Here is a 72,089-nt window from a genome sequence, read left to right as displayed (position 1 = left end):
TCTCCTATGATCCTACAAGGAATGCTTTGTAAATCTTAAAGCACACCATAAATGAGTTGTTGTTATTGCTCAGAAGTGTCCACAACCAATTATATACTTCTCTTAATTATGCTTTGCCAGATATTAAAACAAATCAAATATAGTATGAACCACATCATCTCCCCTTGCCCAGTATATTTAGGTTTGTCCTCTTCATTTTAGGAGGAGTCAAAGGAAAGAAGTCAGAGGAGGGACATGAAAGCAGGGCATGAATGGGAGAGTAAAGGTTACAGGCCCTTTGAGTAATAAGTTGTAGTAACAACAGCAGGAAAAAAGTGTCTGACTCAGTTGAACAAAATGGTAGCAATTGGAAATTGCCTGAAATAATCCCCCATTTGATTTTGCCATATGTAATGTTCTCCATTTGTTCGAGCTATTGAAAAACAATTTCCATTCTAACGTCTCCTAAATATCGAGGCATCTGAATGTAAATATATTCCCTGCCACGAGAAGAGGCACATGTGTGATTGATGAGACTACACTATTTGTAGCCCAGCCCAGACCACCATACTTCTATCCCAGCATCATCACGCCATGCTATGACAAACCACATTCCTCCCTCCCCCTAATCCCCAGTTTTCCATCTTTATCTCTAAGAACAGAAATCAAATCAACTCTAAAATTCTTGGGAAGAATGTCAAGATTTCTCTATGACTCCTCTCACTATCCCTGTAAATTTACTAACAAAAGCATCCCCCCCCCAGCCACCACTCTTGTATATGTGCTGTCCTCACCAATAAGAATGCAGCTTCCTTGAGGATAAAATTCCTCTTGCCTTTTCTATTCATATCCCTGGCATTTAGCAGACAGTAAAGACTTGATAAATGCATTTTTCATTCATTCATTTCATATAGGAAGAAGACCTGTGATTTGTACTAAATTCTAACTACTTTCTTCCAATATGGAGTTCTACCTTGCTCAAAAAACACGCCCAAATGACCAACTTTTTTTCTATTCTGCCAAATGGCTTGTTAGCAACCAACCCATCCTTCAATTGAAGGAGAGTGGAATTTAAGAGAGATTAAACAGGCTGGCACAAACAAGTCAAACTTTTAAGGTAATAATTAGTCAATTTCCCCTTCCATTTCATCACATCCTTGAATTTTAATCCAAAAGTGTTGATGAGCATGCTGAAGATGAAAAATAAAAAAAAAAAGAAAATTCAATTTTATTTTACCACCTTATCTGAATGTCACACAAAGAGAGAAAATCAGGGAAAATAATGTCATGAAGGGCCTCTCATGTCATCGTTTCCTTTCCAGTGCAGTCCAAGGTAGGCCTAGCAACTCAGAATGCACAAGAAGTTTTCCAGGCAGAAAAAATAAAATCCAATTTCTGCAGCTGTCTAAAATCTGTTATTCTAAAGGCATTTGTTTATTTGTTTATTCATTGATTTATTCATATTGCACATAAAGTCACTAAGCTGAAGTGATTTCTGGAAAAAAAAGCAGTTTAAAAGACATGAAAACATTTACAGTATGGAAAATTAGACATAACCAAGGCCATTCTAGAAGCAAATATAATCTTGCTGCTTATTTGTTTAACATTTAACAAAACATACTTCACATGAGCCTGGTTGCCAGGAGCCACACATATTGACTCAGCTCATTAGGTGTTACAGCAACGAAGTTATAAAATTGAAAGAAACTCTTCTTACCTTGATGTCCATCTGACTCTGAACGCGCCAGAATTAGTTAGAGCTCAAAAGATTCCTGGATTTCCAATGAGAGAATTTTTCATTCCTATTTACCTTTAAGACTGTTCCACTTACATTTTTAGACAAGGTAGTGGCAACGAGTAAATCTGTGGTTTTGTGCTTTTACACACACATGAATGTAAATGTATATGCATAACACATTTTTGATGATAGATATCTATTTCCTTCATTCAAATCAGCAGCATTTATGGTTATTAGAGATTTCCTAGAAAAGATAGAAATTTTACTTCTCACTCAAAAAGTGCTCTCCAAATGGTCCTTCTATAAAAATAAGAGGGTTACAGAAAAGAAAATAAAAAGCCAATACATGCTTCGGACATTTTGGAATTCTCTAGTATTTGAGATCTTCTTAGCCTTGATGAATGTGGTAATGAAATTGGGTTGATTTATTTTTTACTTTGTTTTATTTCATCTCCGAAGTAAAAAAAAACACATTCGTTTCAACACCCAGTGATCAATAAAATGAACCTTTTTGCCTTGAGTTTCCTTCTGTCTAAGAGTCTTATTTATTACATACAATTTGTCAAGTTTTGCTGATATGTGGCTTTCAATCTTTGGAGGGGAGCCCTCTGTAAAAGGGTCAATAATAAATTACTTGGTGGTTCAGGTATGGAGCCCTGACCTCAACTGATTCATCACCAAAACTGGGTGGTCAATGAAATTCCTCACTAAGGAAGCGGAGGACAAAGGAAAAAGGGATGAGCATAGAATCAGAGGGCCAGTCCTGAGGAACGCTGAGAGAACTTGCACACTAGTTTTGGTTCTTCTGCTTACTGAATTGTAAATCTGGATACATCACTCAACCTCAGCAGATCTCCATTATTACATTAGGAGTTTGAACTATATGACTTTTGAGGTCACTTCTGGCTGCAAATCTGTGATCATTTGGGCTGTGATTAAAAGTAGAGGTAGTAATACATGGAAGATATGTTTCCAAAAGGTTGAAACAGAATCTACACTATCCATAAGGTTTGACTGCCTCTATGCACCTTCAAGCAAATAATATTCCTAGTGGTATGTAGTCTGGAGGTAGGAATGCATGATATCTGTCTTGAAGAATCTGAAATACTGTCACCTAGGAAAGCGTTTATCCTTGTCTTTCTTGAACCCAGAGAACAGAAGCAGTAGTGATGGAGATAAGTCTCAGAAAGACGAATTTAGGTTTGGTGGCAGGAGAAGTTACCTAACAACTATGGCTATCCAAAAGTGAAATATATTTCCCTAAGAAGAGGTGGGTTCCCCCTTGTTTATGACCTTTAAGCAAAGGTTGACTAACCACTTTTTCAGGTTTGTGGTAGAGGGAAATCTGTTTTATATCAGTGGTATAAGATCATCTCTGCTATCTCTTCCAAATCAGAGATTCAGTGATGGAGATTTGGTGCTAGACTCAAGGAAGAATTAATTAGGCTGTTGAAAACCATAACAGAGATCATAAAACCTTTTTCTCTGTGTGTCTTTAAAGGTGTCTTTAGGGGTGAATCTGTCTGAAGGCAATCAAAATATTTTATCTGGAGCTAGAATGATTGGATAACAGAGGTGGGCAGAACTATATTTTCATTCAAAAAGTGGTGCTTTTTTGCATGAGGATGCATACCTTTTGACCTAGCAATACGACTACTAGGTCTGTTTCCCAAAAGAGATTTAAAAAATGGAAAAGGACCCACACGTACAAAAATATTTATAGCAGCTCTTTTTTGGTGGTGAAGAATTGGAAATTGAGGGAAAGTCCATCAATTGGGGAATGGCTGGACAAATTGCGATATGTGATTATGATGGAATAGTGTTCTACTATAAGAAATGATGAATAGCATGCTCTCAGAAAAATCTTGAAAGACTTACATGAGCTGATACAAAAGGAAATATACTGTGTACAGAGTAACAGCAATATTGTAAGATGATCAGTGTAACTTAGCTATTCTCAGTAATACAATGATCCAGGACAACCCTGAAGGACTTATGATGAAAAATGCTATCCATCCCCAGAGAAATAACTGATGGTGTCTGAATAGAGATTGAAGCATATTTTTTATTTTCTTTATTTTTCTTCAGGTTTTTTTGTCTATGTTTTCTTTCACAACATGGCTATTAGGGAAATGTTTTACATGATTACACATGTATGACCTATGTTGAATTGCTTGCCTTCTCAATGAACCGGTGTGGAGATGGAGGAAGGGAGAGAATGTAGAACTCAAAGTTTTAAGAACAAATGTTAAAAATTGTTTTTACATGTAACTGGGGGAAAATAAAATACTAAATAAAGTAAAATATGAAATAAAATAAAATAAACATTTGTATCAAGATTTACCCTGGCTCTGAGGAAACTATGAATGGATCTAAGACAATCTCTTCAAATAGATGAATGTGTGAATACAAGTAGGAATTGTGATTTTGGAACCATGGATAAGTCTGAGTAAAGGCACTTTTTCTCCAAACTAAAACAAAATGTGTCTATTACTTTGTAGAACTGTTCTCAAAATGTGCCCCTGGGATCGATCCCCTGGTATCCTTGAGTTCCTCTCAAGGAGCCCAAAAGGTCAAAATTGTTTTTCATAATAATACTAAACTTCTGATATAGAAAATACCAATAGATATAATTAACATAAACAAAAGCTCTTTGTAGGCCCCAAATAATTTTTAAGGGTGTTAAGAGGTCCTGAGACCCAAAAAAGCTTGGAAACTACAAGTATACCTTAGAGATATTATAGGTTCAGTTCCAGATTACCACAATAAAGTAAATATTGTAATAAAGTGAGTCATACAATTTTTTTGGTTTCCCAGTGCATATAAAAGTTATGTTTACTCTATATTGTAGTCTTTTGAGTGTTCAACGTATTTAAAAAAAAATATATATATATATATATATATATATATATACCTTAATTAAAAACTGTTTTATTACTGAAAGAAAATTCTAACCATCATCTAGTCTAGTCTTCAGTGAGTCATAATCTTTTTGCTGATAGAGGGTCTTGCCTCAATGTTGACTGGCTGCTGAATGATCAAGGTATTGGCAACTGAAGGTTGGGGGGCTCTGGCAGTTTCTTAAAATAAGACAATGATGAAGTCTGTCACATTGATTCTTCCTTTCACTTGAATATTTAGAGGCCATCTGAGGATTATCAATTGGCCTAATGTCAATATTATTGTGTCTCAGGGAATACAGAGACCCAAGGAGAGGGAGAGAGATGGGAGAAAGGCCAATGTGGAACAGTCAAAACACACACAACATTTATCAGTTAAGTTCCCCATCTTTTATGGGCCTGGTTTGTAGCGACCCATAACAGTTACAATAGGGACATAAAAGATGACCAATCATAGATTGCGATAATAGATATAATCATAATGAAAAAGCTTGAGATAGAGATAATTACCAAAATGTGACACAGAGACATGATGTGTACACGTGCTGATAGCTTTGGTCAATGAAGGGTTGCCACAAACCTTCCATTTATAAAACATATGCACACACACACACATACACACAGTCTGTGAAATGCAATAAAGTGAAGTGCAATGAAACAAAATATGCCTGTTCTGGCTTAGTAGATAACTGATCTTGAGAGTCATGAGGCACAGAGTGGTTGAGTTCCTTGCCTAGGATCACGCTCCCAGCAAGTTTCAGAGGTAAGATTTGAATACAGGTATTCCTAACCCAAAGCCCAGCACTCTCTCCACTATGCCATGCTGCCAATCAAACACACGAAGCATTAATCAGTTGACTCTGAATTTATGAAATGGTATGTAGAAGACACCAGTAATGCGTTATTGATCATTCTCTTACTCAGATTGCTGAGGTGAAATAGAAGGGCTCTTGACAATAGCCATTCCATTAAAGTCAGTTTCGCCTCCCCCAGTCTCACTTTCAATCTGGATTCTTTAATTCCTATGTTCATGGAGGATTCTAAAATGATTGCACTTTGTTGAACCAAAGGCATTCTCTGTGTATATTTACTGGTGTAAATACCAATTTAGCTGGGTAGCAATATTTGCTACACATGAATCATCTGAAGTCAATTTTCCTTGCAAAACTCAGAATGCAACCCACATTAAATGATCCACAAGAAACCAAACAGAGGAAATATGTGCCATGAAACAGAAGTTTGGAAACTGGGGGTGATTTTGATTACTTTTCACACTGGGGAAAAAAGGACAAAGAACACAATTGTCCAAGACAATTAAATTTTGAAAAAGTGAACTTGAAAAACAAAGGTGGTAGACAAGCAGAATGCTATGGGATGTCTCCGAGGAACTATATGTATTCTACAGGGAGAAGCTCTAGCCATGTCCTTTAATTATAAGAAGATGGGTGCCCATGTCTTTTTAAGAGTAGAATCAGAGGGATAAGAACCTTCAGCCTCAGTTTGCTGTAAGTGGCATGGGCAGAACTGTTCAAATAACAGAGAAGCACAGGGAGGAAAACAGAAGGAAGAACAACAGAAAAAGGTAAGTGAGAGAGAAGGAAAAACAGACAGAGGCCACAACATCACTGTAGAAGGAGAAAGGAAATTTACTAAAGTTTTTATGATACAGTAGAAAGAGCACTACTTCTGGAATCAGGGGTGGGTTCAAATCAGCCTCTGACACTGCATTTGTAATCTTGAGCAAGTCAACCTCCCTGGGCCATGATTTCCATGTCTGTAAAATGGGATAGGAGTGTTGATTACATGATCTCTTAAGATTCCTTCCAACTTTAGATCTATGGTCCTGTTATATACATGTGTCAGTGGCAGGGGAAAAGGCAGTATAAGAGGAAAGAAGATCAGTCAGAGAGGGAGGAGATTTTTAAAGATTTTGAAATAACAAAAAAGTTCCTTATGAATGAAGCATTAGCACTCTCTCTTATTCACTATAAATTCCGTGGGTAAGGTAATATTGACTATTACACTTAAGGTCCCTATTATCCTATCCTGATGCCTTTACTACCAATTCCTCATGTATTAGGCAAACACCAAATTAAAGAAAAGCTGATTTACTTCCTGAGCATACCCAGCTGACCTCCCAGGGGACTTCAACTCAAAATCTTTGTTTCTAAAGTCACATAAAAATAGCTCCCATTTAGAAAGTACTTTAAGGTTTGCAAAACCCTTGGTACATATCATATCATGATTTTATCTGCACAATTCTGTGAGGCTGGTGCTATTTATCCCCATTTTACAGAAGGGAAAAGTGAGGTCTAGAAAAGGAAGGTGCTTATACAAGCGGTATGCTGAAGGATCAAGATTACAACTGAGTTCTTATCATTTCAAGTCTAGGATTCATTAATCTACATTGTGTTGCCTCCTGTCCACCCTTCCTTTATGATTCATGGCCTTTGGGGGAATGTTGCCTGAAGTAAAGGCAAGCAAAGTAATTGGCAGTATGGTGTAGTAGAGCACTGGACTTCGTCTCAGGAATATAGTATTCAAATCTTGCCTCTGACGCTTGCTAGAGACGTCATCCTAGGCAAGTCTGACCAGGGAATTGATCTCCTGTGTGTATCTGACTGCAGTCTGTGGGGTACTCAATCCTCCTTTGCTACCATTTAACCTGTCTGCCTCAGCTTCCCCAACTGTAAAATGGGAACAACCATAGCACCTGCCTCCCAGGACTTTTGTGAAGATGGAATGAAATAATATTTGTAAAGCACATAAGAGAGTGCCCTGGTACACAGCAGGCACTTGATGAACGCTTGTTTGTTTGTTTCCTTCCTTCCTTCCCATGCGCTAACTAACTGTACTCATCAACCCAAACACACATCCATTAGAACTCAAGTACAGAAGGGACCCTGTTCTCTAGGTCTTTTTTATCCATATACACCTTAGTGACCTTGTTCAGTGGCAGAGAGTAGTCCAGTCCAATTCAAGGGTCTTTCAGAGACAAGATGAATGTTAGCCATGATCTCATCACTCCCTCTCCTGTAAAACTACTTCCAGCCAAACTGGTCTATTTGCCATTCCTTGAACACGAACGTTCATCTCTCACCTCCAAACCTTTGCTTCACCTGTTTCCTGTGCCTGTAGAACTCTCACTCTTCATCCTCATCTTTGAGATTCTCTAGTTGCCTTTAAAGGCTCAGGCTGAAGCTACCTGCTACATAAGGCCTTTCCTGATCCACTCCTTCATTCTCATGCTTCCCACCCCCTCTCAAAATTATCGTTGTATTGACCTTGTCTATATATCGCAGCGTGATACAGTGAAAGGTGGCTGCACTTGACATCAGATACCCTGGCTTCAAATCCATCACTGAATTACTATGTTACCTTAGACAAGTCATGTCAACTCCCTAAGTTTCGATCTCCTCTGTGAAATGAGAGGGTTGGACTAAATGGCCTTTGAGAGTCCTTCTGGCCCTAACTCTGTCCTCCAGTCTTGCTTACCTGCATACCTGTAGAAAACTCCCCAGGGCAGGTATTGTTTTTATTACTGTCTTTGTATCACTTGCACCTAGCATTCTATCTGGCACATTGTAGGTGCTTAACAGCGGCATGCTGACTCAAGCTAGACTGAACTTAATCAAATTGAGTGGAAGTATCTCGTTGAATAAAAGATTACACGGTCTGCCAGGGCTTTCAGACTACTGTGCCCCCCCCCACCCCATCCCAGCTCACGGCAGTCTATCCACCTGCACACCACAATTCCACCCAGGGACATAAATCATCTCTCTTTGTCACTTTCCAACAGGAGGACCTAGTAGTGTGTCATAGGCCCCAGGGTATTCAATAACATTAGCTGATGAACAGTAAAAGGAGCACCCTGCCTGCATTTATGATTAGCCAGTCCTTTGAAAATCTCTCCCCAGTCTCTGTACATCCTGGTCACACACATTCTGCTTCACTGTTCAGCCCAGCTTCCTGACTGCTTTTTAATAGGGGCTCAGTGGCCTGCAAAAAATCTTAAAGATTTATTTTCTCCTCCAAATGGTATTCTGGCAAACTGGCATGTCAGAGCAAACATGCATTCAAAGGCTAGTTCATTTATCCACTCAACAAAGGGAATCAGCCTCAGGGCCTGTTCTTTTCTATCTTCCCAATAAAGATGTTTGATATACGCACTGTATCAGGAAAAACAAATGTTCCATATTATAGCCTATGTCTAAGCCTCTGAGCCCTAAGGAAAGTGGAAGAACCTCTTGCCATTTCGCATTAGGGAATCAAAGAATTTCAGTTGTAAGGGGCTTCATTGGACATCTAGGCCAACTGCACCTGACCAAGAATCGCTTCAGCAATGAACTCAACCCATAGTTATCTAACCATTACATCAAAACTTCCAATGAGGTGAAATCCACTCCTTCCAAGGCCACCCAATATACTCTTGGAGAGCACAAAGTTGTAGAATATTTTCCCTTCCATCAACCCTAGGTCTCTCCCAATCTCAGCTCTCTGGAACAATGTAGTACAAGTCTAGTCCTGCTTCTATTTGAAGGTCCTTTGAAAACTTGGAGATACCCTGTTCCTATTAATTCTTCTCTTTTCTAGGCTTGATATCCCAGTTTCTTCAATTGATCCTTATATGACTTCAAGACCTTTATCATCCTTGTTGCTTTCTTCTGGATTTATTTCCAGCTTCTCAGTGTCCTTTCTAAACTAGAGGGCTCAGGACTGTATACAGTATTCCACAGCAGATCATGGAGCTAAGCACTTCCCTCTCTCTGGACACTAAAACTGTCTTAATATAGCATAAGATCACATGAACTTTTTCTAAAGGAGGGCAGCATCAGATCATATTGTCTGGCCTCGTGACCTGACTATTTACATAGGAAAAACCAAGTGGATGAAGAATGTGTATTGCCTGGATTATTATGACAAGCTGTTAGAAGTGTAATCTATAGAGCTTGTCCATCAAGTGTGAGTTTGTGTGTGCATGCATGTGGTATATATATATACACATATATATGTGTGTGTATGTATATGTATATATGCACACATATATGGACGTATATATACACGTATATATGGGTGTATGTGTGTATATCAAGACGTTTAATACAGATGGACAATGAATTAGTCTCAAACTTAAACATGAGGAGAGCTGGAAATTCCAAGGTTCTTTTAGTGACCTCAAAAATTCTCCCAGAAACAAAGGCCCATCTCTTTAATGCCTGTTCCTCTGGTGTTGTGTAGCTGAAACATGGAAAATAATACTCTCCGAAGAATTTAGAGCAGTGAAGAGCAGCATAGTAGGAATGCAAAAACTGCAACACATAACAAGAAAAAAAATTTAAAGAGAACCAGGAATGAAGGAAATCATTAAAAAATGTATTCTAGAAAATAATCTGGTTAAATGGTGAGAATAAAGGATAGCAACTTCAGGCTTCTACAACATGTACCGTCATCCTCAAGACGTCAGGAAAAATCAAAAAAGGACTGATTCCTGCATGTTACACACTTATGGAGGGACATGAGCAGAGTTATGCAGGATGGGTAGACGTGGATAGCCTGTGATCTGTATCATCATTGGTGAAATCATTTCCATTTGAGTTGAGTGGCATACTAATAACTCATGTTGACTTAGCCATTTCACTAAAACCACCAGATCTTTTTCATCCATATTGCAAAGTTGATTTTTAACCCAAGATTATATATTTAACCCTATTAAATTTCATCTTATTCTATTTGGTTCAAACTTCTAATGTGAACAATCTTTTTTTGATCCTGACCACCATCTTTCCCATTTATGTCATCTGCAGATTAAATTGGCACATCTATGCCTTTATACAAGTCTTTGATAAAAAGGGATTCAGCAGTGGGCCTTGAACCACAGATCCCTGGAGAATTCTAATAGAGACCTTCCTCCAACTGAACATTGAGTGATTACTAAGTATTCTATGTCTGGCCATTCAACTAGCTTGGAACCTTCCCAAATGTCTAGTCCATATCTAGTCATTTTTTAAAACCATCCCAGCATGCAACTTTGAAATACAGAAATAGGAACTAGGACTAGCCACCTCCACCAGGATAACTGGAGATGATATTCAGGATGGCTAATAAGGGGCAGATTTTCTGCCATTTCAGAAGGTGCCACTTCCTCCTTACCTAGAATTAATCCACTTTGATTTCCCACCTCCACAAAACCTTCTCTTATCCCCACCATTTCCTAGTTGCTAATGCCTATTCCCCCCAGAAAATTGCCTTACATTTATTTTACACACACTTTGTATCTACTTCACTGTTTTCATGCTGCCTTCTCCTATAGGTTAGCTGCTGGAGGGCAAGAATGGTTTCACTTTTGTCTTTGTATAGCACAGTGCCTGGCAGAGTAGATAGTAAATAAATACTTGCTTATTGACTTGCTGAGCAGCTGGTAGGCCTGCTGATCTATATATCCAAATGCAAGAAATTCTGGGGAATTCCACTCTGGGAAAAAGAAAGAAGCAAAATGCAAGTTGGTATCTTCATTTCAACCTCTGATTGCTATCACAGGCTCTCTTTTCCTCAGTTGATCAACCTATCAAAATGTATGCTGTGTATAAAAATGTATGCTACTAGCACCAAATCAGATTCCTAAGGTCAGACTATGTCATTTCCCTGCTCAAAAGTCATCAAAGACTCTTCATTATCCCTGTTCACACTTTCCAATTGAACCATACTGGATTGCTCAGTGTTTTACACAAAAATGCTCAAACTCCTATCTCTGGGCCATTGAAATAGTCTCCTAGTCCTGGAATGCATTGACTCCATACCTTTGCTTCTTGAAATCCTTGTTTTCTTCCTGGACTTGCCTCAAGCTCTACTTTCTACATGAAGACTTTCCTGATTCTTATCCCCTTCCCCTTAAACTGTGAGGGTATGCCCTTCCTCATAGAACCTCTTTGTGATAATTTTGTAAATATTATCTATTGTCATATAGAGAATGTAAGTTCTGGAGGGCAGGACTGTTTTTACTTTTTCTTCCTTTTCTCAGCACTTGGGACAGTACCTGAAATATAGTAGTTGCCTTAATTGATGAACCTGATGGATAAAGTACAAACTCCGCCACCTAACCACAATCTGGCTCCTTCCTACCTTTGTGGCCTCACTTCAGACTATTTGGCTGCATAAACTCTACATTCCAGATAAAATATATTGCTGACAGAATTTGAAACTTGCTATTCCTTCTCTTACCTCTACGAATTCTCATGTCTGATGTACACTCCCATGGCACATCGATTCCCCCCAATCTCTACCTCTCAGAGTCCTTGCTTCCCTTGGACTCTCAGCAAATGGGCAGCTCCCCAAGAAACCTTTCCCTGATGTTCCACTTATTTTTGCTCTCTCACTTCTTAATGTTTCTTACATGATCACTGTTGTCATTCGGTTGTTTTCAGTCATGTGCAGACATGACTCTTACTTCTTGGCAGATATTGGAGTGATTTGACATTCTCTTCTCCAACTCATTTTACAGATATGGAAACTGAGGCAAACAAGCTTAAGAGACTTGCTCAGGGTCACACAGCTAGTAAGTGTCTAAGGCCAGATTTGAACTCAGGAAGATGAGCCTTCCTAATTCCAAGCTGGCACTCTGTCCATTGTGACATCTAGCTGCCCTTTCTTATATGATATTTATTGCTGTGTTTGTATCTCATTATATAAGTACCAAAGAAATGTAGGTTAAGATCAAAGACTGTTCCATTTTTATCTATGTATCTCTGACACCTTATACAGTGTCTGGCACAGAATGAGCATTTAATAAAGGTTTGTTGAATTAACTATGACAGAAACACAAAAACAGGACCTGTGATTTTGTTGGTAGTGCGAGTCCTCAGGTGACATCGCCTCCTCTTCATGTTGGCCTCTTCTCTGTGATTTATCATCTTGGGGAGTTTCCTACATCACCAAGAACTTAAGTTTTTGTCCACAATCACATAGCCAGTATATGTCGGAGGCAAGACTTGAACCTTGGTGGTCTTCCTGGCTTTGAGGCCAACTGCCTACCCATGATGTCTTGCTGCATTTGGACTCATGTCCAAGCTTCATGAAGGCCCTGCTCAGATGACACATCAGGACAAGGAAGCCACCCTGGGTTGTAGAACATTATGTTAATGGAACCAAAGCCCTTACAGACCCTTCCATGGTAGAAATGTTACAAGTGTTACAGACACAGATATGTCCTCTGAGGACCAAACTGAATGCAGAAATTTGTAGTGGGAATTCCTTTTAGCACATGCGATGCACTAGATGGCTTCTGAGGTCTTCCTGAACTCTAAAATTCTGTGTACCTAAGAGATCCATCACCAGAAGTTTGGGCCATTTAATGAATCACCATCAATGAATTTAATTTAATGAATCGCCATTTAATAAATTGAGGGGGGAGGGGTGGCAGGTGTTGTTGTTTGTTTTATGGAGGCAGCATAGCATCCTTGCTGGAAGTAAATGAAGTAGCAACTACTGTGAACTACTGGGGGCAGGGGAGAAGGCGCTCCTGCTGCTTCTGTTTCTTTGGTGTTTCTTCTTGCCTGATCTTGAGTAAGTATCCTGAGAAAAGTATTCAGGAAACAGAGGGACCAGGGAAATCCACTAAAAATCATTGGAGATCCACCCAGCAACTAGCACTGTAGCGGTGGTGCCTGATTTCAGTAAGGAAACAGTGCAGACATGCAACCTTCTTAACCCAGCCCAACAATAGATTGATGCATCTGCTGAGATATCGAGCCGTAGGAAGAGCCAAACCAGGCGAGCAAGAAAAAAACCCAACTATCAACAGTACTACACAACATAGGAGAAAATTTGATGGAGACTCTGCCAAGGCATAAAAGCATTCCTGGGTAAAGGAGCCAGAAGGTACCACTCAACCCTATGTTCTCCCTATATGCAAGACTTTAGCTTTTTTATGCTTTAAGTGTATGCTCGCTCTCCAGAAGGACCATGTGAGTGTGAGGGGAAAAGGGAACCTCCATTTTTGAGCCTACATGTTTTATAATTTCTGTTCTTTCTATACCATCTCATTAAGTACCCCTTTCTAGCAACAAATAAAGTTGAACTGATGGAATCACAAGCCAACCAGATGGTGGCTTGTGAGCACATGTTAGAAACCCCCAAACCTCAGGGTTATCCCCAAAGAGTCATTGCTCTCCAGGAACCCAACCCATTCGTCCAGTGCCATTGAGGAAGTGAGTCCAGGGGAGTTGCTACACTTATACCACTAGCTCTTTATTAGTATGAATGATTAATCCAATGAAGTGGTCACATGCATTAAAATTCATACTATATAAAGTTGTAATTATGTAAAATATGTTCATTGGTTCCAGGCCAGTGGAAGTATGCAGCATGAATGTGAATAAATGAGACACTACATGGGATTCATTGTTTGCACTAATCAAACCCTAACTATATTTGTACATGTTGTTTCTCCTGACAAAATATAAACTCCTTGAGATTTAGGGATTGTTTCATTCACTGTATTTTTATCCTTTATGACTTTGCACTGCACCTAACACATAATAGGCATTTAATAAATGCTTGCTGATTGATTTATCTGGATTGGTAGAGGGAATATCCTCAGGAGAATTCCCTATACCAATGTAGTCAGGAAACCACCACAAAAATGAATTAAAAGAGATCTGCTAAGAATTAAACATGCCGTTAAATTAAACAAGCATTTATTAAGCACCTATTCTGTCCTAGGTACTATAATAAACTTATAGAATACAATGACAAAGGAGAAAAGAGCCCATCTCCTCAAGGATTTTACCTTCTACTGGGAAGGGGGATGGAGTGCAACATGTACATAAAATACATATGAAGTCAATGCAGAGAATCAGTGAGTTAACTCGCAGCAAAGGGGTTGGGGTTAGGCATAGGGGAAATCATCCCAACTGGCTGAAGGTCTTACAGGTGATGTTCTCTGATCCAGTTTTCAGAACTTGGGCAGATGTGCAAATTGCTGTATGTTAAAAAAAAATTCTATTTTGATTGCTGCATTTCTTGTCTCCAAAACAGAAATATCAAGTTAATCAAGGAAGGCAAGTCATCCCGCTCTACAGATATTCCTTGCTGCAAAGTAGATGAATTAAACTTCCGCTTTGGGATCACCAAGAAGCCAAAATGATGCTTGGGGAGTCTCTGGGGTTTCTTATTCAAAAGGCAAAAATCTTGTCAAGCAACATAGGCCCAGCAAATGAGCCTGTCCATCCCACAAAGCAGAAAGCATCTTTTAAGTAAGCTACCAGCCTGCTCCCTTTGTCACAGGAAAGGAAGTGCAAATTGGAGAGATTATAGGCAAGGGATATGTATGAAAGTGAGTTAAGATGCAAATGCTTTTTGCATTAACATACTCAGAACAAATACCAATTTCCAGATTCTTCTAAGGGGCATAATTAAATTGATTTTATATCATCCCTAAGTGAAATAAGTCAGGCTGCACCATATAGATACAAACAGCATTAGCATTTCTGTTGGCAAATGGCAACATGGTTGTCTGGAAACTTATATTATCAGCAAAACAAGAAGCATGACTAACTTACTCAGATATGAATGGGCCACTCAGAGCTCTGAATTATTAATTTCATTGTAGTCATGGATATAATATCCTTTAAAGAAACAAATTGAAGGAAACAACTAAAAGATGTTTTGGGTTTTTATTTAGTAAAATCTCAGACAGAAAATTCACTAATCATAGCCTTCCATAAATGTTAACAGAGGGGAAAATAAGACATCCTCATCACAGTGAGATTGCCACTCAGTCGGAATGACACAGAATGATAAATAAGGTTTTTCCATTTCATTTTTTTTAAAAATACATGTTGAGAAGTCCTTCTCAAGTAAGAACAACACACAAAGGGGTTGAAAAACACAGTTGACAAATGCTACCAGCCTTCATGGAGAAGTTTTCTGGAAAAGATAATGCCTCTGCCTTATGTGAATCTTGGATTTGAAATAAGATACTATCATTCATCTTAGGCTGGCCTAGTCTAATAGAAAGAGCAGTGGTCTTGGAGTCAGAAGAGTCAAGGTCAAGTCTTCTCTATGATTCTTAAGAGCTATATAAGCCTGCCTGGGAAAGCCACTTCACTCTATGAGCCTGTAAGGCCAATCAGTAAGTGAAAGATCAGTAAGTGAAAGATTGAATTGGGCTCAGATGGGGCCAACAAAGGGAGGCCTAATTAGAGGCAGGCCCACACCTTTGTGATGCCAATCAGGAATTCCCACCCACTCAATAGACCTCAGGTGGGAGGCCTGATTAGAGGCAGGCCCACACCCTTTCACTAACTAGCTGTGAGGGCCCAGACCTACACCTTTTTTCTAAGTAGGCTCTGAGCCTCAGGGCCCTGAACAGGGTCTAAGAGCCCTGAGGTTGGCTTTTGCCTTTGGGGACACGCTCATTTGAAAGAGTGTTGGTTACAAGACTCTGGGTAAGCCGTTGAAGCAGCCCCCATCCCCCCCTTTGAAAAATCCAGGTGTTGGTGCTTCTCTGGTAACTATGTATATTGTGATTTTGTCAGACAGAAATCTGTCTGTTGATCAGTTTATAACATATGCTTGTAATTTCTGTTTGTATTTGCTCTGAAGTTGAGAGTGTTGGCTTTTCCCCTTGAACTAAGTGAATGATATATGTATGTTTAATTAAACTGTTAACCCCTCAAAGTTGCTTTCCTTAGAAAAGCAGATCAAAGAACCTGTGCTAGCAGCCTTCCTGTGTGCTTTTGTTGCTGGTCTTTCTCCCCCACAACAACTGCTAATGACATTGTTGTTACAGAGCCTCAGTTTCCCCATTTGTAAAATGGAGATGATAATGCTTGTATTACCTCACTCAATGTTTAAGATCTAGAGGAAAAATGGCTGGAACTAGAATTAAGAAATTTGGTTCAAATCCCACCTTGGATATTTATTGGCAATATTACCTTGAGCAAGTCACTTAACTTTTCTCAGTTTCTGCTTCTTCATCTGCAAAATGGAGAAGAAGAACTCACAGGGCAGTCATGAGCAACAAAGATCCCAAAATCCTAAGTTCATACATGTGGAGCAGAAAGGAACATCAGAGGTCATTGAGTCCAAAAGAGGTTCTTGCAGACTTCTGGGATTTGATTTAATAATTACTTCTTCACAGCATTAAAATGATTCACAAAGAAAGTTGATATTACCCAATGCTATATTAGAAGATTTAAAATGAAACAGTTGTAGCCAGAGGACCTAGGTTCCAATACTGGTTGATAATACCTGTGTAACTTTGAACGAAAGTTACTTTAAATGTATACGATTCACTTTCCTTGTCTGGAAAAAAGAGGTGGTGGGACCACATGTTGTTTCAACAATCCGGCTAGCAACTGCTGTGGGTGGTGTAAAACCAAGACACAACCAGCTCACGGAACACTGTAAGCCCAGGTTCTTATGATATGCTTTACTAAGGAAAGCAATGTTAAGGGGTTAACAAGCTTACTTTAATCCAGCATACAAATATCATTCACTTAGTTCAGGGGAAAGAACCAGCACCCTGAACTTCCGAGCAAATACAGACAAATTACAAACAGACCAAATGCAATTCATAGTTGCCAAAGAGCATCAATATCTGAGTTCAGCTGGAGGGCTCTTAATTACAGCTGCCCAGAGTCTCCACATCAGCGCACTGCCAACAGTGAGAGCCCTAAGCGAATAGCTCTGTCTTCCCTTTTTATGCTGTTTCAGATATCATCAAACTTCATCTGAGCGACCAGAACTTAGGCTCCTTCAATTGGCTCTGGTGTTAGCACCTCCCTTCACTGGCCCCACCTGGAGCCCCACCTTAGTTACCAATTCACATTCACATAGGCATAGCACCTAATAGAGGTTTGGGCCTGGGGCTTAGCACCTAGTAAAGGCTCAAACAAAGATACTTAATTAATTGTTTTAAAACAGTAAGAAAATCCCAACTTAATTGATATTACACACGTCCTCTGATATCTATTCTTGCTTTAGATCAATGTTCTGATGACTAGATGGTCTCTAAGACTCCTTCCAGCTCTAAATCTATGATTCTGAATCAAAACGTTAAAGCCCCTCCCAGAATAATGAACTCAGGAAGAAGAATGATCTAGAGGTGGGATTTCAGTGGTGGATGGAACTCCTGGTGCAGAACCTCCCTTTATCAATGTAAATCAATAACTACTGTGCTAGTTACATTCTTACAGTTTTCTGACACACCGAAAGGCAAAGGGACTTTCCCAGGATCAAGTAGCCAGTCTGTGATAGAAAAAGGACTTGAATCCAGGTCTTCTTCACTCTGAATCAAATTACCTACAGTTCCATGTTGCCTCTAATAATGTGTTGTTGTTCAGTCGTTTTGGTCATGTCTGACTCTTTGTGACCCCCTTTGGGGTTTTCTTGGCAGAGATACCGGAGTGATTTGCCATGTCCTTCTGCAGCTCATTTTACAGATGAGGAAACTGAGGCAACAAGGTTAAGTGACTTGCCCAGGGTCACACAGCTGGCAAGTGTCTGAGGCTGGATTTGAACTCAGGAAGATGAGTCTTCTTGATTCCAGACCCAGCACTCTATCCACTGCACCACTTATCTGCCCTACCTCTAATAATAACTAGCATTTTAGGTGGAAAAGAGGCTAGAATATTGGTCTTGGAGTTAAAAAGATCAAATTTTTCCTCCAGCTATGTGACCATGGGATGGTCACTTAACCTTTTTGAGCCTTAGGTTCTTCCTCTGTAAAACGACAGATTCAAAGCCCTTTAAGGCCTTTTCCAGGGCAGCTGGGGGCACCATAGTGCCTAGAGTGCCCAGCCTGAAGTCAGGAAGACCCATCTTCCTGAGTTTGAATCTGAGCTCAGACACTGATTAGCTGTGTGACCCTGTGTAGCAACAATTTAGCTAGCAGCTGCTGCTGAGGTGTAAGACCCAACAAGACCAACAAGAGCTGCTGGCACAGGTTCTTTGATCTGCTTTACTAAGCAAAGTAACTTTAAGGGATTAGCAATCTCACTTTAATCAAACACACATATATAACTCACTTAGTCCAGGGGGAAAGGCCAGCACCCTGAACTTCATTGCAAATACAAACCAATTACAAACAGAAAATATCAACAGATTAAATAACAATATTCAACAGACAGGCTTTGTCTAATCGAGACATCACATACATAGTTACCAAAAAGAGAAGCACCAATGGGTCTGGGTTAGCAAAGCTGGGCAGGGCGGGGGGAGGGGGAGCAGTTACAATGGTTTGCCCAGAGTCTCAACACTCCTTCCATGAGTGATCCCCAAAAGTCAAATACCAACCTTGGATCTTATATGCCTGTCTTTCAGGCCCTGGAGAAACTTGCTCGCCATTACATTTGAAAGGCAAGACTCATCAAAGGTACTTAATTACCTCAGCATTCCAAAGGAGAAGATAACAAAAAGTCCAGTCTTGATTACCATTACATCATCTTAGTGCTGAGAAACACTCCCAGAAAAAAAAGATGCCATTTTACCTGTCCCTTTCAAACAAAGGCCAGAATCATTAAAGGCACTTAAGAGAAGAACAACAAAAAGTGCCACCCTGATTACCACTACACCCTGGGCAAGTCACTTCACTCTGTTGGCCTCAGTTTCTTCATCTGTAAAATGAGCTGGAGAAGGAAATGGCAAAGCATTCCAGTATTTTCATCAAGAAAAGCCCAAATGAAGTTGCAAAGAGTAGGGCATGATTGAAATGACAGAACAACAACAAAGGTCCCTTCCATCTCTAAATCTGTGTACAACAGCACTATTAAGTAGTGACTACAGGAATTTTTGTCATTATTTTAAAGATGAAGAAATTTAAATTTCAGAAAAATCATAGTGATTTACTCAAGGATATATCCAACTTCCTGTGTTAGGAAAAATGTCCCAATAATCAAAACCATCCAACGGTGTCATTGGCTCCCTGTATAGGATGCCCCCACACAAGACTGATGACCACTTCTCAAAGCTATTGAGGAGAAGTTGTCATTTCAGATCAGACAAGATGGTCCAGAGATGCCACTGAGCTCTGAGAGGGTAAGTGAGTGGGCTAGCATCTGAATCCGCATTTTCTGATTTCAGCATGACTCTTCCATTACTGCATTGTACGGGGGTCTAGATACAGGGCACTTTAATTCATGATTGAGCCTTGGTAAAGTTTGAATTAAAAGAAATGGAATGCAGTTAAAATGTATGTCCTACAATGTGCATTGTAAATGCCAGGAGAAGAGCACTTAAATCTACCATGATTCTTTTTTACTTCCCAAAATGATTGGGCCTAAACAAGGCCATTACTTCCTCATGATTAAGGGCTGGAAAGCAAAATTGTTTGTCTTGACTACAACAACCAGAAGAAAGAAAAAAAAGCCCCAGTATTGTGATGAAGAAAATGTGAAAAAAGAATCATGCCCTTTAAATACCAACTCTTAATTGCATTGAAGTGAATATGTAAATCCAATTATGTGCATTTAAGGATTAGGCATTTAATTAGATCTGCCTTGATGTAAATTGCACAATCATTTCTTTTATTAAGACTGATCTTCACTTTGCATTCTGGCATTTGATAATAAAGGACAAAGTAACAGCGAGCCTTCAGTGTGTCCAGATTTTACCCTTATTGTTCTGTAGAAGAGCTTGGTTAAAGAGAGGTCAAGCAGTGACCTAGGAAAGATATTATGGTGGGTTTAAATTCCACATCTTTGACTGGACTGTATGACATTAGCTAAGTCACTTAAACTACGAATTTCAGCATACTTCCTCCATTAAATTGAATTCAATAAACATTTAAGTTAAATCAACACCCATTTGGTAAACGTTCACTATGTGTCAGGCATTGTATGAGTTGGCTGGGGATGGTAGCATTGGGGACACAAAGGAAAGCCATAAAAAACTCTCTGCTCTCAAGGAGCTCATAGCCTAATGGAAGAGACAACATGTAATCAACTATAAAAAAAAAGATATATAAGTACTTACTACTTACCCTGGCATTAAGGGTTAGGGATAGAAAAACAAATCAATTAAACCTTTATTAAATCTCCACTGTGTGCTGGGCATTTTTCTAGGTGCTAGAGATGCAAAGACAAATCAATCAATTAGAAAACATATATTAAGCCCCTATTTTGTGCCAACCACTTTTCTATGTGCTGAGAATATGAAGACAAATCAACCTATCAACAATCACATATTAAGTCCTACTATCTTCCAGGCACTCTTTTAAGTGCTAGGGATGGAAAGAAAGAAGTCAGTCATTGCCTTCAAAGAGCTTACATTCTACGGTGGGTATATGACATATTCACAGATAAATTACAGGAAGCTCCCAAGTCTCAAGGATCTGCATTCTCCTAGGGAGTTTCAATATTTATACTGATAAGTATGTTCAAGATACTTTGAGGAGAGAGAGAACAAAAACATCTAAAGCCCCTGATCCTCCTAAAGGAATTTAAATCAGACTGGAAATTTTTGAGAAAGCATTAAGATCAGATAATCCTGCGGGTCAAAGGTAAATAATGATATCATAGGGCTCTTGGTTTCTTTCTCCTTATATCTTTCTCCTTATATATCTCCTTTGTGTATTGAACTTGCCTGTCAGATTTGTGTCTCTCAGACTACAGGCCAATTCACCTACAGTTGGCAGAAAACAGTGGGTACCAGCCCATACTCACCCATCATTGCATGTGATGTAGCCTATGCTTGGCTGCAGTCAACCTCCTCCTCAGGATCCATTGAGACAGGGACAGCTCTACACCTCTTTTCAGCCTGAAGAAGCTACAGGAGTGGAGACCTTTGTCCCTTTTCCCAAATAAATTTGTGCCCCAGCCCTTTGAGGGGGGAATGATGGAATCCTAATAATCAGTTGTCAGATTGGGGGCTGCCCCCAGCCCCAATAATCTAACCTCTTTATGGGCCCCACTGAACAGCAGACATGTCCTGATTTCACCATGCCCAAGTGGCAAACCTATATTATTGGGAGGGTGATAGAGACCTGAAAAATAATAAAAAATGGAAGAATTGATGCTTTGGGGAGAAAGATAATGAGTTCTGTTGGGGCATGTTGAATTTGAGTTTCAGTTACAAATATTCTATGAACAGTTATTGATATAAGACTGAAGCTCTAAGGATAGAGTAGGACTGGATATATTGATCTGGAAGTCCTGCCTAGAGATGATAGTTGAATCCATAGAAGGTGATGACATATATGACAGAAGAGAATAAAGAGAAGGCCAAAGACAGAAACTTGGGGACACCTACAATTATTGGGGTTTGATATAAATGATGAATCAGTAAAGGAGACTGAAGAATGGCCAGACAAGTATCAGGAGAAACAGGAAAGAACATCAGCCCAAAACAGAGAGAGGAGAGAGTTGGCAGGAGGAAAGTTTGCTATCACTAACAATTGTAACAGAGAATTCAAGGAAAATGAATATTAAAAAGAGACCATTGGATTGGGGTGCTAGGGATGGAAAGTGGTCACTATATGAAGATGTGAGTTTCAATTAAGTGATAAAAGACAGAAGCCAGATTTCAAGGTTAACAAAATGGGCAGCTAGGTGGTGCAATAGATAGAGTGCCAGGCCTGAAGTCAGGAAAACTCATTTTCCTGAGTTCAAATCTGGCTTCAGACATTGACTAGCTATGTGACCCTGGGCAAATCCCTTAACCCTGTATGCTTCAGTTTCCTCATCTATAAAATGACGCAGAGAAGGAAACAGCAAAGCACTCCAGTATCTTTGCCAAGAAAACCCCAAAAGGGGGCATGAAGAGTCAGAAATGAAGGAAACAACCCAAACACAACAATAACAAAGTGAGAAGAGAAGAAGTTGAGGAGCTGATTTTTCCAAGGAGTTCAGCTAAAAAGGGGAAGAGAGATATGAGATAAGAGTCAACAGGGATGGTAGAATCTAGAATCTAGAGATTGTTTTTTGAGGATGGGGAAGAATTGGATATATTTGTAGGCAGCAGGGAAGGAGCCAGAAGATACAGATAGGGGGAAGACTGGAAATAGAGAGGGAGTAGAAATGAGACAATATTCTGAAGTCGACAGGTGGGGATTGGATCAAGGGTACAAGGAATAAAAACAAGGAAATGTTAAAGAGTGTGATGTCAGGATATGGCAAGAAGAGGAGGGGACAAAAAGGAGTCCTCAGTAGGTAGCCAGGATATCTTAGGTAAAGTAGGAGATGTGGCTTCAGCTTAAAGGTTGGGAGAAGAAGAGTGCAGCTGGAGGCTTAAGGAGACAAGGTTTGAAATAATCACTGTGGAAAGTGGGATTGCAAATCAACTTGGGAGGCATAAAAGGATTGCCTTGTTATGGTAGGGGCCCAGTTAGGAAGAGATAATATACTGTTTTCAGTCGCATAGTTACAGCACTTTCTCCAGCTCTATTTAATAGCATGTGAATAGGTAGATGATAGGAGTAAAACAGATATGAGATTTGACAAGGCATGCAGGGCATAAAGCAAGGGAGCAAGGCATTCCGGAATAAAGATAGGTGAGTAAGCACTGAACTAGTTCCCAATGGGGTCAGAAGGGAAAGGTTCACCAGGGGCTAGCAAAGGAAAAGGGTATGACCAGAGTACGGACAATGACTTGGCAAAATACTGATGGGTGAGAGATTATTGGGCATGGTGAATAAAAAAAAGGGAATAGGCTTGGATGGCATACGGAGAGACAAAAGATAGGAGACTATCATCAGATAAAGGCATTCACCCATTCAATAAAAATATCCCGACATATTCTGAGGTAAAACTCATACTCTTTCACACCAGATTCCATTTCAAGAGGGTTACCACACCATGTTACTACATGAATGAATAATAAGCTAGAACTGGAAGAGACCTCTTAACAGCTCATCTGGTGCAATCTCACACCCAGTGCAAGAATTCCCTCCATCCAGCCCTGACAGAAGGCTACCTCATCTCTATTTGAGCACAGAGTGACAGAATAATTCTAAGAAAAAAAATCATGTACACATATATGAAATGCAACTACAGAATATGTGACCTGGAAGATTCCCTAGCAATGAGATGATGAGGGTGGCAATAGAGAAAAGAAAACATTGTTCAGTTCTGATTTGCCTTGTTTTTCCTGACAAGGAGAATGGCTTTTGTACTGGAAAGAGCAAAAAGAAATGGCTAACAGGGAGCCGACACCAAATCAAGTAGGGAGATGAGTTCAGGACACCAGGCATAGATAAACTGCAACACAGAACAGTAAAACAAGGAGATGAGGTGACTACTGAGTCACTGTCATCTCATTTGAGCCCCCAGGAAAAGAGTAGAGAAGTCCCTGTGGGAGATTTTGAAAGAGATGTAGCAGGGGTTGGATTAGATTGCCTTTGGGTGCCCCTTCTACCTCTGATGTGAATCCATACCATTTAGTTAGTTATACCTTATTTAAATATAAGTAGATATTCCCTAAAACAATTTATGCCTTCCCCATCTTCTCTTTCCCTACCCCTTTCAACATTCTTTTACATCCTGTCTGACCCCCCATTATATTATAAGCTCCTTGAGGAGGACAGTCTTTTTCATATGTTTATTCCCCATGTGTAGCACAGTGTAGGACACATAGGAATTTAATAAATGCTTATCGATTATTTTAAACTTTATCTCTTACTTATGACTTAAAAGATAACATCCTCTGTTTAAAAAAATTTCAAGCATCAGTGAACATTGGAAAGAAGAATTGAGATGGGAGGAGGAAGCAAGAGGGTCTTCTCGGCACTCAAGACATCAATAAAAATTCAATAAATTGAATTTGTCTACTGAATGAAATAATACTGCTGAAAGTTTTCTCCTGATTGGTGAAAGCCTCACGTGTCCACTATACGGAAGCAGCCCCTACCCATGCTCACCTTACACCCTGCCTATCTTCTCCCCAACCACAATCTCTCTCCTCCACAATCCCCAACTCTTTCTTTCAAGTTCTGGAACCATAATCAAATCAATATTGCTATTGCAACTAAAAAGGATGAGTCCCTCTACTTCCCAACTCACATCCCTATAACTTCATAAACCAAAAAACCTGTCCCTGGTCATCATTTACCTATGTGTATTGTCTTCCCTATTAAAATGATTAGAATATAAGCTCCTTGAGGGCAGGCACTATCTCTGCTTTTGTATTTTCATTCAGAGCACTTAGCCAGTGCTGGGTGCTAAGTTCCTGGGACATAGTAAGCATTTAATAAAAGCTTTGTCAATCACTTGTTCATTCATTCATGCATTCATTCATTCATTCCATGTAGGCCCAACTCTAGTTAAACGGCTTAGTTATGCTCAGTAACCTCAAAGCTTCCGCCTAACTGGCTGTGCACTTCCGTCCCCACCATGTTCACAAATGTCAGATTTCCACCTGAATCAATATGGATGATTTTTACTGTATAACCTTTGTATACTACTAAATTCAGACCCCATAATTCATGAACCACCATGCTAACAACCACCTCTTCATTTCCCAACTGGCTTCACTCTTTCAGACTTCTTCACCCTGCCCCCAAGAACCTCATCATCCTGCAAGATCACATCAGCCTTGGTACATGCATCTCATCAGTACCTGAGGGCTCCTGGGACTCCTCCAAATGGAGGATGAGAAGAGAGTTCCTCCCTAAGCCTCCACTTAAGGAGGGTGCCCAGGTCTGCCATCTCTTCATTCCCCACCCACTTGTACCACTTAGATTTCATTGTGCTCCCGCACTGGGTACTTTTGCTTCCCCCTTTCAGACACTCCATGCTTTTCTTCCATTTAGAGTTAGAAGCTGTCCCAAAGGTAATCTGGTCCAACCTCTTTACTTGAGGAAAATGAGAAGAAGAAAGCTCACATGATTTGCTGCAGGTCATATAGAAAATAAGCGACTGATCTAGAATTCAAAAGTCCTCTGATTCCCATTCCAGTGCTTTCCCCATTGTACCATGTTATCAGAAACTATAAAGTGCATTAAGCTCCACAGAGAATGATATTGTATACCTTTAGATGAAAGTTTTTTCTCAGAAACCCAATCATGGTTTGACAAGGACCCCAGGTTCTCTGAGGATTTATCAGCAGAAGGCAACATCTGGAAAGTTCTATTTAAAAAGAAAAGGATTTGAGAACAGGCCCAGTGGAGAATGAGTGTGGCATCTGAAGACTATTATTTGTCCTTAGTTCTCAAAAAGGATCATGACATCAGGAAGGTGATCCCTTGACTTCAAGTGCATTGGATTTAAGTGAGAGAGGGCTGTGCAAAGTCACCAGCTTCACTCTCTCCTCCAGAGTCTTCCGGGTCCAGTGGCAAACCACGGATTGGGATGACTGTAGAAGGCCCCAGAAGCAATGGGAGACTTGGTCTTTTTAAGCTAAGGTCTTTCCCAGGTCTCAGTTTGACTGAGGGGTGATTGAGGCTAGGTAAGAAGTGAGGCAAAGAATAGCTTCTTTTGCCTAATCAACAAAAAACAAAACAAAACACAAACAAAAAGCAAAAACAATCTTGGAGGGAAAGACCCTCAGGGTTTCTGGCAAAAACAGAAACAATTACTATTTACACTCACTCTGAGCCATCAGAGCCCAAACAATGACCAAATGAGGCTTGGTCTGGGACCTATTGTTGGCCAATCAATGATAGCCAGAGTGATTTAGATGGTGGTGGTGGCATCTAAGGACCAGCCTGTTAAGGCAGGGGAGGATCGTCCTGAGATGAGCCACAGGACAATGATTCTTTCAGCCACAGCAACTTGGGAAGGTGATCTCATAAGGCCTTAAGGAGTGGCCATTAATCTTGGCAGGAGTCCTCGACCCACGACATCTTGAACCCTTGAAATGTTTAAGTATATTATTTGTATATAAGAAGTATGTTAATGTGTATATAGGCTTATGTATACACATAATGTACTTTGTCACTTCAAGGTTTCATATTTCATGAATTGGGGGCTCCCTCCATAACCCAGACAGTAACCCTTCTGCACATTATGAGATGATGCATATAGGTAAGGCCATGGACATGGACATGGACATAGAAATAGATACAGGTGATAGAGCCAACTAGAGATACGACTAGAGATGAAACAGATGACCTAGAGATTGAGATTTAGTTATACCAATAGTTAAAGCTATATGTATGATGGATATAGGCATGAATGATAAAAAAGAGCTAGATAATAAAGAGATAGTGTTAAAATACAAATATGGGTGCATACACAATACATATATGTATATATACTTGTGTGTATGTGTATATTGTCTACACTTTTGATGCATGTGGTATATGGAACATCTGTTAAGGAAAGTCTCTCTATCAATACAGATCTGTAAAGATTCTACAACTAAGAGTCAGAGAAAGTTGCCTAGGGAACCAAGAGTTGAGTTACCAGCCCAGGTTACACAGCCAGTATGTGTGAGAAGTAGGAGCTGAGCCTAGGTCTTTCTGATTCTATTCTCTATCTACTAGGTCATGGTACCTTTCTCATGCAGAGCGAGAGAGAGAGAAACAGAGAGAGACAGCTGTATGACCCTAATAAAGTCTCTTAAGCTCTCGGAGATTTGGGCAATTTCCCAGGACTCGTATAATGAGTCATAGATTACTTGTGACCTATTAGTGGAGGGAATTCCAAGACTAGGAATTCCTCTACACAGAAAAAATCCTTCCCATGTTAACATGGATAAAAGATGGGAATGAACTAGGCCTATTATTTCATAATAGGTGATACGGGAAATTCCCAATAAGGAAACTCCATTTCCTAGTGCTTATCAGTATATTTTCTGTAGCTTAAAGGCTTAAAAGAGGTTGCTTAGGACACTGCAAAGTTATAAGACTTGCCCAGGGTCACACAGCTAGCATCAATCATATCAAAACCAGATCTTCCTGACTGAGGCTTGCTCTCTACCCACAATGCCATAGCACCCCTTTTCCTATGGAAATACAAACAGACAGACAGACACACATACCTCAGACACATATACACATTTATACTGACAAATTATTCCTCTCACATAGACAAGTGAGAACGAGGAAGGTTTCTCTGAGGCAGCCAGCTCGTGTGAGTACGTTCCGAGGCGACTGCAGCATGCTTTGAAAAGCAGGAGTTGTGCTAGCAAAAGGAACACTCATCACCTTTCCACAACACATGAAAAGGTTTTTAATATTTAGAAACTCACTGACATTCCCCAAGAAAGAGTCATTTCCAAATACCCTTTTAAAAAAGCGAAGGAACAGTAATGGGAAAGTTAAGCTTCTTATTCACTGCTTCACTCCACTCTGCTTCCTTACTTTTGAAAATCAATAGAGGCTATTAATCATTTTGCTCCATAGCCATTGTTTTAAAGGTGAACTGTAAAATTGCAAAGGGGGGGGGGGTCTCTCCCCTTTGTTGTAAAAGGGCTGTATAGGTGGATGGGGAATGCTGAGGAATAGATTGACCATGGTAGAAAATAGGTTTAAGTGGGCATTTCAGAAGACTTGCAAATTTTGATCACCTCAGCCTGGGTGCCTAAGGAAGAGTGCTAGATTTAGAGTCAGAGGATCTGGGTTTAAATCTCAGCTCTCCTGAGTTCAAATCTGGCCTCAGAAACTTACTACCCAACTTCGTTTTATGTCTTGTCTTCCCCTATTAGACAGGCAGCTAGTGGAGAGAGCAGCAGGCCTGGAGTCAGAAGACCTGAGTTCAAATCTGTCCTCATCTATAAAATGAGCTGGAGAAGGAAATGGCAAATGACTCCAATAGCTTTGCCAAGAGAACCCCAAGTGGGGTCATGAAGAGTGAAACACGACTGAAACAACAGAACAAACAAAAGTCATCCACTACTGAACAGCTGTATGACCTTCTTCTGAGGGTGTCCCTTTGTAGGCACCCAGGGTCATCATCATCATCTTTGACTCTTCCTTCTCCTTAACTTCCCAAATGGAATCATGTTCCAAGCCATCAGTTCTGCCTCCAGTAACATTTCTCATAGCTGACCCTTTCTCTCCACACTACCTTATCTCAGGCCCTTATCACTTCTGTCCTAGATTATTAAAACAGCCTCTAATTTGGTCTTCCTGCGTCCATTCTCTCCTCTCCAATCTATTCTCCACACAACTTTTAGAATAATCCTACTAAGGTGCCAGTTTGGCCATGTCATTGCCGTTGTCTAACTTCTTCTGTGGGTCTTGCTGCTTCTAGGAAAGAATACAGCCTCTTCAGTTTTCCATTCAAGGCCCTCTACAGTCTGGCCTCTACCAACCTCTCCAGTCTTATTTCACATTACTCTCTTTCATGTTAGTTAAATCCACAAGCATTTACTAGGTGCTTTCTAATTTTCCAGCAGTATTCTGGGCACTGGAGGTACAAATGCAAGCAAAAAGAAAGTCAGTCCCTGCTTTCAAAGAGTTTACATTCTAATGGAGGAAGATAACACGTAAAAAAGAGCTGAGAAGATGAGGGAGGGTCCTCTATAGAGTGAACCATGGATGGTCCAAACCCTTCCTCACATTGGAGGTTCCAGGAAGAATACACCAATGGGAGAAGGGAGATGCACTGCATGGGATACCTTGTTTCCCAAACACAAAATTTTATCTCCCACCCCCATGCATTCTCACCAACCATCTCCTCTGCCTGGAATGAATTTTCTCTTCCTTTCCATCTTTCAGAATCTTTATCTTCTTTCGAGGCTCAGTTTCATCTCAATATCCTCCGTGAAAACTTCCCAGAAAGTTTTTAGAATTTTCTGCCTCCTCGGCTGCCGTGTATTTACTTATCATTGTACACGCGGTAACCCCTAGTAAAGGATAAGCTCTTTGAGGGCATGCACTGTTTGATGTTTATATGTGTATCACCAGCACTAAGCACAATACCTGGCACATCACAGTAGTAGCTCAATAAGTGTTTACAGAATTTAATTGGAGTCAGAGTCTGAGTTCAAATCCCAGCTCTGCTACTCATTCTCTCTGTGACCTTGGGCAAGTCACTTACCCTGTCTAGGCCTCAGTTTCTTCATCTATAAAATTACAGAATTGGACTTGACCTCTTAGTTCCTTCCAGTGCTAGCTCAATGATCCTACGGTCCTTCTACTTCCTTGTGTTAGACAAAGTTAGATGATGGAGCGGAAGCTTCTCCAGGACAGCTGCTGCTTTCGCTTTTGCCTTTGTTTCCCAAATGCCTAGCACAGTGCATGGCACATATTCAAAAACATCTTTGGGTACCCCGTCCCTCTCATAATGTAGACCATGCCTGCCCATCCTATATGACTCTTGGCCAAGTCTTCCTCTAAGTTGGCCCCAGGGCGCCCATCAAACACCCTGGAGGCTATCTTCAATTTCTCCTGACATGGCAAGGGTACCGATGGATCACTCTGACCACCCGCCGACCAGCCCTCACCTTCACCCCATGGCCACTCCATCTTCTCTTACTCAGTCCCTATCTCAATTCAAGGAAGAGATGAGCTCTGTGTTATATTCATTTTCAATTCTTCAGAGCCCATTGTGTTCTATGTCTCAAAGCCATGTAGCAATGCCAATAGAATATTGGTATTAAAAAGATAAGCCTTTGTTTCTGGGGAAAATGTGGAGTCATTAAAGGAGCTTTGCAATTTCCTTAAGGCAATACAGCCTGTTTTCCTTCCTCTATTTAATTCTAGGTCCAACTTGGCAAGTTGTACTCTCTGTTTTAGAGATGTAAAATGAATGCCAAGCTCCATAGGCCACCTGTCCACCTGAATGGCAGAAGCATTCAATCAGAAAGCATGTATTGAGTGCCTACTATATTCCTATGCTAAGCACTGGATATACAAAGACAAAAGCAAAACAGACCCTGCCCTTAAGGAGCTTATATTCTAAGGGGAGGGTCAACATGTACATATATAGGTATATATAAGACCCATACAAAGCAGATATAGAGTACCCTTAGAAGGTTTGGGCAAATGGCATTCTTCATTCTGCTTAATAATTGCTTGAATTAAATTGAATTTTGTCATAATGGAACTGTTCATACAATTGCCAAATACCAGAGCTTGGGTGGCTGGGGTAGGGTAGGGGGAAGGGGAAGGACACAGGTCATCTCATTCAATCCCCTCACTTTACAGGTAAAGAAATTGAGACCCAGAATGAGAAAGAGACTTATAAGAGGTCATATAGCATCTTAATGGTGGGATAGAAGGGGGCAGGTAGAGAAGCAGCAATCTTAGTGTCACAACCAGAAACTCTCACCCTGCAATGCAAGTTAACAATTTCAACCAGAGAAAATTCACCAGCAGCTGGTGGCTGAAAGGTGTAAATATGTGTCATCCCTGCAAACTATGACCTGAGAAAGATCTGTCTCCTTTCCTAGAATTGAGTCCCTCTCTAAATATGGAACTTTAATTAGTCCCCATCATTTCATGCTCTGTGACATTCTTGCCAGGACCACGGGCAGAAGATGCAGGCCAGTCACAACTGAGGGTAAGTCAGAGATTTGATATTTGTCATTTTTGTTAACTTAGAAACCATTTCAACTCTCCCCTCCAAAGAGGTTTTAATATTCCCTTCCCATTTCAAACAATTATTGATCCGTCTGATTAATGAATGAAAGTAAAAGGCATTGACTCATTAGGTGGTTTTTCTCCTGCTGTTTGAAATGCCTTTGGAAAATTTTTCTCTGTCTCTGCAAAAGCAGCTGAAGTCTGCCCCCTAGAGCCTCATTCTTCCCCTGTGAAAAGATCTTTACTCAGAAGCTCTAGCCTGAAAAACAGGAAAACAACATCACTGCTCCTCTCTTTTAAGAAAATAAATAAATGATGTGGCAGTGACATATTCCAATGGAGCTGACCTATCTGAAAGTTTGCAAGCTTAAGATGATGTTGTAAAGACATTAGCCAATGTTGTAAGAGGTCACAGTGCTAAAATTGGAGGAAACTGCAAAGCCCCAATGAACCTCAAAATAAAAGGACCTAACATCTCCATTGATAGGAAGCCAAAAAAAATTACGTTTTCTTTTTCCTTATGTGTATGTGTCTTTGTTGTTTCTTCCCAGTAGAATATAAGGTCCTTCAGGGCAAGTACTGTTGTCCTTTTGCATCTCAGTGCCTAACACATCCACCCCAAGGGTTCACACAGACTATTTGTGCCCAACCTGTGGTAGAGCATTTGGAGTTCATATCGGCCTGATCAGCTACAGTTGGGCACATTGAATCTTGACTCAAGCATAGTAATGTCATTTTGGTCCTCCTCGAGAATGAAGGCCAACAACCAGCCTAACACATAGTAGGCGCTTAAAAATGTTCAATGAATGGATCCAGCCTTAATAGGAAGCAAAACTACCATTCCAATACTAGTGTTTTGTTGCTTATTACTCCCATTTGCTTCCTGTATGATCCAATCAAACTGACCTGATGCTTTTTGCTTTTCTATATGACCAGTGAACTTGGCCCAGCTGGTGACCACATTTGTGATGGTCAGCTCTTCTCTGACTATACTCCATCTAAAACCTATTGATCACTGGCCAGCACAACCAGAGGGACAGATGGTGGGCTCAATATTAAGGACTGTCTCTTTACTAAAGACCAGGAATGATAAGAGAATAATGGTGAGCTAAGGTCTCTTCCTAATTCAAGGCCCACTTGAGCCAGGATCAGGCCTCATTTGTGACATGTTTTGAGATACAAAGTTAAACCCCAGGGACGTGAGAAGAAGCAAAGGAGCGCTTTTATGCCAAGAGAGGAGCAGAGGTAACTAAAAGCTAAACTCCCTCTATCCCTGCATTGGGACATCCCTGAGCTTTAGAGCCTTTTCCCTAGAAAGTCTGCTTCTCTGATTCATCTGTCATGTCATCTATATCATAGATATAGAACTGGAAGAAACTTTAGAAGTGATGGAGCCTGGCTGTCTCATTTAACAAAGAGGCTTAGAGTGGCTTAGTAACTTGTCCAGCATCACATAGTGTCAGAGGCAGTATTTGAACCCAGTTCTTCTAACTAGAAGCAGCATGGTACAATGGAAGCAGTTATGGTTCTGGTGTCACAGGACCTGAGTTCAAATACCAACTCTGAAACTTATTACCTGTGTGATCTTCAACAAGCCTTTTAACTTATCTATTCCTGTTTCTTCCTTTGTAAACTGAAGGGTCTCTGATGTCCCTCCCAGCTCTAAATCCATGATCCTACAACTTCAGATCCAGCCTTCTTTACATTTAACCACGGACAGGTGAGCAACCCTGACATAGTGGCACAGTGTTTAGCAGGGGTCTAGTCTAAAGAGAAATCCCTAGGAACAACAAGCAAAGATTGGACTACTCAGGTCACCCTTAGAGTCTCAAAACACCCTTCATCCCCTTCCCTAATCACAACTTCATTCCCATTCCTTCCTATATCTTTAATTTACATACAGACACACTCTGTGTCCCACAAGAAAACCTGGATGAATCCAATAGGAAGAAGGCATTTTCCCTCTTGTGTCTCATCTACTGCTGTTTTCTGACACAGCTAAATAGCTCAGGGAGAAAAGAGTTCAGACCTGCATGGTGCCCTCTAAAGATCTCTTCCTCCTGAAGCATCATTATTGATCCCAGAGCCCTGGAGAAACATTTAGAAACAAGCAGTAGAGGAGACCCCGTTGTAGGCACTGAATATGCAAATGTGTTAACAAGCAGTAACAAGCAGTAGAGGAGACCCCTTTGTAGGCACTGAATATGCAAATGTGTTAAAGATCTGAAATTTCATTGTGTATGGGAATGCCCTCTAACAATGTCAATTGTAACCTATCTATGACTAAGAAAAAAAAATCCAAAGGAGATGCCTGAGGCACTGAGAGGAGGCCACATGATCATTTACTCATCTACTTCCCTCAAAGCACCTGGTATATTCTTTAACTACCTTGTCAAGTGTCACCTGGAGGTGAGTGACAGGCTGGAATCAAAAGTGAATCTTGACCTTGGGCTTTGTCTTCCTCTGCCTCTTATTTTGACATGGTAACCAAAGTTCTTATAATGCTCTAATACTCTCACCAATTCTTTTGAGATTTCATTTCAATAAATTTATTGACATGTAAAGACAGGTGAGACTGTCAAAGGTGGTATTGAGTCTTCTTAGATGCTGAGGTTCTATCTAGTCTCATTTCCTGTTAACGGGGCTGTCTCATTCTAGGGCAATGACAGGGTACTTTTGTGCTTAAAACCTTCTTATCAAATCTCTGATGCTTTGCAAGTGTCAGGTTTGGGTTAGTTCTAATATCTTTCTTTGTCATTCCAGTTTCTCCTTCATAATTTTGACCTGTCAGATTTCTCTCTTCACCCACCCTTGCCTTCCAGTTGTAAGAGGCTGGCAATAAACTTGGTGCTTAACTCAGTTCTCCCCAGAATTATACAGGGGATTTTTTACTCTAGGAAACAGGCACAGGAACAAAAGAAACTCCATAGTGGATTAGATAAATAACCCACTTAGCCCAGTAGTCTGCTGCCAATGATACCATGAGTAATGTGTCATGGCATCATTCATGGTTATCTTCCAGAGGTCAATCTGAAAGGCATGGCCCCCAATTTCCTTGCTGGACTTTTATGGCTCAGTAATTTATTAAATGTGTCTGTCCCAACCTGAACTCATCTGCAATAAGTGGTATGTAATCAAACTGAAGCCTTGAGGAATAACATGTTGCCAGAACTTGGTGCAAGTGAAACTTTTCAACTATATCCATATTACTATTTTGGGGAAGAGACACTCTGATTTCAGCTTTGTAAGCCCTGTGGCTTCTAGGAAGAACTCAAATTATTCTATTATGTGTGTTTACAAATTGTTCCAGAACCTGTGAAGATGTCAACCATGTTTCATTCATGTAACAAAGATTTGATGCATCAACACAGCAGAATGGCTCTAAAGCTGTCCTTAGAATCAAGAGAATGTGGCTGCAAGCCAGCACTTGCTCCATCCTGGCTAGGGACCCTGGGTGAAGCACTGAGCCACAGTGCCCTTGGACAACACTCTGGTGCAGAGGAGGGGGCAGTCTGCTTTGGTAGAAGGTGTTTGCTCACTGGGAGTTCAACACAGCAATGACGACAAAAGTATAGTATGAAAAAAAAGAATTACTAAATATCCACTATGGGAAAGGCAATATGATGTCATCAATCAAGATATGGATTCAAGTCCTGCCTCTGATTCATAGATTATATAGATCAATACATAAAGAATGATGATAATTATGATAGGTGATGAATATGGATAAATGGATAATCATGAAGATAGATGATGATGATAGATAAATGGACAATGATGATGATATAGACAGAAAATAGACAATGATGATGATATAGACAGAAAACAGACAATGATGATGATATAGACAGATAATGATGACAATAGATTAATGGATGATGATGATGATATAGACAGATAATGATGACAATAGATTAATGGACGATGATGATGATATAGACAGATAATGATGACAATAGATTAATGGACGATGATGATGATATAGACAGATAATGATGGTGATAATGAGAGAGAACTTGTGAAGTACATAGTCTAGATCAGGCACTGGGCTAAATATTAGAGATGTAAATGCAAGCAAAAAAGACAACAGTCCCTCCTCCTAAGGAGCTTACAGACTAATCTTGTTGTTCAGTTGTTTCAGTCATGTCAAACTTTCTGTTACCCTATTTGGGATTTTCTCGACAAAGATACTGGAATGGTTTGCCATTTCATTCTCCAGCTCATTTTACAAATGAGGAAACTGAGGCAAACAGGGTTAAGTGCCAAGAGTCATACAGCTAGTAAGCTTCTGAGGCCAGATTTGAACTCAGTTCTTCCTGACTCCAGGCCTGGTGTTCTATCCACTAGCTGCCTATCCAATGAGGAAGACAAGACATAAAAGGGAGTTGGATAGTGAAGGAGGAGGAAGACTGGAAAAGTCTAGAGTAGGCCTGCACAACCTGCGTCCCACCAATCGACTTCAGGAGGCCCACGAAAAATGTAAAGGAACATCCTCTTCATTTTTTGTGGGCCACCCGAAATGCTCTGATGGGCTGCAGGTTGTATAGGCCTGGTCTAGAGAGTAAGAAGTGGATCTGGAGAAAAGTTTCCATGGATGGTGTGGGCCATCCATAAAATAGTGGTCCCAGGAAGGAAAAAATCAGAGGAAAGGCCACAAGAGAGGAAGTATCTTAAGGGTGAGAAGGCTATAGGCATGGAGGTAGAAGAGGCTGGTGAATCATAACCATAGGCAAATGACTTCACCTCTCAGAACCCCAGGAAACTCTTAAAAGTTGCCAGTCTGCTCTGATGGAAGGAGTGTCTACACTAATAGTTTCTTACACCAGTAAAATCACAGATTGGAACACACACAAAAAAGACATTGCACAGTACTTATGCTACTTATCAGCAAGTATATGCTGACATATGGGTATTTGGAGTCATCCCATCCGGTGTGTGCTGAGCAACTTATCTCCAATGGAATTATGCTTTTGCCTTTCTTTGAATCCATAAGCACTTCTAAATGCGTTTTAGCTGACTGACAATGACCCTAAGTACAAAGAGAGGTCCCATGGTCTGACTATTGCAAAGCAAATCAATACCCAGTTGAAGAGAAGAACAAATATCAATTTTAATAAATCCCAAACATTTTGAAGCACTTTCAAAACATTCTCATTTGATTTCTTTGTCTATTCCCCAAGTTAGATACCAACTGTATCAGCTGGAGGAAAAGGGAATGTTTAGCCTAGAGAATAAAAAGTAGAAGTAATATCTATCACACAGAGGAGGATCCAACTTGTTCAGTTTGGGATCAAAGGACAAAAACAAGAAGAAAAGATGGAGGTAGTAAAGAAGTAGATTTTGCCTGATGTTGAGAAAATCTTCCTAAAAAATACTAGAACCGTCCCAAAGAAGAATGGGCTGTGTTGGGAGATGATGAGTTCTTCCTTCTTGGAGGGCTTGAAGAAGAAATTAGCTAACCACTTGTCACTCATGTTATATTGAAGATTCCTATCTTGAATGAGTTGGAATGGATGGCTACAAAGGTCCCTTTAAACTTTGAAAGAATCATTCTGTAAGTTTCCAGCCAATCTATAAGGTTGGCATAGTATGCATTATTACCTCCATTTTATAGATTAGGTAACTGAGAATTAGAAGACTGACTGATTTGCCCAAGAAGACGTGACAAGGGGAGGTAGATCCAGGGCTGGACCTCAGATCTCGAATAGCCTTTCTGACCACTTACCTAGTGTTCCTTCCACTCTCTAGCTGTTCCCATTGAGAGGGAGCATATTTTCAGGGAGAGAAGAGCTTAAATATGTTTTATGCTTACCTTTAGGCTAGTATACACTTTGGTAAAATTTCTGTAACTTTGTCAGAGAATTCACGCCTCAGTAGGGTATTTCCACAGCCTAAATGCCAGCTGTACTTACAGAATGTTGGTGCATGCGTGATTAGAGCTGGGACCAGCTTTGACCATCTTTCCCAAATAAAATCTAAGGTACTGCGGTTTAGTTTAAAACCTCATATGAGAACTCTCCACTATAAATTTGTGTTCTTTTAGATTACATTAGAACAACAGTCAGTTGCCACTGAAGTGCTGCCAATGCTAAAGTTCATTGAATAGATTCATATTTATCTTTATCGGTAGTTTTTCCCTTTTCCGTCCTCTGTATTTATATGTCCTATCTCCCAAAGGAACACACATAACAACCCTCGATTCTTTTACTACAGTATGAGAAATAACACTCGGGAAGATGCAGAAAGTTCATGACAAGAGTACAAGGCTATTAGATGGTAGTAAGCAAAATAATTTTGAAAGGCCATGATAGATTGCAAATATGAGACATAAACACAAGCTCATCATGTGAATTACAGATGAACCTGAAAATAACACTGATGTAAAAAGATTCCAGTAACAACTGACTTGGTATGTAGTACTTTACAGCTTACAAAATGATGATTTCTATACAAGGACCCTGTATGCCAAGTAGTTCAGGTATTTGGTGGGGGGGGAAGGAACCAGACCTATAATTTCATTTATGAATAGGGAATCTCCTCTACCAATGCTGTTCTAAAACTGTTTTGCTTCTCACAGGCTTAGAGATGTGCAACCTGGAGCCCTCAGAGATGAAGTAATTTGCCCAGAGCAACACAATCCATATGTCTCAGAACCAAGACCTTCCTGGCTCTCTATCCCCTACAACATGCTACTTCTCTAGATATAAAATAAAACAAAAATCACTGGCTTTTCTGTATATTAAAAACAAAACACAAGGATTTTTTAAATCTCTCATTCAAAATAAATACAGAAATATAGAACATCTGACATCCCATCCGCCAATGCACATTCTGAATATGTATGAATTCAACTACAAAACATTTAAATAAATAAAAGATAATAAATAATTGGAGAGATATTAATTGTTCATGGTTGGACTATGCCGGTATAATAAAAATGGTGCTACTACCTAAATCAATTTACAAATTTAATGAAATACTAATCAAACTCACAGTTATTTACAAAAATAAAAAAGATCTAAACAACTGGAAAAATATTAATTACTCATATGTAGACCATAATAAGAATGACAATTCCACCTAAATTAATTTACTCATTCATTGTCATACCAATCAAAACTACCAAAGAATTACTTTATAGACCTAGAAAAAATTATAACAAAATTTATCTGGAAGAACAAAAGGATGAAAAAAATCAAGGGAATCAGTGAAAAAAAATATATCAAGGAAGAGAGCGTAGCTAGCAGTAACACATATGAAACTGTATTACAAAGTAGTGATCATCAAAACAATCTGGTACTGGCTAAGAAATAGAGTGGTAGATCAGGGAAACAGATTAGTTATACAAAACACAGTAGTAAATAACCATAGTAATCTGATGTTTGATAAAGTCAAAGATCCAAGCTTTGGGGGCAAGAATTTACTATTTGACAAAATTTACTGGGGAACCTAGGAAGCAGTTTGGCAGAAACTGGGTGGTACAATGGGTAGAGCACTGGGCTTGGAATCAGGTAGACTCATCTTCCTAAGTTCAAATCTGACATCAGACACTTAGAAGCAAGTCACTTAACCCTGTTTATCTTAGTTTCTTATCTGTAAAATGAGATGGAGAAGGAAATGGCAAACCACTCCCATATCTTTGCCAAGAAACCCCAAAATAGAGTCACAAAAGATCAGACATGACAGAAAAATAACTGAATGACAAAAAAAGGCATAGGCCAACATCTCACACCATATGCCAAGATAAGGTTCAAAAGAGTAAATAATTTAGACATAAAGAATCATATCATTAGTAAATTAGGGGACCATGGAAAAATATATCTGTCAGATTTACGGATAAGGGAAGAATTTATGACCAAACAAGAGGTAGAAAGCTTTGAAGGATGTAAAATAGATAATTTTGATTACATGAAATTAAAAATATTTTGCACAAACAAAATCAATGCAGCCAAAATAAGAAGGATAACAGGTAACTGGGGGAAGAAGGCAATCTTATGGTAAGTTTTTTGATAAAGGCCTCATTTCTTAAATATGTATAATTGAGTCAAATTTACAAAAATTACTAGCTATTTTCCCATTCATCAAAGAACACAAAAATGCAGTTTTCAGAAGAAATCAAGGCTTTTAATTGTCACATAAAATGTTCTAAATCACTATTGATTAGAGAAATTCAAATTAAAATAACTCTGAGATACCACCTCATACCTATCAGACTGGTTACCATGACAGAAAAGGAAAATAACAAATGTTGTAGGGGGTGTGGAAAAATTGGGACACTAACACACTGTTGGTGGAGTTGTGAACTAATCAAACCATTCTGGAAAGCAATTTGAAACTATGCCCAAAGGACTGTCACTTGTGCATGCTCTTTGACCCAGAAATACCACTTCTAGGTTTATACCCCCAAAGAGATCAAAAGAAAAGGAAAAGGACCTATATGTACAAAAACATTTATAGCAGCTCTTTTTGTGGTGGCAAAGAATTGAAAACTGGGGGGATAGCCACAAAATGGCTGAACAAATTGTAGTATATGGCTGTGATGGAATACTTTTGTGTCATAAAAAATGATAAGTAGTATCGGTTTCAGAAAGATATGAGAAGAGTTGCATGAATTGATGCAAAGTTAAATGAGCAGAACCAGGAGAATGTTGTGCACAAAAACAGCAAATATTGTAACAATGATCAACTATAAGACTATTCCCAAGGACTCATGATGAAAATACTATCCACCTCAGAGAAAGAACTGATAAACTCTAAGTGCACACAAAAGCATACACTTTCCGCTTTCTTTATTTTTCTTGCTTTTTTGCAATGTGACTAATTTGGAAATATGTTTTTATAGTTTTGCATGTACAATAGATATCATATTGGTTGCCTTCTCAGTGAGTGGAAAGGGGGTGAGAGAAAGGGAAAAAATTTAGAACTCAAATAAACGAATTAATAAAAAATTAATTAAAAAAGAATTTCAAAAATAAAGAAATACTCATCAAACTACCAAAGATAAGAAAAAGGTCAAGAACCTCAAGAAAAATAATGAAATGAAATGACATAGGAATGAAAGGGGCCTAGCAGGACCAGAGCTCCAATTATACTATAAAGAAATTATTTTAGAAAATGATCAGTGGAAGAAATTAGTTAAACAAGACTCAGAATCAATCGCTTATAAAAGCATAGTATTTGAGAAACCCAAGGACACCTGCTCCTGAGATAAGGACTCCTTTTTTGGAAAAACTGCTAGGAATACTGGAAAGGAGTCTGGCAAAAAAAAAAAATCATATATATATATATATATATATATATATATATATATGTATATATATATATACACACACACACACATATGCTTATATATACATACATCTACATGCATACATGTGCATGTATACATGTGTGCACATATATGTATATACATTCCTGTGTATCATCCATATAGTGCTTTCAGGTTTGCAAATCACTTCACAAATATCTCATTTGATCCTCAGAGCACCTCTGGGAGACAAATGCTATTATTGTCTCCATTTTACAAATGAGTCAGCCAGAGGTTAAATGACTTGCCCAAGGTCACACAACTAGTGTCTGAAACTGAATTTGAACTGGATATCAGTCCAGGTCCTCCAGCAACCTATCCACTGCACCCCCTGACTGCTTATTATTACAATAAATTATTATAATAAATTCAAAATGAATACTTGACCTAAAAATAAAAGTTCATACCATAAGAAGAAAGAGGACATATTTTTCACAACTATGGCTGGGCGGGGTGGGGGCGGGGTGGGGTGGAATTCTTACTTAAACAAGAAATCAAGATGATCATAAAAGATAAAATGACCAAATCAGTTTCTGTAAAACTGAAAAGCTTTTGTACGAGCAAAATAAATGCAGTTTGGCTCAGAAAGGAATTGATTGAAATGGAGGGATGGGGGAATCAGGATCATGGGACTTTAGATTTAGGGTTAAAATGGGAGTTAGAGGCCATTCCATTATAAACTGCTCATTTAATAAATGACAACACTGAGTCACAGAGTGGTTAAATTATTTTCCCAGGACTACAGAGCACCTAAGCATCTTAAGCAGGATTTGAACCTGCATCTTCCTAACTCCAAATCTATTATCCTATTACTGTGTTTTGTGCTGTGTTTGCATCTTCACAGAAAATTGCTCTAAAAATAGCTTAATACCTAAGATATATAAAGAGCTGAGAAAAACATAATAAGACATTCTCCAATAAATCAAAGGATATAAACAGGCAATTCTCAAAAAAATGCATGCTACCAACAACCACGCGAAAAATTCCCCAAATCACTAATACGAGAAATGCTAATTAAAGTGACTCTTGGTTCTTATCTTACTCATCCAATTAGCAAAGATGGCAAAAGCGGAAAATACCAATTGTTGAATGGACCATGGGAAGACGGACACACTCAAGCACATTTGATGGAGCTGTGCATTATTTCAACCATTTTAGAAAGCAATTTGTAACCATACTCCCAAATTCATTAAACTGTACACACTCTTTGACCCAGAGATACTACCAGTCATGGACCCCCAAGAAGGTTAAGAACAGAGAGAAAGGACACATATGTACAAGAATATTTCTATCAATGCTTTTTGTCACATCAAGGAAATAGAAACTATTTTGGTGCCCATCAGTTGGCAAATGGATGAACAAATTGTGTTATAGAAATGCAATGGAATTTTACTGTGCCACGAAAAGTTCTGATTGTGAGAATAACTGATGCAGAGAGAAGTAAGAGCAAGGAGAAAAATCCCTGTGGTTTGTGAAGGGAAATAAGACTGATCAAAAATCTTACTAAAACAGCAGCCCACTATGACTTTAACAAACTAATGATGAAGAATACATTCTAGATCTTGGCATATAGGTGATGGAACAGAGATGCAGAATCAGGTAAGCCTTCTTATATATGGCCAATGAGTTTATTTGTTTTGTATAATTGTACATATTTGTTACAAAGGAGGACTACTACATGGGGAGGGGAAGAGGTGGGTTAATGTGATAGACATCCAAATTGAATCCATGAAACATTTTTAAATGTTCATAGAAGAAAAGAAGTACATATGTACACACTAACAATTGTGTCACTATCATGACAAACAACACACAAAGTGTCCCAAAAATCTTAGTGTAGCTTAAAATTCCATTAGGAATTTTGGAGCTTTTTCTGGCAGTGAAGATCTCCCCGTGGCCAATGTGCCTCTCATGAAAGACCTCCTGCACCCCTCTCCTGAGGAGGAGAAGTGCAAACACAAGAAGCACCTGGTGCAGAGTCCGAACTTGTATCTCATGGACATGAAGGGCTCAGGGTGCTATAAAATCACCACTGTCTTCAGCCACACGCAAACAGTGGTCCTCTGTGTTGGATGCTCCACTGTACTCTGTCAGCCTACTGGAGGCAAGGCAAGACTTACAAAAGGATGCTCCTTCAGACGGAAGCAGCACTGATGACTGAATCAAGATGAATGAGGAACTGTAAAGAATAAAACAAATTTGACACAAAAAAAGAATTTTGGAATGCGCTGTGTATGTATGCGTGTGTTAATTGTGTGTAAGAAAAGTTCTTAGTTCTTTACATGATTCTCAGTCCTATCCTTTGTACCTTGAAACATTCATGTTTACTAATGGTTAAGGTCATAATTCAAACATGAATTATTTTTTGAAATAAAGTCCTTAAGCATGACAGCACAGATTGTGGTTTCTGTGAACCAGTAACTGAAGGAATTTGATAGGAGAGTGAATGTCCTGGAGTTTGGCCGAATAAGGAGTTGGATCAGGTGGCAAAGGTGAACAGAGTGGCCCTCAAATGAAGAGAAGTTGCTGAGTGATGGTTAAAAAGGGATAGCCTAGAAGTGAGAGTAAGCCTAGAAGTCATTGACTATTTCTCCTTCTGTCCCAGATCTTCAGAAGCCGTGAAAAAGTACACGATGTAGCCAGAGATACAACGTCTCTGCGCAATTTCCTTTTGGGTCAGAATAGGGGATGAAGTAAAGTGGAAATTTCCAGAATAAAAATTAGTTTGTAAATGATAAGGATGGTGTGGATGAGTATGTATAAGGATAAGTTGGTGGCCAACTACCCGTGGCATGGTGGACAGGGTACTAAACTGGGAGCCAGGGAAGTTCTAGGTTCAAATGCTGCCTCTGATATCTCCAAGCTGGGTAACTAAACAAATCACAACCTCTCCCTCAGTCTCTGAGTCCCCACTTGAAAACTTCATAAGCTTGTTTGGAGGTGTATACACACCTAAATCACTTTGCAAGCCTTAAAGTACCAGATCAATACCAGTTATTTTTATTAACCAGGAGAGTATTCAAGATCCATCAGCCCTGGGGCAACAAAGGGCTGACTGGATAGAGTATCAGACCTGGAGGCAGGAAGACCGGAGTTCTAATCCAGCCTCAGATACTTACTAGGTGTGTGACCCTGTGGAAGTCACTTAAGCCTCTCTTACCTCAGTTTACTCATCTGTAAAATGGAAATAATACCTTCCTCCCAGTTTTGTTGTGAGAACCAACTGGTTGTTAATCGGTTAGCACATAGTAACCACTATATAAATGATAGCCATCATCATTAGCATTACTATCTGCTGCTGCCACTGCAGCTTCTAGGACCATTCTCAAAGCAATCCAGGTCTGGTTATACCTGGGACACAGAGCGTGTGCTTACCTGGCCTATCCCTTGAGAGTCCAGGGTCACTGCTGGGTCACATGAGGGTTCAGAAGAGGAAGTCAGTGGAGGATGCTACCAATATGATGCAGGAAATAAAAGCAACCCCCTCCTAGCCTTTTATTTTCAAAGAATTCTACAACATTCTTGCTGAAAAACTGCCATTCAAGTCAGTAAAAAAAAAGACACTTGGAAATCTATGGGCCAGCCTATAAAATATGACTGTGAGGCTCATTGGGAAGCCAAAAAGTTTTATTTGAAGTGAAGATTGTGTATTAATTTATACCTATGAAAGCCATGTATGACGTTTCTGAATCTGTCTTTAAGATAATAGCTGGAAATAGTTTATGCCTTTTAAAAAATCTAAGAAATATAGTAACTTTGTACCTGGTGTAATGAAAAAAGTGATGTTTGGGGATATATCATTCTCCATTGAAATGCATTACAGCTTCCCACCAGCATAAATCTTAGAACCTAGAGAACCTTCTGTTGGCTCATATTTTAAACACTGGCCCAATAAGCGAATAAAACAGCAAAAATCTCTCCTTCACCCAGTACTGCTCTCTGTGCCTGAAGCAACGAAGTAGAAGCAGGGTGGGGGTTTGGGGGGAGAGGTGGTACAGAAGAGCTGAGTTATAATGCTGACAGCCACTTCTTAAGTATGTGACGTTAGGAAAGTCATTTCACAATTCTTTCAAAACAGGAGGTGGAAAGGGGAATAGTAAAGAGATAACTGAGTAGGGGTAAACAGAAGAATCCTGAGAGAAAGAGGCATTAGCCCAGGGCAAGAATTGAATCTGAGTAGCTTAGGTCCTCCCAGGAGTGTTCTAGTAATAATAATACTAGCTGGCATTTATATAACACTTTAAGGTTTGCTGAGTGCCTTACACGTGTTTTATTTGGTCCTTATAGCAACATTCTGAGTTAGACTAGATTATCCCCATTTTACATGTGAGGGAAAACTGAGGCTCAGAGAGGCTAAGTGATTAGCCCAGGGTCAGTCACACAAATAGTTAAGTACTGAAGGGAGGATTTCAAACTCAGTTCTTCCTGACCCCATGTCCTATACTCTCTCCACTTTACCACCTAGCTATTCCATAGTTAGACCTCCCCGGAGGTGGAATTTGCAGGGAGTCCAGCCGGGTTACTCCCAGGAAGAAAGGTTTAGCAAATAACTCTAGATCTGGTGACTCAGAGTACTACATGAAATGTGATTATCATTTCTCACATTAAAAAGTGACATGAATATTACAATATATTCGGAAACTGGCCCATCCATTGCCTGACCTCAAAAATGTGGGTTTCTGATTTTGCTTTGAGACATTGGTTTTTTAATGAAAAAAACTCAGGGTTCTTTTGGTTTTGAATTTGCTAAACATAGAAAAATATGAACATTTCCATATATAAAGAACAGAAAAAGAGGATTGTATATGGCACAGAGAAGGCATTTAAATGCCTATCGACTGACCAAAATTTACCATCCAAGTCAGATCCTGGTAGCCAGTATCTATCAACCCCTAGGAACTCTCCTTCCTTCCTTAATGATTTCAGTTTCTGGCTCAGAGTGTTTATTCAGTTCTCAAAATAGGAAATTTCAACATACATGTTGACACTCCCTCAACTATTCCAACTCTGTCATAACAAATAAGCACAAACAAATAACCCATTGGTTGATTGCTTGAATCAGATAATCATTGGCTACATTGGTTGTGCCAGAAACATGCATCTCATTCTGTGCTTCCAGTCTACCACCTTTCTATTGGCTGCTACAGACTTCACCTCTAAGGGTACTTTCCATCTACTCTGTATCTGTCTTGTAATTATCTATATATTTATATACTGTTCCCCAGCCCTAGCCCATTAGAATGAAAGTTCTTTGAGGACAAGGACTGTTTTTGGCTTTATATTCCCAACACTTAGCACAGTGCCTGGAACATACAAGTGTTTAATAAATGGATATTGACTGATTGGGTAAATGTCAAATCAAATTAAAAAGCATTTGTTAAGTGCCTACTACGTGCCAGAAAAAGAAAAAAGGCAAAATTGGTCCTTGTCTTCAAGGAGCTCATAATCGAATGGAGGAGATAATATGTATCAATTATGTACAAAGCAGTACAGCTAGTTAAGATTCTTCTGCAGCCCCTATATTCATCACCTTTTGGTCTGCTTGCTGATGATCCCCCCCATATTTGGTGAGGTTGGTCCTCAGAGGACAGATATAGTGCTAATAGCCAGGTTAAAGGTCACAATTTAGAAATATAGGGAAATAGTTCCAAAATTGCTCCCCAGAACGGGCTAGTCCAGTTCACAGCTCCAACAACAACGTATAACAACAATGTTGCTGAAGTCTGGACACTTAGGAAAATTGATGGCAATGTGGGGTTATTGCATTGAGTTCTTGTGAATCTTGCAAAGTGCATCAACCTTTGCATCACAAATGATGGAAATCATATTGAAGATGTTATTTGTTAACATTCCAATTAAATAAAATGTAGTTGAAAATTTCATTTATTTCCTTTCTTGAAAATATGCATATTTGCCTATGTGTCCAGACTTTAGGAACACCCTGTATTTTCCCACAAGTTCTCCAATACTTGTCCTGTCATTTTCTTTGCCAACCTAACAGGGATGAGCTGGACACCCCCTACATTGCTCCAGTACTCTTTTTTTAGATCTACTGGTCAATCTTTCTTGGGCTGACCTTTATCTTGAATTGTGCCCTCTACTTTGCGTCCTTACTTTAGCCCAGCTAGACAGATTTGAGTTCTTGCAACATATAAAAGATCTCCAATAAAATTCTCTTTCAAGGCAAACCGTATCAGAATTTGGATGTAAGTCTAGATTCTCAAAAGCAACGCCAGCAGAATGGAAATCCTGTCATATCTTACTAAGGTGGAAAAGGCTTCAGAACTGAAGCTGGCTATGAACACTGTATCTTTCCTCTGAGGGCCAACTTCACCAAATTTAGGGACACTGTTACCTGACATAACAAAGCGTGATGAATGTGTGGGTCGAGGAAGAGCTTTAAATAGTAATTCCCAACTTCTGGGCCAAATTCAGTTTGGGGAGGATCATGATCCCAGGGACAAATTCCTGTCTCACCATTTGCCCCAGGGCCCCTCTGTAGCTATGGTACCCCTCTCCAGGTTGAATTTGCTTCAAAGAAGGCTATACTCTCACAGGGAGCAGTCAAGCCCTTGTTCCTAAAGGACCCAGGGCACTAAAGTTTGCTGCTATTGGCAGGGGAAAGGAAGTCCAGGAGATCATATCCCAGCTTGTGCCCAGATTGCCTAGGAATGCACTGTTCTTTTTGCTTGGGTGTAATTTTCTGAGATATCCCTGAATTCTCCCACTGCTTCAGTCTCCCTAGGAGAACCCTTAAGTATCCCCTCTCTATAAGCAATCATGGTTAGTAAACTTTTCCCAGGCCATCACTTGCCCTGAGCTTAAGAACTCCTATGACCTTGTGCTTAGATGGAACAAGGTTTAAAGAAATACATCTCCTCTCCAGAAAAGTAAAGCATCTCTCTGCGTGTAGAAAGTCCTGAGAAGACCATGTTGCCTTCCATGAATTGCCTCATATTAATTTTCAAAAAATCAGAGTCCCGTTAAGTAAGTCCCTCAATTCATTAGGTTTTTGTTTGTTTTAAAGGTGGGGTAGAGGAAGGATGGGAAACATAAACTTGTTGAATGAGTAAATGGATTGCATCTTTAGTAATAGGCATGTGTCCCTCTCTGGTTGACAGGGCATTTTGTTAAAATAAGCAGCTTGGCAAATGAAAATTCCCTTAATATAGCTATAGAGGTCTTAGGTATTGACTAATAAAAGAAAATCTCCACTAAAATTCTCCTTCAAGGTAAGCCATATCAGAACATGCATGTAACTCTAGGTTCTATGACTCTAGAGTAATAAAAGCTAGTGTTTGTTTTTGTATAGAAATGGGGCTATTCTGTTGGAATATTGTAAATTATAAATAAAAACATGCAAATGTTTAAAAAATGGTACTAAGAGTTGCACAGAAGCAGATTTATCCTGGCAGCCTAAGCGCCATTACAACCACCCCTAGGCTTACTATCAAGCATGAACAGAACCATTGACTCAACAAACAGCAAAACTCACAAAATTCCACAATAAACCTTCACCTCCATCCAAAGATAAGTCCCTTTATGATCTAGCCCTAGCCTGTTATCTCAACCATCACATATGAAACACCAAAAGGAAGGGGAAACACAGACTAACATCATGATTTTGCCCACTTGCTCAGAGCCAGTGTCTCAGAATAGACACAACAAGAAGGCTTCCAAAAATTCCAATAATTCAAATGGGTCTGAAAATATCTTACCTCTCTATAACTAGCCAAAAGATAGGACCAGGGATTCCCTATCTTCCCTTCCTCATGTGACCCTCTCCCCCAACTTTCTACCTCTGGCTCAGGGATGTACAATATAATCAGTATTACTCTTGCTACTATGGAGGGCATGACAATCTATCACCTTATGGTTCCACTCAGAATCCCCATACTTACTTTGCGAGAAAATGCTCTCTTTGTGGGCCACCATACCTTACTGCTTCATGCCCATTCCCTCTCATCTCTATCCACCTTACTATTGTGCTCTCTAGAACTCCTATTCAAGCTTAATAAGTTTTTATTTGCACCTTGTTCTCTTCTCAGAAATTACTTTATTTTTTATTACTTTTTCTATGTCCATGTTGTTCCTCCAATAAAACATAAGTTTCTTAAGAGCAGGAACTATTTCTTGTTTGTCTTTGTATCCTCAGAGCCTAGCAAAAACCCTAGTATATAGTAGGTGATTAACACATGCTTTCTGAATTTAATTATATCTATAAGCAACAAAATAATGTTATTCAGGGTCCCCTTCATATGTATTTATCACGTATGGCCACCGAATACCCTTCTGATGCTTAAATTCTTTAATTCTCTGAAGTCTCTCTCTAGGGCTCTATAATATTAGAATCTGTAAGTATTGGCAAGAAAATCCTCTCTTACTCTTCCTTAAGCCACCATCACCACCACAAGCTGCTCCCAATAAATATAATGGTGCCAGAGAGCCACTTGTCTGTGATGGACTTGGCCATGTCTCTTTATATAGTGTTGACTCTACTTGCTTCACTCCATGGTGCTGATAACTTAGATCTTCAAAGAGACATCCTCAAACTCTCTTAGCTAAAAAGTTGTCTTGACTTTTTTTGCTAGAACAAAAGGAGGGAATGCTATAATCTCTTAGCACCTGATTCATCATCTAATTACTTGATCCAGAAGTCCCACCCTCAGAATGGAAATTGGCATCTATCTTGCTTTACCTTTGGTGCTATTCTATAATAATATACAATGGAGGCTCATCACCTTCCCCATAAGTTTCCTTTCACAGACTGAAAGTATATTAGCTCTCTCCTCAGCTTTTTCTTGTCTGAGTTGAGTAATCCCCTCAACCAACTACTTGTCTCTTTGCATAGGACTTCAGTACATATGCACACACTCAGCATTGACTCAAAGTTAATAAACAAGTCTGAAAGTAAACCAAGCAGTTGGCATATGCAGGGTGCAAATCATAAATGGAATTTTGTCAAGTAGCCAATTTTTTGCCCCCTCTTGTTTTATTTCTGGGGCAGGGGAACAGCCATGTGTTGCTTGTACTTCCTGCTGATGGAGTACATTGATGAATAAAAGATATTCTCTGACACTAATTCATGGCACTCTCTTTTCTGCCCACATCACCCTTTGCATCTGTCTAAAGAGTGGATGGATTTCATAGGAAGAATGATGCTTCCTCATCCCAAACTTTGAACTGATGGTATTACATTGAGGGGGGTCTCGTTAAGAGGTCGGCGAAGCCTTACCATGCAAAATCCTGTTTCCAGTTTAATAGATAGATGTTTTTGAAAGTTTGTCAGCAGGAAATTCTGGCTGTCTCTCAAACTCAGATCACCTCACACTGTCACAAAAAGCATTTACGCTAATGGGTTTGGTACACTTATAGAAACAAGGAAATAAAAAAGTATTTCTTCTCCCCAGGATAATACTTTCCAAAATTGTCAATTAATTCATGAATAGACATATAAGGATTCAATCTTCTATCACTATTATGAAGTCAGAGGGATGTGATCAGAGAATAGCGTATGGAAAAGATAATATTTTGGTCCTCTGAATAATAAGCTAAACAGAAGACAAAATAGAAGCAAAAAGACTGGTTAGTAGATTACTAAAATAGTCAAGGAAACAAGGGATGAGGACATTAACAAGGGTGCTTACATTGGGAGTAGAGAGGAAAAGATGGATGTGAGAGGTATTGCAGAGTATTTGGCAATTAATTGAATGGGGAGGTATAGGAGACGGGAAGAAAAAACTCAAATCTGACTCCAAAATTGCGAGCCTAAGTAATTAGGAGAAGGGTGGTGCCATCAATGTGAATAGAGAAATTAGGAATGGGTCAAGGCTTGAGGTTGAGGATGAATTTGGAACATATTAGTTTTGACATAATGACCAACACCTCTATCATGTAGTTGAAATATTAGACTAAAAATCTAGGGAGATGATAGAGATGGAGACATAGATTATGAGTTATATGCATAGAAATGATGATGAATGTATGAGAGTGAAAGAGTCCACCAAGGGAGAAAGACAGCAATGCAAGGACCTAAAATAATTCCAAAGGACTCATGATGGAAAATGCCATCCACATCCAGAGAAAGAACCGTGGAGTCTGAATGCAGAGTGAAGCAGACTATTTTCTTTTTTGTTTTGTTTTGTTTTCTTTTGTTTCTTTTTCATTTTTTCTCCCATTTGTTATAATTCTTCTATACAACATGACTAATGTGAAAATATGTTTAATAGGAATGTATATGTAGAGCTTATATCAAATTACAGGCCATCTTGGGGAGGGAGCGGGGAGGGAGAGGGAGAAAATTTAAAATTTGTAGAAGTGAATGTTGAAAACTAAAAATAAATAAATTATCTAATTAAGAAAGCATAGAGAAAGGAATCTGACAAAGAACAGAATCTTGAAGGATGTTCATGTTTAAGGAGAATGAGCAGACAGGGAATAAGATAAAGAAGGAGTTGTCAGAGAGATAGAAGGAGAGGCACGAGAGTCAAGAAAGTTAGAAATCTTGGAAACCATTGGAGAAGAGTTTGTCCAAGAAAGATTGGTGCACAATATCATATGCCATAGGATAGGATAGGGGTCATGGAATTTAGAGCTAAAAAGCAAACATAACTTTGTAGGTAAAGAAACTGAGGGTCAGAGAAGTCAAGAATGAGAAAAGAATAAGCCATTGAACTTAGAAATGTAAAGGTCATTGGTAACCATGGAGAGGGCTGCTTCAAAATAGTGAGGAAAACAGAAGGAAGGGTGCAAAATGTTAAGGAAAAATAACTGAGTAGTGAGGAAGTAGAGGGGGAAGTATAGGCTACTTTTTTGAGAAATTTGACATTGAAGGGCAAGAAGAGGTAGGGTGACAGCTTGAGGAAGCAGCAGGATTATAGGAAAATTACTTTGTGATAGAGAGACTTGAAAATGTTTATAGAATGAAGAGAAGGAGCTAGTAGAATGGGAGGGATTAAACATACCTGAGAGAGTGGGGAGGACTGATGCAGCATAGTCATAAAGGGGAAAAAAGATGAGATTAAGGGCACATATGGAGGGACCAGATTTTTGCTATAGATCTAACAGCCTATGTTTTCATCATCTGTTCTGGAGCTTTACTCATGCTATCCTTAGGAACAATACAATTCAATAAACATTTATTAAGTGCCTACTACGGGCCAAACACTGGGCTGGGTGCTTGGAGGATGAGGATGAAAAAGAAATAGTCCTGGCCTGAAGGAGCTTACATTCTACCACACATGTAAAGAGTTAAACACAAAATAGATGAAATGCAAAGTGATGTCAAAGATAAAACAAAGTAGTTGCAAGAACATTAATCATTAGGGAGATTAAGAAGAGCTTCATAATAAGAGGTAGTCCTAGGGCTGTGCTTTGAAGGGAGATAAGGATCCTATGAGACAGTTGAAAAAGAAGAAGTGCATTTCAGGCATTGGACCCCAGGTGAAGTGTAGGCCTCCCTTCAATATCAATGTTTCTTCCAGGGCACTGTGTAGCCATCCCAGAGTAGGCACTCAACAAATTCTTTTTCAAGACTCCCTATATGACTTTGAGCCCATGAATCTTTCTGGACTTCAGTTTCTTCATCCTTAAGATGAGGGTCTCGGATTGGTGTCCTCTGAAGTGACTTCCGGTTCCTTCTTTAGGATTCTATGATCTTGGCACATGTCTATACTTTGTCACTTTAGTGAGCAATATGCAGTGAGAGCTGTCTTTCAGTCCCTGGCCTATTGGGTTGCTGAATGGCCCTTAACTCAGGAAAAATAAACCATATTCTCTGCATTTCATATCTCTTGACTATTAGAATGGAAGTATCTCCTTCAACTTCAGGCTGAAGAAGTTTGGAGAAAAGAGATGAGGTTATACAAGTAAAATGTCCATAGGCCTTCAGAAAGGGAGAGAGCTCTTACAGAAGTATTTAGAGAGGAAATATTTATTCATACTCTGGATAATTCCGTTTTTCAGAGACAACACAGGTAAATCACATCGCGAAATCAGAGGAAATGCATGCATTATACATTTCAGACCAACCATGAATAATGTATTGGAAAAATTTTGAAATGCAGTAAACTCCTAGATATCATTAGCACTGGGTAAAGAAATACTTTGAAAGTTTCATGAACACTTTACAAAGTCTTTTGAGTTATTTATAATCCAAGGGGAATGATCACTGGGCTTTGGATGCAGGAACACTGGGTTCATATCCTAGGTCTCCTCTCCCAGCTCACCAAAGTGAACTTGGCTAAGTCATCTCATGTCTCTGAGCCTCAGTTTTTTCATCTGCTTAAATGAGGAGTTAGAGCTAGGTGGTTTCTAGGATTCCTTAGAGTTTAAATTCTAAGAGTTATCTTGGATAGTGGAGAAACAAACCTACCAGTGGATGAATTGCAAGGTCAAATCTCAAAATCCTTATCCTTTTTAACTCTAATACTCTTTTTGATGAGAACAAAGAGGATAGAAGGGGGTTTGCTGCAGTTGGAGAATTAGTTTGGGCAGGAAGAAGGAAAAAAGGAAGAGAATATGGAATGTCAATTCAGGATTTCTCCAACTATGCCTTCCCTTGATACAATATCAGCTGCCATGAAGTTGGGCCCCCACAAAAGACCTTGAGCAGTCTAATCAAATGCCTCCATCAACAGATCCCTTTCCAACCACTCTTACTCTGTTTGGGTTCATTTTTCATTAATTAGCATACTCCCAGTCCCTTATACTCTTCAATGACTCTCATGAAAAAAATTGGTAGACAAGGAAAATGGCAATATTAACTCAGTTCTTACAAAGGTTCTCTCCTCTGTTCCTTTTCTTTCTCCTCTAATCCTTCTGATTACTGGTCCTTCCTTTGGAGATGTAAAGGATCTCTCATTCGTGTCCCTTTTAATTTGGAAACATTTTGGTAGATACAGACAGAATCAGTTCACAGATTATGCAGCACTTTGTATCTATCATGATGCAAGGAAAAAGTAGAATCGACGCAGTTGAAAGAAAACTGGTTTGGCATCTCTGGACCTGGGTTTAAGCTCTGCAGCTCACTATCTTGCATGACCTTGGGAAAGTCACATCACCTTAATGGTCTTGGCTTCCTCCTTTTCTTCTTATGCAGCTTTTAATGAAAATATGGAATGACTTTGAATTGGGCTGCAGGTTTAATCATTCTTTTATCTACCCTCTCTGCAGATAAATATGAAGAAGTGCTAACCTTAGGCCTGCACATTGTATCTGGCACCGAAAGCTTGATTTCAACCAACACCTTCTATGCTTGTTAGCCACCAGGAAACTGAAAAGTTATAAAAGGCTTAAGAACTTTGATCTTGATAATCTCAATCATCAACCACGGAAGACTAATAAAGAAAAAAGCTCTGCACCTCCTAACAGAGATGTGACTGGAAAATATACAGAGACACACATTTTTGGCAGGGCCAATATAGAAATTTGCTTTGCTTGAATATGAGCATTTGTTACAAAAATTTTGTTTTTCGTTTTTAATGGGATAAGATGGGAGAGAGAAATGCTTTGTTAATTTAAAATATTTGATTTAACTTTTTAAAACACAAAAAAATGTGCTTATATTTTCAGAACTGGCAATGGTGAAGTCAAGGGTTCAGCTCTTCTCATATGTCTGCATCTAAACTCTCTCTCTCTCTCTCTCTCTCTCTATTTCTCTCTCTCCCCCTCCCTCCCTCTAATCAAGATTATGCCAGTAACAGATACCATATTTAACAGATAGTCTTGATATGTAATTAAATCTGAGTATTAGCATTCTCCCAACCTATAGCAACATCTTCAGACTCTGTGAGAGAGAAGAAACAGTTTCACTGAAAGACCTGAGGTTTCCAAAATAGGTCTAATGTATCTTATATGAGTGGCAGCTAGATGGCACAGTAGATAGAGCACTGAGTCTGGAATAGGGAAGATCTAAATTAAAATCCAGCCTCAGACACTTGCTAGCTCTGTGACCCTGGGCAAGTCACTTAACCTCTGTTTGCCTCAGTTTCCTCATATGTAAAATGGGGATGATAGTATCACCTGTCAAAGCTATTATGAGGATCAAATGAGATAACAATTGCTAAGTGCCTGGCATATAAATGTTAGTTATTGGCTATTATGTGGTCCAAAGTGAGAATCAAGCATTTAATCAACAAATATTTAATTAAGCGCCTACTATGTGCCAGACACTTTGCTAGGTAGCAAGGCTATAAATACAAAGAATGAAACACCCTCTCCTGGTAAAAGTACTGCAGTCTTAAGCCAGTCAGTCACTAAACATTTTTTAAGAACCTTCTACGTGCCAAGCCTGGTGCTAAGTGCTGGATGTTCTAAATAACAGTTCAAACTCAAGTTCAGATTGAGTTTCAGAGAAGAATGTAAGAGATGTTAGAAACATAATTAGAGTGTGAGTCTGAGTGTATGCAATTATGTTCAAATATATCCAAGTATAATATTTGGAAATGCTCCAGTGCCAATATTTGATGCTGTACCTGATCCGACCCACCTGTGGAAAGAGTGCTGAGTCTGGAGTGGGAGGACCTGGGTGGGAATCCTGACTCTGTTTCTTACTACCTTGGATAGGTCACTTTGCCCCTCTAGGCCTCAGATTTCTTCTCTAAAATGAGAAGGGTCAAGTACATCATCTCAAAGTTCCCTGAGAACTCTACATTCCAGGATCCCTATGAACAATATGCACCATTTTCTCTATTTCTGCTTGTGAATTCATTTATTAGGCACCCATCAAGCAAACAATCAACAAATATTTACTAACCACCTACTCTAACTTGAGCACCATGGTAGGGCCTGGGAATAGAAAATAAAAGTAAAATTGGCCTTGCCCTCTAGAAGCTTACATTCCACTGAGGGACATAGTATGTACACATATAAGTATATGTCAAATAAGTGAGAGGTAATTTGAGGAGCTGGTGCTAGCAGCTACATGCAAGAACAGTCTGCTAATTGCTGGATAACATGCAGATTAAATAAAAAATCAACCCCCGCCCTTATCAGGCTTACCATCTAATTGAAGAATGACTCGCCAACATATAACCATCAATATAGATATGAGGGGGTGACATTCCAGGAACAGGAATTGTCATGAACAAATGCTGGACAAATGAGGGAACCATTCAAGGATCAGTAAATAGTCCAATTTGACAGGGAGAGTTCTGAAATGATACCACCAAGGACAAGAACATCATAAATTAAATTAACAAGTTTGGTATAAAGAAGAGGAAAACTCTAGGGAAGGTCCAAGGATTTTATCATGGATTTTGCATTTTACAAGGACAAAAAGAAGTCATTTTATTTTTTGTAAATTTAGCATCTGACATGTGGCTTGTTCATCAGAATTGAACTTGACATTTTCCCTTGGCTAAAAATGAAAGTATAAAACAGGTCCCATTTTTCATAAAATGTTAGAGCTAGAAAGGAATTTAGAGGCTGTGTTTTTCAAAACTCTCATTGTACAAATGAGGAAACTGAGGTCCAAAGAATGTACAGATTGGTAATCACAGAGCTGAGATTTAAACCCTCATAACTTGATGGCCCATCCAGACTGATTTCCCTTCTCCCCTACTGAAGACTTTCATACCTTAGGTAAAGAGGAAACAATACAGACAGAGGAAGGTGAGCTGCATTTGAAACCAAAGAACTTCTTCCACTTACTACCTGAGGGACCCCTGGGCAAGTTCCTTAAATTTTCTGAACCCTAGCTCCTCATCTGTATAATGAAAGGGTTGGATTGTCTTTGAGTTCTCTTCCATCACTAAGTTGCGATCTTATGACAATGTGACTAGATTGTATCTTTGAAACTCCCAGAATGGCAATTCAAAAGAACAAAAAGGACTGCCTCTCCAACTGTGAATGAGATTTCAATGGTCTGCCTTATTTGGTCAAAGGACCGTGGAGTCTCACATTTGGAAGGGATCCCAATGATCATCTAGTAAAATTCCTACCCAAAGCATGGACCCCCTTTAAAATTCCACAACTGTTTTTTTAAAAGGCCCTCAAAATTCAACTCAATTGAATTCAGTTTAATAATTATTTATTAAGTACCTATTGTGTGAAGAGTACTATGCTAGGAGCTAGGGATACAAAGACAAAAGGAAAAGTAATCATCTTCAAGGAGCCAGCAAATGCTCACCCAGTTGCTACTTATAGGCTTTTCAATATGACATAGTGAACAGAGTATGGGGCTTAGAGTCAGAAACACCTTGGTTCGGGTCTTGAGCTTAGTAAGTATGTGGCCATGGTGGAATTATTTAACCACTCTGAACCTCATTTTTCTCATCAAAAAATAAGAATGGTACCAGGGATGCCCAGAAAAACTCTAAGATGGAGTCACGCCAGGGCTGGAGCTGCATATGCTGGGCTGAGGTAGCAAGGCCTCGGAAGCCAAGCAGGAAAGCCTTCTGCCACCTAGGTTCTACCTCTGAAATGCTGCATTCACAATCCAGTTGCCTTCTTCAGATAATGCCCAGAGCACCAGACTACCTGCTATGAGACCTGGGCCCAGTGATCTAAAATAGACATCACCTCTGATTTACCAATGAATTCTGTATTCCCAAGCATATGAGCCTCCAAAGATCTTAGAGTAAAGTGTTTACTCCTCCCTTTTGGGGAGTATTCATTTTCCATGTTATATTAGGCTCTCAGTTTTTCAGGTACATATGACATATAAGTTGAATCTCAAGAGTCAAAATAGCACATTTTCTAGGCCTCCTGGCAGCTTATTCTGCTGGCTTCTCCCCACCAGTGGTATTCAGGCTCAATAGCCAAGCAAAATCAGAATGAGGAAACCCTGTGGCTGGTCCAAAGTTTCTTTGTATTCTCTCTACCTCTACTCTCTTCTTCATATGCTGCCAGACTAATGTGTGTGTGTCTGTATACATATACATATATGTACATACACACACACACACACACGCATATATATATATATGCGTGTGTGTGTGAATACATCAGGACATGAAACTCTGCTCAAAAAGCTTCAACGGCTCCCTATAGTCATTGAGGAAAGTTCATAACATTTGGTGTAGGAAGGGACCTTGGAAACCTTTTAGGCCAACCTCCCCATTGCACAGATAACAAAATTGAGGCTCAGAGCGGTTAAGTGACTCACCCAACCTCACACAGGTGGCAGAGCCAGGGGGTTTCCCTTTTAGAATGTAAGCTTCTTGAGGACAGGAACCATGTTTTGGACTTTTTTGTACCCTTATTACTTAGGCACATAGTAATTGCTTAATAAATACTTGTGGCCTGACAGATTTTAACTAAGGTTCTTTGACACCAAATATAGTATCCTTTCCATTGGACCACACTGCTTCCATTACCCTTTTGATTGCCATTCAGGGTCCTTCACAATCTGGTGCATCCTACTTTTTTAGACATCTCCTATTGCTGTCTTCTGTGTACCCTGTGTTTCAGTTAGCCTGGAAAAGAACCACTAAATGTAACCCATACTCTCTGTTTCTGTGCCTTTGCTTAGATTTGTCCCTGCACCTGGAATATCCTCCCTCCCTTTCTCTGCCTGTTGAAGTTTTACTTCATTTAAAGCAGAATTCCAAGGCTACTTCACCCCTGAACCCTTCCATAATTCCCCTTGGCCAATAATTATTCCTTGGAAGTCACTTAGTACTTGCTTTTGCTTCTGTCTAGCATATTTCTGTCACATGGTGCTTTGTAGCCATTTGCATTTATGGCTTATTCCCCTTCCAGGAGGGCTTAGGCTAATTACACATTATTTATTCAAATGCAAAGATGAGCACACATGCAAGCAGGCGTGCACAAGCACACACACACACACACACACACACACACACACACACACACACTTCAGCCAAAGTGGTCTATTTGCTGTTCCCTGTATGTGGCATCCCATCTCTTCTCTCTGTACTTTGACCCTCTCTGAACTTTTCCCCCATTCCTGAATACTTGCCCTCCTTACCACCTCCTCTTCCTCCTTAACTTTCATAGCTTCCTTAAGGAATCAATTCAAATCCTACGTACTCTGTGAATTGTCTCTTGAATCTCATAGCTGTTAATGATTTTAACTTATTTTATGTTTAATTATCTGTATATATATATGTATACATATATATATTGTTCAGTAGAATGTAAGCTTCTTGAGGGCAAAGATTACTATTTTTATCATTGTATCCTAGTGCCTATGGTAGTGCCCAGCACAAAGAAGGTACTTAACAAGTGTTTAATAAATGGTTATTGAATTAGGGCAGATATGATTTTAAGGATTCTTAGCTTGAAGTCTATGAACGTTGAAAAAATATTTGTATAATTATTCCAGTATTATTGGTTTCCTCTGTATTTTATTTGTATTATTCTGAGAAGGAGTCTATAGATATCACCAGACTGCCAAATAGTCCATGACCCTAAAAAGATTAAGAACCCCTGACATATAAATTTTATATCTGTCTTGGAACTCAGCATGGTGCCCTGAACACAATGTGTGCTTAGTAAACGTTTGTTGAATGTACGACTGATTGGCAAACCCTCTTGAAGGCCAAATGGAGAAGGTGATGGGGAGGCATTCTATACTAATTTGCAGATTAGAATTCAAATAAGGTATTAATCAGAGTTGGAGATGGCATACATGCACCTTGTTCCTGATGAGAAAGAGTCTAAGAAATAGCACTTGGGGGTCCTTCAGGCATGCAATCTGGCCATCTGGCTAGGTTTTCCTGAGTTTAGGATTCACTTCAGCAATAGGTCTTGGAACAGCTGCCAGATTCTGAACTGTGAATTCCCTTCTGAAGCATGCTGAGTGTCAGTGAGGTAAAAGTAATTACTCATCCTCCATAATTGAATTTTCAACTTCGAAGCAGAGTGTCTGAGTTGGGCAAGTGTGGATTGGCTTAATTTAAAATTTTAACTTGAGGAGCAATTGAAATGAACTTCAGGACTTTGGATACTTTCAAGCATTTGAAGGACTATTATGTGGATGAGTTCTACTTGGTTCCAGAGGACAAAACTAGGAATGATGGGTAGATGTTGCAAGAAGTTGATTCAGACTTGACTCTGGGAAAAACTAACTCAGAATTAGTGCTAGAATTTGATGGAACCTATTCCTTTTAGATATGGGGGTCTTTTGTCCTTTGAGGTCTACTCAACCTCTCATATTTGGTATGTTTAGATACATAGCCTCACAATGTTCTTTTTTTAGTACTTTAAGTTAATTTCCCAGTTTTTACAACCATGTCCTCTTATACCACAATGTGTGTTTCTCCTTGGGTAATGAAAAAGGTTATGCTGCTGTGAGAGTGGAATCTAAGATTATAGAATCATATATTTGGAATTGAAAGCCGACTAGTAAATTCTTGGAAGCCAACTAGTAAATCCTCTTCATTTTATAAATGAGAAAATGTAGGGCTTGAGAGGTTGGGTGATTTTCCCAGAGTCACATAGGTTGTATCCGAGGCAGTATTTGAACCCAGGTCCTCTGGCTCAAAGACCAGTGTTATTTCCATTGCGCTTTTAGTTCTGATGCTATTTGTAAAGAAGGGCCTCTGGACTTCTGGGTGGAGAGGCAAGACAGCTGGGTAGGGAAAACACTCAGCTGACCTCTCCTAATGTTCCTCTCCAAACAATTTTAAAATAACAGCACAAATCAAATTCTGAAGTGTCAGATCCAACAAAAAGTCACAGTGAGACATCCTTCCAGCCCAAGAAAACTTTAGAGGCCAAAAAGACACAGGGGTACAGGCTGACTCAGAGCCTACATGGATGAAAAAATGGAACTAGGTGGTGGTGACAGAAGCAGCAGCATCTTTGAGAGCTCTCAAACCAGAGACAGTAGGCGGAATTGGCAACTGGTCAGAAAAAGATTACAAGGGACCCCTATGCTAGCACTGGATATAAGACCAAACCCATTGCCTATACTAACTTCTGGGTCAAATTTCAAGGGCAGAGAGGAGCACTTTTGGTCAAGAGGGAGCAGGAGCCCTAAGGAGTAGTATCACTTCCAGTCCCAAAGGAGTAATATCCCTGAGAAGAAATATCAACTGCAATCACCAGGGATCAGAGGCCTTTTCTAGGTAAGGACCAGAGTGCCAACCAGGAGAGTAGTGATTATGCCTTTCCCTAGATCACAGTACCTTGGAAACACCAAAATCTTCCAAACCCACAGAACTAGCACATCAGGGACAGAGCCTAATTTTAATATAAAGTTCAAAATCAATAAATGGGGTGGGAAAGCAATAAAAAAGCAAGCAATAAAAAAGAACATGACCATAAAAATTTACCATGGTGACAGGGAAGATAAAGACACAAACTCAGAAGAAAAAAACAAAGTCAAAACAGCCACAAGCAAAGCCTCGAAGGAAAAAATGTGAATTGGAAACAAGCCCAACAAAAATTCCTGAAATAGCTAAGAAATAATTTTCAAAATGAAATAACAGTGGCAAAAAAATGAAATCAAAGGAAGAAAAATACGAAAAGACAATTAACAGCTTGGTAAGAGGCACACAAAAAAATTCTGAACAAAATAACACCATAAAAACAGAATTCAACAAATGGAAAAAGAGATACCAAACTTCACTGATAAAAAAAATAAAATAAAAGGCAGAATTGGCCAAAGGAAAAAAGAAATACAAAAACTCACTGAAGAAAATGATTCCTTAAAAATTAGAATTAGGCATATGGAAGCTAATGATATCATGAAACAATAAAACAAAATCCAAAGAATGAAAACTAGAATGAAATGTGAGATCTCATTAGAAAAACAACTTTTAGTAGAAAAACAAGGAAAATAGATCAAAGAAAGATAATTTAAGGGTTCTTGAACTACCTGAAAGCCATGATCAAAGAAAAAGTCTAGACATCATATTTCAAGAAATTGTCAAGTAACTTTGCCCCATTATCCTAGAACCAGAGAGTAAAATAGAAATCAAAAGAACCCACAAGCCCCTCCTGACAGAGATCCCAAAATGAAAATTCCCAAGAATATTATTCCAAATTCCATAGCTCCCAAATCAAAGAGAAAATACTTCAAATAGTCAAAAAAGATACCATTCAAATACCATAGAGCCACAATCAAGACCACACAAGGCTTAGCAGCTACCACATTAAAGGAACAGAAGTCTTAGAATATGATATTCCATAAAGTAAAAGAGTTGGGATTACAACCAAAACTAATCTACATGCAAAGTTGAGTATAATCCTTCAAGATTAAAAACAATTAAGCGAAATAAAGGACTTTGAAACATTCCTTATGAAAAGACCAGACCTGAATGGAAAATTTGGCTTTCCATTATAAGATTCAAGAGAAGCCTGAAAAGGTAAACATGAAAGAGAAATCATAAGGCATTCAATAAGGTTAAACTGTGTACCTTTCTACATGGGAAGATGCTACATATAACTTCTATCTTATTATTGGGGCAGCTAGAAGGATCCTACATAGAAAGAGGATGTGGGAGTGAATTAATTGTGTTGGGATGATGTAACAAAATGTGTAGGAAAGAAAGAGGCATGCCCTGGGAGAAGGAGAGGAAGAATGGGAGAAATAATCTCACATAAAATAATTGTCAAAGGGTTTTCACAACAGAGGTGAAAATGGTGAGGGGGCACCGTAATGTATGAACCTTATTCACATCTAAGGTGGCTCAAAGCAGGAAGATACGTATGTGAGTATACTCAATTGATAATAAAAATCTATCTTAGCAAACAGGGAAGAATGAAGAGGAGACAAAAGAAAGGAGGATGATAAAAGGGAGGGCAGATAAAAGAAGGAAGTGGTCAGAAGCAAAAGAGACTTTAAAAGAGGGAAAGGATTTAAAAAGAGAGAGAAGGAAAAAGAGAAGAAAATAGGGTGGATGGAAATGAACAATTAGTAATCATAACTGTTAAAGGGAATAAGAGGTACTCATAAAATGGAAGCAGATAGCAGAATGCATTAGAAACCAGAATCCAACAGTATGTTGTTTACAAGAACATTTAAAACAGAGGGACACAAAAAAAAATTGTATTAAGAGGCTGGAGCAGGATTTATTGTGTAAAAAAGGCAGGGGTAACATAATTTCTAACAAAGCAAAAATAGGCCTAATTAAGAGGGATAATCAGAGAAACTACATCTTGTGAAAAGGCACCATAGACAATGAAGTCATATCAATACTAACCATATATGCACCAAATGGCATAGCATCCAAATTCTTAAAAGAAAAGTTAAATGAATTACAGGAGGAAATAGACAGTAAAACCATAAAACTGAGTGACCTCAACTTTCCCTTTGAAGAGTTAGATAAGTCTGAACATAAAATAAATAAGAAAAAAGTCATGGAAATGAAAAGAATCTTAGAAAAGTTAAATAAGATAGACCTCTGGAGAAAACTGAATGGGAATAGAAAGAAGCATACCTTTTCCTCAGATGTACATGATACCTTAAGAAAAATTGACTACTTATTAAGGCATAAAATAATTACAAAAGCAGAAATATTAAATGCAAAATTTTCGTACCATAATGCAATAAAAATTACATTCATTAAAGGGCCATAAAAGCATAGATTAAAAATTAACTGGAAACTAAATAGTCTAATCCTAAAGGATGAGTGGGTCAAAGAACAAATTGTAGGAATAATCAACAATTTTATTAAAGAGAATGACAACATTGGGATGACATTCCCAAATTTGCAGGATGCAGCCAAAGCACTACTTAGAGGAAAATTTATATTTCTAAATACATACATCGGTAAGAGAAAGAACAGATAAATAAAATCCAGTGGTGCCGGAGACTGGAAAATCGCTTGGCGCCCAGCGTGGGGGCTCGAACGCTGGACAGGGACCCGATAGACGCCCCCCGACTCGTCCGGACCCCGAAAATCCCATTAAGGTAAGTGTTCGCGTCTATCGACATCATGGGATCACCACTATCCAAAGAACAGGTTTTTGTTAAAGATTTAAAACAAAGCTTCAAAGAGAGAGGAATAAGGATAAAGAAAAAAGACCTTTTAAAGTTTTTTATTTTTATAGATAAGGTATGTCCCTGGTTCATTGTTAATGGTCCAGAAATACACCCGGGGAAATGGCAGAAAGTAGGGAGAGATCTTAATGAAAGATTGAAACAAGAAGGTCCCGAGTCAGTTCCCATAAATGCCTTCTCCCTCTGGTCCTTAATTAATGACATTATTGAGGGATCAACAGGAGACAAAGGTGCCCGCCAGCTACTCGTTCAGGCGGAATCCTGTCTCGCGCCGCTTTCTCGCGCTGCTTCTGCTTCCTCCCTTCACGCAGAAAACTCACAAGACAAAGAGGAAGTAAAATCTCCTCCCCCTACCCCTACCGCCAAGTCCATTTACCCGCCACTCCCTAACCCTGCTGAAGAGACACTCACTTTCCCGGTCTTCCCTACCGAGGGGAAAGTCGGCATGAATACTGCCCCCGAAAACGAAAGCGGCCCGCTCCCTGACGAGAACGCAGCCAATTTAGACGTTGAGGCTGCTGCATACAACCCTCGAGAAGTGTTCGTATCCCATGCTTTCTCCCCACACCCCTATTTACTACCCCCCCTCGTGGACCTTACCCAAATCCAAAGAGATTTGACCCAGCGCATGGCTGAATTAAGAAAGACAGTCAATATGCAGAATCAATATCATGAAATGGTAAAGGAATTCTCGGCGCTACAAGCGTCCCTGCAGAAGGCACTGCTTCCTCCCTCTGCCCCAAAAGGTACTCCTATAGCACTCCCTCAAGACAAAATTCCCCAACCAAAACAGAAACAGAAATCCCTTCTCTTTCCTATTCTTAGAAGCAATACACAGAATAGACCTAAAGATGCAGAGGACACAAACTCTGATAAGCACCCCCCTGAAAATAGCGCAGGACTTGAAGAGTCCGAGGAGGAAAGCCAGGAGGAGGAAGTGGAGGATGATGACCAGGAATCTGATTCAGAGGAGGACAGTAAATCATGCTCCTCTAAATACAAAGCCCCAAAGTTTAAAAATATCAAAGATCTCCATGCAGCAGTGAAAAAATATGGTCCCAATGCCCCTTTCACTCTCTCTGCCCTTGACGCTATAGGACAAGGAGGTTATCTGCTGCCCGGGGAATGGGTGCGAGTAGCTCAGGCCGCCCTATCAAGGGGACAATTCCTAACCTGGAAAGCAGAATTTGAATATCACTGTCAAACCATCGAAAAGAGAAACTTGAAATCTAAGGCTAATAGGGATTGGACTTTTGAAAAATTAGCAGGACGGGGTGAATATGCGTTAGAGAAAAAACAAAGAAAGTTACCTACAGGCTTGCTAGAACAGACTGCTCACGCGGCTAATCGCGCTTGGAGAGCCCTTCCTGTTACAGGCTCCCCCTTTACACCCCTTAATAAGATCACTCAAAGAAGAGATGAAGAGTACTCTGACTTTGTCAGTCGACTGTTAGAGACGGCTGAGAGGACATTAGGAAATGAGGCATCAGATGATTTAATTATCAAAAGACTGGCTTTTGAGAATGCAAATGGCCCATGTAGGAATGTACTGAATGGTCAATGGCAGGATAAGACATTAAATGAGAGCTAAGCGAGAAATGAAAGCTAGCGAAGGGAGGGGGCGCGGGTCAGGCAGAGGGGAGGGGTAAGGCGATTTTCCAGTCTCCGGCACAGTGGCAGGACAAAAGTCAAGACAACTATTGATGATCCTGTATGCGGTGGATGACCTTTGCATTTTCAAAGTCTGACCAAGTTCTAAGTGTTCCACAGCATCTGCTTCAGATGTCTTCATGGCCTTTGGAACCAATTGTTCTCTTCCATCCATTTTGTCGATGGAAGTTTTCACATGCTTCATGTAGACATTCCCCTAAGTTACCTGTTACTCCAAAAAGCTATAGCATGTACAACAGTCACACCCCAGTAAAACTGTCTCAGCAAATAGGCTGAACTAGGACTGCTTAAAAATACACAACATGATACTGTAATTATCATGTATTGTTTGAGAGGCAAGAAGCTACATGATACACTGGATAGGACAGAAATGGGGTCCCCTGAGGATACAATAAAACATGAATCTTTCTCTAAACTCATGTTACCATCAGGTCTGTCTCTCCACCTTCCACATACTCTATATTTATTTTTTATCTTCTTTTTTATATATGTTGTCTTTTCCCTAGTGGAAATGGGTACTAGATAGGGTGAGAGTTTACTTGAGAGAGTAGGATACCCCTTAGGACCAGAGCTATTTTTGCTCTTTGCTTCCCCAGAGTTTATCCCAGTATCTGGCACATAGTTAGCCCTTAATAGGTGCTTATTGATTGATTTGTTGACAGGCAGCTTCAGAATCAGGAAGTCCTGTGTTCAAGTCTCACTTCTGATACATACTGGTTGCATGATCTTGGAAAATCATTTTACCTCTCAGTGTCCCCAGACACCTCTCAATGATTTTAAGTGGCATAATAGTTAGACCATTGCATTGGTAGAGGGAATTTCCTCACCAGGAATTCCCTAAAATTTCAGGTCTGGATGCCCCTCTCCCCCTTTTTAAGAGTTCATATGACATAGTGAATGGACTTAGAATCTGGATGTTCTAGGTTCACATCCTACCTAAGACACTTATTAGCTATATGACCCTAATGGTTTTGATACCTAAACCAGGAAGAGCAAAAAACAGATAAATAAAACTATATACCAATTTTATTAATGAATATTGATGAAAAAATTTAAATGATATACTAGCAAGGAGATTACAGCAACATATTACAAAGAACATATACTATAACCCAGGTAGAATTTATACCAGGAATGCAAGACTGGTTCAATATTAGGAAAACTATCAGCATAATTGACTATATCAATAACAAAACAACAGAAATCGTGTGATTATATTAATAGATGCAGAAAAAGCCTTTGAAAAAATACAACACCCATTTCAATTAAAAACACTAGAAAGCATAGGAGTAAATGGAGCCTTTCTTAAAATGATAAGCAGTGTTTATCTAAAACCAAAAGCAAGCATTATCTGTAATGAGAATAAACTTGAGACCTTCCCAATAAGATCATGGGTGAAGCAAGAATTTCCATCATCACTACTATTATTCAATATTGTTCTAGAAATGCTATCTATAGAAATAAGGGGGAAAAGAAATTGAAAGAATTAGAATAGGAAATAAAATAATCACTCTTTGCAGATGATATACTGGTTTACTTAGAGAACCCTAGGGAATCAACTAAAAACCAGTTGAAATAATTAACTTTAATGAAGTACAAAATATAAAGTAAATCCACATAAATCATCATCATTTCTCGATATTATCAACAAAGCCCAGTGGGAAGAGATAGAGAAAATCCATTTAAAATAACTGTAGACAATATAAAATGCTCAAGAGTCTACCTGCCAAAACAAAACCAAGGACTATATGAACAGAATTACAATACAATTATAAAACACTTTTCACACAAATAAAGACAGACCTAGACTGGGGAAATATTGATAGCTCATGGGCTAGCTGAGCTGACATAATAAAATAACAATTCTACCTTAGTTAACTTACTTATTCAATGAAATGCTGATCAAAAACTCCAAGAAATTATTTTATAGAGCCAGACAAAATAATAAAAAAATTCATCTGAAAGAACAAAAAGGCAAAAATATCAAGGGAATCAACTAAAAAAATATGAAGGAAGGCAGTCTAGCAGTACCAGATGTTAAACTATATTGCAGAGTGGTAGTCATCAAAATAATCTTGTACTTGTTAAGAAATAGAGTGGCGGAACAGTAGAATAGATTAAGTACATAATACAGAGTACTAAATGACCATAGTAATCTGGTAGTTGGTAAACTCAAAGATCCAAGCTTTGCAGGGAAAGAACTCACGGTTTGACAAAAATTGGTAGGGAAATTAGCAAGCAGTTTGACAGAAACTAGGCATACACCATCTCACAGTATATATCAAAATAAGGTAAAATGGATAAATGATTTAGACATAAAGGGTGATATCATAAGTAAATTTGGGGAGCATGGAAAGATGCACCTGTCAGATCTACGGATAAGGGAGGTGTTTTTGACAAAATAAAAGACAGAGAGGATCACAGGAAGTAAAACGAACAATTTCAGTTATGTGAAATTAAAAGGCTTTTGCACAAATAAAACTAATGCATCCAAACTTAGAAAGGAAAATGGGAAATTCAGGTCGGGGGATTTGACAATAATTTTCTGTAATAAAGGTCTCATTTTCTCAAACATAAAGGGAATTTAGGCAAAGTTATACAAATAAGAGCCCAGTTGATAAATAGTCAAAGGTTATAAAGAGGCAATTTTCAGAAGAAAAAATCAAAGCTACCAATAGTCACATAAGAAAATGCTCTAAATCACCACTGATTACAGAAATACAAATTAAAACAACTCTGAAGTGCCACCTCACACCCATCAGACAGGCTAACATGACAGAAAAGGAAAATAACAAATGCTAGAGGAGATGTGGGAAAAATGGGACACTAATGCACAGTTGGTAGAGTTGGGAACTAGTCTAACCATTCTGGAAAATATTTCAGAACTATGCCCAAAGGGCAATAAAACTGTGCATAGTCTTTGAAACAACAATACCACTACTAAGTCTGTCTCCCAAAGTTATCAAAGAAAAATATTTATAGCAGTTTTTTTGTGGTGACAAAAAAGTGGAAATTGAGGGCATGCCCATCATTTGGGGAATGGCTGAACAATTTGTTTCATATGATTGTGTGCTACAAGAAATGATGAACAGGACAATTTCAGAAAAACCTGGGAACACTTATATGAACTCATGAGATATTAAGTGAGCATTTTTACACAGTAACAGCAATATTCTAAGGATGATCAACTGTGAAAGATTGATCTGATCACAACAATGATCCAAGACAATGCCAAAGGAGCCATGATGAAAAATACTATCCACCTCCAGAAAGAGGACTGGTGATCTCTGAATGCAGATTAAAGTATTTTTTAAAATATTTTTTTCTTTTTTCTCTGTTTTCTTTTGTAACATGGTTAACATGGAAATATGTTTTGCATGACATCACATGTATAATCAATATCAAATTACTTGCCTTCTCAAGAAGGGTGGAGGGGTAAGAGGAAAAGAGAATTTGGAACTCAAAGTGTTAAAAATGAATGTTAAATAATTTTTAAATAATTTAATTTAATTTAAAATAATTTAAATAATTTAAATAATTGGGAAATATTTAATGAAATAAAACACATTTTTAGAAAGATAGGCTTCTTTGTTTGTTGTATTTCTTGGCTGGGTTGCTATGGTGCTTGTTTTTTTTTCTCCCTGAATATTCCCTAGATAAGATATACCTTGCAATTTCTCTTCTTCAAGCAATGTGGGGGTCAGTATTTGGATTTCTCTCATAGAAAAAGCCGTATGTGCTATTATTGATATAAGGCTGTCTGGATCAAAGTATCATAGATTAGTGCTGGAATGGGCCTTAGAGTTATCTAATCCAACCCCCTCATCTAATATATGGGGAAACTGAGGCCCATTAAGATTAAGTGGTTTGCCCAAGGTCAGAGATGTAGTAAATAGTGGGGTAAACTCTACCCTTACATGGACTGTCTCAGGGGCTATTGAATTCTCCATTACTTATGGGATCATAGCTCTAGAGTTGGAAGAAATCTTGTAGATGATTTAGTCTAATCACTTTTTTTCTTTTCCAATGCTTCATTTTCTCTTATTGATCACATGAATTACAAGCAGTAATGATTTCCCAAACCTCAACCGACACAAGCCATGATCTGCTGAAGTCCTCAGGAAAAACCAATTCCATACTTGGGAAGAAAAGGACCAATATAAGGATACTGGCATTGGGAAAAATTAATCCATGGTGAGTCCATTCATGAAAGCAACTGGGCCAAACCAAATCCTTGCACATAGGAAACAAGCCAAAGCAAAGTGCTATTTCTGAAGTCAAATGATTCAAACCAAATCCATCCAGGGAAAGAAATAAACTGAGTCAAATCCAGATGTGGAACTGAACAGGCCAAAGTGAGGCCTTTTATACAGTAGATAAGGACAAATTCAGTCTACTATTAGGGGGTAGAACATACCATCCCAGTTTGCCACTAGGAAGAAGAGGATGAGATAAACCTAGTGTATCTTCCAATAGAAGGTTTGGGGACCAGATGCTGATGGTGTGGTATGAAAAATGGTAAATATATATTTCATACATAATTGCATAAAGAGATAGATATTATAGATACATAGATATGGGTGGCCAGGTGGTACAATGGATAGACTGTTAGTTCTGGAGTCAGGGAGACTAGCTCACTGGCCTCAGACACTTCCAAGCTTTGTGACCCTGGTCAAGTTGAAGGTTTAAAAATTTACATGTGATTTAAAAAAAAATAAAATATAGCCTGCCAGAGAAAATTCCAGGTATGGAAGACAGTAAAAATGCCCAGAATCAAGAGATAAAGTTTCATCTATGAGAAACAGCAAGGAGGCCAGTGTCATTGGATGACAAAATACATGGGGGAATTAAAGTGTAAGAAGAATGGAAGGTAGAAAGGAGCCAGGTTATAAAAGCCAAGTGGAGGATTTCATATTAATTCTTTAAGCAGCAAGGAGCCATTGGAGCTAATTAAATAAGGAGGTGACATGTTCAGATCTCTGCTTTAGAAAAATCATTTCAGCAGATGAATAAAGGATGGGCTTGAAGAGGTATTTGAGGCAGGGAGAATCAGAAAGCCACTGCAATAGTGCAGGCTTGAAGAGAAGAGGGCATGCACCAGAGAAGCCAATAGTGAGGAGGAAAAAAAGGTACATATAATTTATGCTTGAAAAAGTGAGGCTAAGTAACTTGCCCAAGGTCACATAGCTAATGCCACAAGGAGTCGAACTTGAGTCTTCTGATGTGGGGATTTCATTCCACACCACCTCCCGAACCAAGCAAGCTAGCCAGCCACTTGAAAAAGGATTTATAAAGCTATATAAAATTTCCCATCACATTTAGAGGAAGGTTTTTTAATCCTGTCTTATAGATAGAAGAAAATATAGGGAAGGTCCTTGAGGAAATGATCATTTTCCCCACTATATAAAGCTTCAGTTCTGTTTGCCCCTTCCTTTCTCCCCAAATTGAATGCAGTTTTTGTCTAGAGTTAAGAGCCAGAAATCCAACGGAGCCCTCAGAATTAATATGTAGAGTCATTCAATTAAGCATACCAGCAAAAAGACAATGGAAGGGCTTAGTTTTCTTCCTACCTTGTTCTGTCTCTCACTCCCTCTTTTTTCCTCTCTTTTTTTCTCTTCTTTTTCCCTCTTTCCCTCTCTCTCTGGCTCTCCCTCCCTTTCTTGTCCCCTTTCCTTCTTTTTCCTTCTTTCGTTCTCTCTCCCTTTCTCTCTTGCCTTCCCTTCTTTCCTCTCCTTCTTTCTCCCTCCCTCTCTCTCTCTCCTTCCCTACCTTTCTGTCTCTCTGGGTCTCCCTGTCTCTTTGTCTGTGTGTGTGTATGTGTGTGTGTGTGTGTGTGTGTCTTTCTGTCTCTCTCACTCCCTCCTCTTTTTCCTCTCTCTCTTTCTCCCGTCTTTCCCCCTCTCTCTAGCCCTCCCTCCCTTTCTCTCTCTTTCCTTCTTTCTCCTTCTTTCCTTCTCTCTCCCTCTCTCTTTTGCCTTCCCTCCCCTTTCTCCCTCCCTCCCTCCCTCTCTCCCCCCTTCTCTCTCTCTCTCTCTCTCTCTCTCTCTCTCTCTCTCTCTCTCTCTCTCTCTCTCTCTCTCTCCCTCTCTCCCTCCCTCCCCACTGTTTAATTACTCCAAATGTGACTTGTGTGTCAGCTTGTGACAGCTCATCAGTGTCTTCATACAATTTCTGCGAAGAGCAGATAGTGACTTAGCTACTCTTGGTGGGAAATGATGTCATATTTAATCCCAATGTTAAAGTAATTGGAAGGGGGATATTGAGACCCCCTCCCAGGATAGAAGGTACTCAAGCAAGAGCTTGGAATTAATAAGCAGATGCTGCCATTGCCAACAAAGGTGACACTTGGTGCAAAGTGGTTAGCTAAAGCTGTCTTTTTAGTCCCCACTAATATGATAAATGTGATGAGAAGCAAATTTGCCTCAGTTATTTCACAAGGTGATAAATGACTGGAACTGTAATTGTGTAATACCAATACCGGCAGAAAATTGAAAATTTTCAAAATGAAATGTGATTTTCAGTTGTGTAATAGAGTAAATGACAGGCCACTCATGATATTACCAAAGTGATGGAAAATTCTCCACAACTACTGTTGTCCTTATGCTTCTCCTGTTTGGCTAAAGAAATAGGAAGATGGGAAAGTCACTACTCATAAGTGACCACCTGCAACCATACACAACTGAATAACATTTCCCATCAATTCAATTTCATTGAATCCACAAGCATTCATCAAGTTTGTACTGTGTGCCATGCACTGTGGTAGGCACTAGGGATGTAAAAACAGAAAGGAAATAGCCCTTGACCTCAGGAAGCTTATATTCTACTTGGAGGGATACAACATGAATGTGCATAAGTAAGTACAAAGTACAAAATAAGTACAAATGCTATACTAAAGTGGGCACTCTACCTGGAGCCAGGAAAACCTGCAGTTCTATCCCACTTTCTATACCTATTTGCTGTGCGGCCATGGAAAAATCATTGATCTTTAGTGTTCTCATCTCTAAAATGGGATCAAAAATACCCATAGTACCTCCCTCCCAGAGTTAGTATGAAACTCAAGTAAGATAATGGACATAAAGCACTTTACAAGCTCTAAGGCACTATGTGTATGTATATATATATATATATATATATATATATATATATATATCCATCATAATCATTAAGACCAAAATAAT

General features: G+C 39.2%; 1 protein-coding gene across 1 annotated transcript; it reads left to right on the top strand.

Moving 5' to 3' along the window:
• The first annotated feature begins 41,901 nt into the window (after positions 1-41,901).
• LOC118829441 (40S ribosomal protein S27-like) lies at positions 41,902-42,479 on the top strand. Its single transcript, XM_036736462.1, has 2 exons — positions 41,902-41,924; positions 42,206-42,479. Exons 1-2 carry the CDS (start codon positions 41,902-41,904, stop codon positions 42,477-42,479), a joined length of 297 nt encoding a protein of 98 aa, XP_036592357.1.
• The last annotated feature ends 29,610 nt before the right edge of the window (positions 42,480-72,089 follow it).

The sequence above is a fragment of the Trichosurus vulpecula genome, chromosome 8, assembly GCF_011100635.1.
Source record: "Trichosurus vulpecula isolate mTriVul1 chromosome 8, mTriVul1.pri, whole genome shotgun sequence".
In the NCBI taxonomy this organism is placed as follows: domain Eukaryota; kingdom Metazoa; phylum Chordata; class Mammalia; order Diprotodontia; family Phalangeridae; genus Trichosurus; species Trichosurus vulpecula.
Note: the sequence above shows the minus strand (reverse complement) of the source record. Positions and strands in the feature narration are given on the sequence as shown.

Bases quoted from the DNA above. Each gene is read 5' to 3' on its own strand.
- LOC118829441 (XM_036736462.1), top strand. From the start codon at position 41,902: ATGGAACAGAGATGCAGAATCAG. The intron at 41,925-42,205 runs GTAAGCCTTCTT...TTTTTCTGGCAG, and splicing joins GAACAGAGATGCAGAATCAG to TGAAGATCTCCCCGTGGCCA.